At 43.2% G+C, this 72,089-nt stretch overlaps 1 protein-coding gene across 4 annotated transcripts; it reads left to right on the forward strand.

The window, feature by feature from the left end:
- Positions 1–7,592: 7,592 nt before the first annotated feature.
- On the forward strand, positions 7,593–53,236 carry LOC147121079 (suppressor of cytokine signaling 5-like). Of its 4 annotated transcripts, XM_085980584.1 has the most exons (4): positions 7,593–7,941; positions 38,937–39,097; positions 40,473–40,642; positions 44,926–53,236. In XM_085980584.1, exon 4 carries the CDS (start codon positions 44,941–44,943, stop codon positions 46,555–46,557), a length of 1,617 nt encoding a protein of 538 aa, XP_085836710.1. In that variant the 5' UTR covers positions 7,593–7,941; positions 38,937–39,097; positions 40,473–40,642; positions 44,926–44,940; the 3' UTR covers positions 46,558–53,236. The 4 variants fall into 4 exon arrangements, with proteins under 4 accessions (XP_085836710.1, XP_085836713.1, XP_085836714.1 ...); XM_085980587.1 differs by lacking the exon at positions 40,473–40,642; XM_085980588.1 differs by lacking the exons at positions 38,937–39,097; positions 40,473–40,642.
- The last annotated feature ends 18,853 nt before the right edge of the window (positions 53,237–72,089 follow it).

Consider the following 72,089-nt stretch of genomic DNA (forward strand, 5'->3'; position numbering starts at 1 on the left):
GGAAGAGGATACTGTACTGTGTGAAGGACTGGGTTCACCGTCACCTTGAAGTCCCCACAGATGCGAACCTTCCTTGGCTCCTCAGACTTATTGTTTAACGTTTTCTTCATGACAGGAACGATGGGTGTCGCCCACTCGCTCCAGTCTACCTTAGATAACACGCCTGCATTCTCCGGATTCTCCAGCTCTGCCTCGACGGCTGGGCGAATTGCATACGGTACCGGTCTTGCTTTGAAAAACTTGGGAATTGCATTCTCTTCTATTTTTATCGAGGCGGTTACGCCTTTAAGAGTTCCCAGTCCTTGTTGAAATACCTCTTTAGCGTTAGCTAAGATTTTTGACAATCGTCCAGGTGTGACGTCGTCATCCTTTTTACCAGCCACAGTCAGTGCCTGAATGGAGTGCCAGTCTAAACTTATCTTTCTGATCCATTCACATCCCAATAACGGTGGTCCACCATCTTGCAGTATGTACAGGTACAATTTCTGTATTTCCTTGCCGTTGTATTCGACAGGCACCCTTATTTTCCCTCTGGGGTATACTTTCTGCCCCGTATATGTCTTCAAGACAATCGATGTGTCTTTCAAGGGTATGTGTGAGAATAGCCGCTCGTAGTCTCGTCGATTCATGACGGTCAGGGCTGATCCTGTATCCAATTCCATTTTGACTCGGGACCTTGCTATCGTGAGGGTGACCCAAATGGTTCGGTGATCCTCTTTTGTGATTACGTTGTGTAGTTTGAGACAGCTTAGTCTCTTGTTCCCGGATTCACTATCGCTCTTCTGGTCTTCGGAACTACTGTCCGTCATCTTTTGTACTTTCCTGTACTTTTCCTTAGTAGTCTTTTTGTTGTCGTTAGTCTTCTTCCCGGACCTGCAAACTCGTGCAATGTGTCCCATCTTTCCGCATTGCCTGCATGTTTTGTCCTTGAACCAGCAGTCCTTCTGGTCATGGGTTGTTCTGCCGCAGCGATAAAATTTTTCAAATCCCCGTGTCATTTCATGGGTGCCGTATTCCTGTGGCTTTTGCTGTATTTCCGCAGCTCCCCTTGCTGCTGCTTTGTACGATACTGCCACGCTGAAAGCCTTATCTAGCGTCAGCTCTTTCTCTGAGAGTAACCTCTTCTGGGTTCCTTCACTCAGGAGTCCACAGACAAATTTGTCCCATAGGGTATCTGCCAGTCCTGCTCCGAACTGGCAATGCTTTGATAGCTTGCGTAATTCCGTAAGGTAATCAGCATTGCTCTCATCTTTATGCTGATTTCTCTTGTGGAATTTAAATCTTTCTGCTATCAGCAGCGGTGTAGGATTTAGGTGTTCCTGTAGGATATCAACAATTTCGTTAAAACTCTTCTCCATCGGTTTGACTGGAGTGATCAGGTTCGCAATAGGCCGTACGTTCTTGCGCCCATTAAGTTTAGTAGTACCGATGCCTTTTTCTCATTGGCTACTTCATTTGCCTTGCAATATACTTCGACTCTTTCCACATACGTGGTCCAGTCTTCTATTTCATTATCGAAGGCAGTGATATTGCCAGTCTTCGGCATCTTGGAGATCTAAGATGGCGCCTCCCGCGCTTTGCCTTCTTCCCCGATTGAACAAAATGGCGCCTCCCGCGCTTTGCCTTCTTCCCCGATTGAACAAAATGGCGCCTCCAGCGCTTTTCCTTCTTCCCCGCTGGATTAAGATGGCGCCCCCCGCGCTTTCTGTCTTTTCCGCTGCTGTCAACGCTGTTGCTGGCGTTTTTATGCCTTGATGGCGACGCCCTATGGTCTTCGCGCGCTTCCCCCCGCGTTGCTGCCAACACCGCTCTCCGCGGTCCCCGTGGCAAACTGCAGCTGCTCGCGGCTTTCTGCGCTTCTAATTTCTTTTTCTTTTATTTTAATTACAGTTCCCGTCGTCAGAGCACACCCTATGGGACACTTTCCTCCCTCTTCTCGGGTCTGTACGCTGCCCGGCTTCGTAGCCCCGGCCGCGCCCTGTGTGCTCCACCCTCTCGCTCTCTCTCCTCTTCCCGACAACGCTGCTCGGCCCCGTTGAAAAGCCACCCGATCGAGCTCTAGCCCGCTGCAGCCCAGGAAGGATCAGTGTACTACCTGCCACCAGCCCGATTAGCTGGAACACCATAGACTGGAGAACCAAGCCCAGCTCTCAACAGCCTCTCCTGCAAATCTTCGAATTCGATGAATCAGAGGGCGGTTGCCCACGGTCGATGCCCATTTCTTCTGTTTGTTTTTTTTTCTTTTTGGATTTCTTCCTTCTGGCTTCGACCTCTAATAACTTCGCTTCAGGGATGGATCCCCGTGAGGTGGTGCAGAACTGTAGGTAAGTTCGGATCTGTTCGTCGCCAATGTAATGTCCGTGTGTAATTGAGACACGGACTGCAGAAGTTGGTTATAACAGGTGTTTACTGAATGGAGACAAAACTGGAACTACTATACAAAGTTACTGCACAGGCTTATATACAGGGGTGGTCACTACTGGTACTGCAGTATACAGGGGCTGCAGAATATAGTTCCTTCTTCAAGGTACATACACTATAGCTATCTGCTCCCACTGCCTTTTGACCATATGTCTGGAGGGCCTCCTTCCACCCTGCAGGTATAGGACATCTCTCCTCCTTTCCACCTCCTCCACCAAGACCTCCAGTGCAGTGTCCGAAAACCTTGGACCCCGCTCTCTCCCCTGTTGTGCCATTCCTCACTCTTTCCTAGGTCGGAATCTCTTCAACACGACTCGCAGCACCTGCTCCAGCTACAATGCACCTCCATTTTGAGAGGTGCAGGCTAGCTTTAAGTAGTACAGGCTAGCTTTAACCGGTGCTGGCCTCTCACGATATTGGCTCCCTGGTGATGTGCCCAGCCAATGAACAGAGCGATTAGCGCTGGCTGGACACTGAGATCATTTAAATGAGCAGGCAGCATGAAGCTGCCTGCATTGCAATCAACGGCCGCGGGTTAATCGCCATCGCGATCCCTGCATCCGTTTTTGGGGGCTATCCAATTTAGCCCCCACTGCCTCCTCCTGCAACACTTGATTTAGCAAATTCAGACCCTAGCTGTCTTTTCTATTTTCCAGTCTGTTTCTCTTATTCACATTCTACTTTACTCCTTTCTATTTGGAGCTCTTTTGTTCACATTTTGTCTTTCTAACACCTTTTCAAAGCCAGACAGAGATACTTTGATGAATCATCCAGAACATTTCAGTTCCTTCCAGCTTTTTAGAAAGATATATTCACAAGCTATTAACTGCCACTTTATATTAGTATGTCGTATATCTGGCCCAGAACTACTACCTGTTATTTTGCCTTCTCCTCTGTTTTGATCAAGGGTGCTTCCCTGCATTCCCTTTCAGTTCTGATGAACAGTCTCTCCTTGAATCTCTAACCTTTCTTTTCTATTTTCAGATGCTGATGCTGCTGTGTATTTCCAGTATTTTTGTTTTATTTTCAGATTTCCAGCTTTTGCATTTTTTTCTTTTTATTCCCCTTGTTTTTATGTTTTCTGGGAATGCCAGTGTACCAGAAGACAAATAAGCCCTTTTGTATTTTAAGTGTCCCATGTGATCTAATATAGTGTTGTACATTTAAAAATTGACAAACATCCTTTTGAGACTAGCTAAAAAGTGTATTAATAATAATTCTTTGTTGTCCAGTTCAATGGGTCTGCCCTTGCTTGGATCCACCCTTATCTATCTGATCATAGCTGGAGCATCTCCAGAAATGCTTTCTCTTCCAACCTTCGCACCATTATCTCCAGAGTCCCCCAGTGATCAATTCTTGCCTCCCTCCTCTTCCTCATCTATATGCTGCCCCTTGGTGACATCATCTGCAGATATGGGGTCAGTTTCCACATGTACACGAATGACGCCCAGCTCTATGTCTTCACCACCTCTCTCTTGAACACTCCACTACCTCTGTGATGTCAGATTGTTTTGTCAGACATTCAGTCTTGTATGAGCTTCAATTTTCTCCAGTTAAACATTGGAAAACCACAGCCACCATCATCTCCACTCTGTACCCTGCCCAGTGACTCGACCCCCCTCCCCTAGCCAGTTTCTCAAGTTGAACCAGGCTGTTTGCAACCTTGATGTTCTATTCTACCATGAGCTGAGCTTCAAACAACATATACTTTTCATCACAAAGACTCCCTACTTCCACCTTCATGACATCACCCACCTCTGCTCCGACTTCAGCAGAAACCCACATTCTACCCTACGTAAACTTGAGGTCATCCAAAACTCGGCTGCCTGTGTTCTAACTCACACCAATCCCGTTCACCCATCACGCCTGTGCTCGCTGACCTACATTGGCTCCCGGTTAAGCAATGCCTCAATTTCAAAATGCTCATCCTTGTTTTCAAATCCCTCCATGGCCTTGCCCCTCTCCCTATCTCTGTAATCTCCTTCAGCCCCACAGCCCCCTGAGATATCTGCGCTCCTCTAATTCTGCCCTCTTGAGCATCCCTGATTATAATCGCACAACCATTGGTGGCCATGCCTTCTGTTGCCTAGGCCCTAAGCTCTGGAATTCCCTGCCTAAACCTCTCCGCCTCTCTACCCCTCTTTTCTCCTTTCAGACCCTCCTTAAAACCTACCTCTTTAACCAAGCTTTTGGTCACCTGCCCTAATTTCTCCTTATGTGGCTTGGTGTCAAATTTTTTGTCTTATAATACTCCTGTGAAGCGCCTTGGGATGTTTTACTATGTTAAAGGCGCTATATAAATACAAGTTGTTGTTGTTGTTGAAACAACAACAACTTGCATTTATATATCACCTTTAATGTAATAAAACATCCCAAGGCACATCACAAGAACGTATCAAACAAAAATTTGACAATGAGCCACATAAAGTGACCAAATGCTTGGTCAAAGAGGTAGGTTTTAAGGAGTGTCTTAAAGGAAGAGAGAGAAGCAGAGGGGCAGAGAGATGAATGGAGGGAATTCCAGAACTAAGGGCGTAGGCAGCTGAAGGCACGGTCGCCAATGGTGGGGTGATTAAAATCGTGGATGTGCAAGAGGCCAGAATTGAAGGAGCGCAGAGATCTCGGGGGGCTGTAGGGCTGGAGGAGGTTACAGAGATAGGGGGCGGTGAGGGCTGAAAATGGCATTCATGCCTTTCTCACCTCCAGATTTGACTATTCCAATGTTCTCCTGGATGACCTCACATTTTGCACTTTTCATAAACTTTAGATCATCCTAAATTCTGCTCTCCATAGCCTATCCCTCACCAAATCCCTCTTACCTATCACCCTTATCTTCACTGACCTACATTGGTTCCTGTACCCCAATGCCATTAATTTAAAATTTTCATCATCCTATTTAAATCCCTTTGCTCTTCCCTATCTCTGTAACCTTCTACAGCACTACAACCCTCCTCCTCCAAACTTTCTGTTCGTCTAACTCTGGCCACTTGCGCATCCTTCAGCCGATTCACTCCACCATGGATTGCCTTGCTTTCAGCTGCCTAGGCCCCACGTTCTGAAAATCCCTACCTAAATTCCGCCACCTCCCCTCCTTTAAGGCTTTGCTTAAAACATCTCTGACCATGCTTTAGGCCACCCTGCTAATATTTCTTTTTTTTTTGCTCGGTATCTATTTTTTGATGACACCTCTGTGAATTGCTTTGGAACATTTTTCAACATTAAAGGTGCTGTCTAAATGCAAGTTGTTGTTGATCTTTTTGGCAAGATGTGAGATCCTTTGGTGGGGCATTTTCAGTCGGCACTCTATGTTGAACATACTTCCAATGTTTTCGATGAAAACTTTGTAAGATTGAAGACTGTGGTGGTGGTGGGGTTTTTTTTAACTACCAGCAGGTTTCTGGTGGGAAACCATTATTTCAGTTAGTTTCCCACCCGTCTGTGATAGTATGAGGCTACGGCAATTTTCACTGTCCAAGTGCTGGTCCACTTCCTGTCTTGAATGAGTGTGAAGTGGGCAGAAGTGACTGCCAGCCTCCAGAAAATTACTGGCACTCAGGTAAGTGAGGTGAAGTGGGATATCGTAGTAGGGAAGTGAGGGGGGCTGTGGGGCAGGGAAGGCCTAAACCCTCTTTGTGTGGCCCGGAGGAACACTCCTGCTTTTCCTAGCTCCACAAAGGAAAGTAAACAAATTTACATGGAGGGTCTCTTCAGTTTTCTGATCCTCTTCACACTAGCCTCCACCTGGCAGGACTGCTCAGGCCGAAGTTAAAATTGATGTTGGAGCCCGATAACGTCATCAGACAATGATTAGCATATGTGAATGAGGTCTCCATCGGCTTTGGGCAGGTGGCTTAGCCGCTTGTCCAGAAGTGGCCGTTAAAATCGACTCTCTGGCAGCTAAGTATCTTGGAGCAATTTAACTGCCCACCCGTCCAGTTTCTGCCAGGCGGGTAGGGTTAAAATCATCCCATGTCTCATTTGGGAGCTTAAATTTCTCGGATAAAAAACTAGTTAATGCGTTCACATAAAATTCTTTCGTAAACCATTTTTAAAGTATCATTAACCTGTAAGATGGCATTAAAATAATGCAAATAATCAAATTTATTTGAAATGTCTTAACAATTACAATAAATTATTGCACAGAGCAATTTCATGCAATACATTAGGCAATGCACTACTAGAGGTGGCAGGTAAATTACACTTAAAATTAAAGTTTATTTTAAGTATTCTTTTGGTTTGAAAGAAAGACTTGCATTTATATAGCGCCTTTCACAACCTCAGGACATCCCAAAACACTTTACAGCCAATGACGTACTTTTGAAGTGTAGTCGCTGTTGTAATGTAGGAAACGCGGCAGCCAATTGCACGCAGCAAGCTCCCACAAACAGCAATGTGATAATGACCAGATAATCTGTTTTTGTTTATGTTGATTGAGGGATAAACATTGGCCAGGACATCGGGGATAACTCCCCGGCTCTTCTTCAAAATAGTGCCATGCGATCTTTTATGTCCACCTGAGAGAGCAGACGGAGCCTCGGATTAACATCTCATCCAAAAGGCGGCACCTCCGACAGTGCAGCACTCCATCAGTACTGCACTGGAGTGTCAGCCTAGATTTTTGTGCTAAAGTCTCTGGAGTGGGACTATGAAACCACAACCTTCTGACTGAGGCGAGAGTGCTACCCACTGAGTCGCGGCTGACAATTTTGTTATAGAAAAGGTAAAAGGCTGTCGTTGGTATTTTTAAATCAAAACAGAAAATGCTGGAAATGCAATATTGTTACAGACTTTTGAGTATGGTGAATACTTTTATGACTATTATATGCCCTATTGGTATTCTATTCACTATCTCTGTCAGTTTTCCTTTGCATTATGCAACGTTCACCATAAAATGTTTTATACTGTGTGCTGGTAGTGCGTGTACGCCTTTAAAAAAAAACACTTTCACTACTCCCAGATTCTTGCAATTTCTCAGACCTTTCTCTAGACATCAATTCCACCTGGATATTGGGGGGGTGGGGGGGGGGGAATAGAGACAGAGTCAGCAAGTGGCTGGCTGCAATTACTCAGCATGCACCTTCAGCTCGCTCCGCCCCACCCTGCTTCCCATTGGCTCTCAGGTTGCCATGGGTCTCGGGTCGGGTCCCTCGCAATTGGTCGGGTGGCGCCGTCCATCATTCGTCGTCATGGAGTTTCTGCCAGCAGGTTAGGGGGTGTCCTGCGTTTACCAATCCTTTCACCCGCTGCCAATGCTTTCGGTCACCATTAGCCGCCCGGGGAACGGAGTGAGAGCAGCGGCCTAGGCAGGCACTGCCGCCCCCGCGGCCTTCTCCCCTCAGATACCGCCAGCACCGGTAACCGGCCGCCGCCGAGTTGGCTTTCCTCCCTCCCTTAACCGCAGTTTGAGCCCAGTCTGTTTCATTTCTTGAAAAAAAATTTTTTTCCTTTTTTTAACATTTTTTTTTGCTGCGTTGCGGGTTGAGATGTTTCTGAAAGCGAGCCGTTTGCGGGGGAGTTGAGGTAAGTGAAACAATCGGTGCGTTTAGTCGTTTTCTCCCGACAAAGGCGAGAGTCGGGAGGGAGGGACTAGGGCATCTTCTAATAAAAATAATCTTAAACACCTAATATAACATTTAAAAAATGTGTGTTTTCAAAAGAATATCTCTGGATTGGCAATTCCCAGAATGTGTGCTCCATTTTTTGTGTGGACCCCGCCGATATTTTTTGGGGGGAGTGGAAGGAATCGGATCTTCATTGGTGAACTCAGTCCTGCCCTCTCATCTCTCCCCCCTCCCTTGGTTAAAGGCTCTGATTGTGCCAGCAGGAAACTTCTGTTACAGGCAGGGCATACCAGCACTTTGCTGAAATATTTATTTCATGTATGTAGCTAACCGTTATTATATCTCCTTGAGCATGCTTTGTAAGTTTTTTTAAGTGAAAGTGCTGCAAACTCCATGTATATCTTTAATAATATAACTGTCACCCATCCCCCTCCAAAACTGTGCTCGCAGGTGTGCCAGATGGTGCATGGGCAAGGGAAGAGTCAATAAATAGTCTCTTTGCCATCCCATTTTTGGTTTTTTTCTTTGATACTTTTTTGTGATTAGGCAGATGACTGAAACTATCTTGTTAGGTTTTTCATTGTATGATCGACTTCTATAATTGCTTTGAATAAAAACACAAGATAAGCAAGTTGAGAAGTCACTGGTTTTCACTTTGTGATTTATAATTTTTCCCAGACTATAGAATGTGACTGAGAATAAATCTAATTTAACTAGGTCAAGTTCATTTCCTTTGCTTTCTTGGTCAAGTCATCAAAAAAGAATTTTACATATGACTAGCCAACAACAGGAACTGTGATTGTGTTTCTCAGTGTAAATAGATTTACTGCTTAAATTTGCTCTTAGTCAGTTTCCTGTCATTTCAATCTTTTTGAATGTGTGGGCTGAAATATAGTGTGTGTGCACTTGACTCGGTTGCGATTGTGTTAGAAATAAGCTTGTTCACGTTTTGCCTTTTTAATTGTGTCTTGTGATCTGTCAGACTGAGTTTTTAAGTGCATGGTTGATAAGACTTCTAGTGCTTGGTTTTAAGAATTTTGCAAATTATGAATACTCTGATTCAGGGCATTTGAAATTATCCTTAAACTAAAGTGAAAATTAGTGTCTTTGTAACTAAAGTATTGTAGCAAAACATGTATTTTCTAATTTGGTTATGAAACTTGTCATGTTTATATAACCCCTTTTTAACAATGCAGTATCATGAGGTGCTTCAGAAAAATAAACAAAACTGTATTTAAAAAAAATAAAATAAAGTTGTCTTCAGCCTTTGCTTGCTATGAGACATGGCAAATAACTCATGGTTGGATTGGTAAATAGTGTGAATTTCAGCTTGTAATTGAGATATTTTTATTTCTCTTATCTGATGTCTGCGCAAAGTATATATAACCTCCAAAAATGTGGGAGGAATCTAGAAAATTATTGCCACAATTCCTAGATGCCTTGCCCAATTAAATGTTTAAATTCAACTGTGACTGGAATGGCATTTCTCCAGGAAGCTACTAGAAGTCTTCTCCATTGTAAATCATAAGAAAGAACAAACTTTCATATTTATATAGCACCTTTCACAACCTCGAGGCATCCTTTTAAGTGTAGCCACTTGTAATGTAGGAAGCGTGGTAGTCAGTTTGTACACAGCAAGCTCCAACAAACGGCAATAAAATAAATGACCAGATCATTTATTTTAGTAATGTTGGTCAGGACACTGGGATCTTTTACATCCATCTGAGGGGGCAGACAGGGCCTCTGTTTAATGTTTCATCTAATAGACTGCCCCTCTGACAGTGCAGCACTCTCTCAGTACGGCACTGGAATGTCAGCCTGGATTATGTGCTCAAGTTTCTGGAGTGGGACTTGAACCTTGTGACTCAAAGACAAGAGTGATACGACTGAGCCAAGGCTAATACTGAAATAGGACCTGAATGGAAAGAGATGGATGGGCTGAATGGCCTCATTTCTACATTCTTTTGTTCTTTGTGGCAATAATTCATTGAATTAAAAATGCCTTGCCCATTTACAATACAACAATTAAATTATCGGCACTTGAGCATGTTGCAGTATTACTGGATCCTCTGAGGACCAAGACGTCTGTTTTCCTGGCATACAACAGGAGAGGAATCTTTGTGTTTAGTTTAAGGCAGTGTCTTGGATCTCTTCTCTCAAATTTGAAAAATGCTCCCAGCTTAAAATTGGACCTCATCTGAATGCTCTAATCTATTTCCAAGTTCTAAGAGAACTTGATGGTCAAACGTTCAACAGTAATCCTAGCCATATTTTTGTAATTTCATAACCAGAACCAACAACAACTTGTATTTATATAGCGTCTTTAACATATAAAATGTCCCAAGGCGCTACACAGGAGTATTATAAGATGCAAAATTTCACACCGAGCCACATGAGGAGAAATTAGGGCAGATGACCAAAAGCTTAGTCAAAGAGGTACATTTTAAGGAGCGTCTTAAAGGAGGAAGGACAGGTAGCGAGGCGGAGAGGTTTAGGCAGGGCATTCTAGAGCTTGGGACCCAGGCAACAGAAGGCACTGCCACCAGTGGCTGAGCAATTTATAATCAGGGATGCTCAAAAGGGCAGATATCTCGGGTGGTGGGGGGAGGGGGGGGATGGGCTGGAGGAGATTAGGGAGGAGCGAGGCCATGGAAGGATTTGAAAACGAGGATGAGAATTTTGAAATCGAGGCATTACTTAACTGGGAGCCAATGTAGGTCAGCGAGCACAGGGGTGATGGGTGAAGGGACTTGGTGCGAGTTAGGACACGGGCAGCCGAGTTTTGGATGACTTCAAGTTTACATAGGGTAGAATGTGGGAGGCCAGCCAGGAGTGCGTTGGAATAGTCAAGTCTAAAGGTAACAGGCATGGTTGGGGGTTTCAGTAGCAGATGAGCTGAGGCAGGGCAGAGATGGGCGATGTTATGGAGGTGGAAATAGGCGGTCTTAGTTAGGCTGCGGATATGTGGTCGGAAGCTCATTTCAGGGCCCAATATGACACCAAGGTTGCAAACATTGTGGTTCAGCCTCAGACAGATGTTAGGAAGAGGGAAAGGAGTTTGTGGCGGGAACCGAAAACAATGGCTTTGGTCTTTCCAATATTTAATTGGAGAAAATTTCTGCTTATCCAGAACTGGATGTCGGACAAGCAGTCTGACAACTTGGAGACCGTGGAGGGGTTTGAGAAAAGTGGTGGTGAAGTAGAGCTCGGTGTCGTCAGCATACATGTGGCAACTGACCAGAAACTTAACTGGACCAGCCACATAAATACTGTGGCAACAAGAGCAGGTCGGAGGCTAGGTATTCTGCGGCGAGTGTCTCGCCTCCTGACTCCCCAAAGCCTTTCCACCATGTACAAGGCACAAGTAAGGAGTGTGATGGAATACTCTCCACTTGCCTGGATGAGTGCAGCTCCAACAACGCTCAAGAAGCTTGACACCATTCAGGACAAAGCAACCCACTTGATTGGCACCCCATCCACTACCTTAAACATTCACTCCCTCCACCATCAGCGCACCGTGGCTGCAGTGTGTACCATCCACAAGATGCACTGCAGCAATTCGCCAAGGCTTCTTCGGCAGCACCTCCCAAACCCGCAACCTCTTCCAGCTAGAAGGACAAGGGCAGCAGGCACATGGGAATGCCACCACCTCCAAGTTCCCCTCTAGAGAATAGAAACAGGGCCTTATCTTTGCATTCCAGAATGATTCTGGAATAGTGAATAGGATTGGTAGTCGAGAGCAGGACCTGATGATGCTTTGTGGTCCAGCCAGATCTGGCGGCGAATGGTTAAACCAGTTGTCCGCCATATCAGTTCAAGTCTGCGTGGTTGAGCAGACTAGTAGCTGCAGAAATGTCGTGGTGAATGGAGGGCCAAAGGCTGGACCGTTGGGATTTCATAAGTGCAGTTGTAAGAGTTGGGAGTTTTTTTTCCTGAGGCGGACACAGAAGGAAGTGGAGTGGGGGGCGGGGGTCTGGAAGGATGATATGGGTGGAGAGTAATATGAGGAAGTGGTCAGAGATGGCTTTATGTGCGATTGACATGATGGGAGTAGCAAGGCCACGAGAGATGGCAAGGTCGAGGGGAAGGCTGTGAACATGGGTTGGAGAATTTACTTGGAGGAAGAGATTAAGGGAGGATAGGAGGCTAGTGAATTGAGATAGAGGTTGAAATTACTTGATGAGAAGTCGCTCTGTGCAGTGGCTGAGGGAGGAAAGCAGTGAAGATATCGCGGTAATTTTTATGGTACTTGGGTGGGCGGTAGAGAACAAAATGTTTAAACAAGATAAGATGCTCAAAGGAGAAGGTGGTGCTGGAGGAGTAGGGGGACGGACCAAGGTGTGATTTGGTGATGAGAGCCACACCACCAAGGTGGTCTGGGCGGCGCAACTGGTGGAAGGTATAGCCAGGTGGGGAGGCTTCATTTTAAGGGTAAGATGTCATCACCCCTTAGCCAATTTTCTGTCGGGGCCATGATGTCAGTGCAATCATCCACGATAAGGTCATGGATGGCAACAGCCTTGTTCACAAGTAAACAGACATTCTGGAGGGAGATGCGGAGGAGGTCGGTGATGGCTGACCCACTGCCAGCATCCACTGGATCCACGCTGGGAGGGGTGAGTTGGACGGGGAGGAGATTGGCAAGATTAGCCCCCACTGGGTGGGAAGGTCAGCGAGAGGGGAGGATGGGACAGTTGGGGTTGCTGCTCGTGAGGAGGCAGCGACGAGTGCCTCGATGGGCCTTTTGTAGGATGCCAAGAGAGGCACAGAGGGAAGCTGTGGGCTTATCTAAGAGGGAGTCAAGCCTGGGACGATGGCAGGAGAGTAGGAAGGTTGGAGAGAAATGAAGGATTGGAGTAGGGATTTCAGAGGAGAGAAGCGAGATGAAAGGCATGACGACAGGAGAACCATCCCCTAAATCCTCAGTGATTCCAGGACTAAACTTATCTTTTGAACAAAGTTTGTGTGAAATAACCCGCATTAGTTGCTTAAAGTCAACTTGAGAAATTTGCTATTCATACCCTTTCAATTAATCATTCAGAATGATTTAATTATTTTTTTGAAGTGCCTTATCTTAAACCATGCATCGGGCAAACTTCTCAATCAAATTATTAAGCCTGATGGGGTGGGAAAAGCTGAATACATCAGTAGAAATTCAATCATTACCCTAATTCTGCTCAGCAATAATTCATTTAAACTCTTAATTTAACTTTATTGGGAAGAGGTGTGGCATCGTGGCAAAGCCTGATCCTGCCCTTCTCTGGTGCCCACAGACAGACAAAGCACCTTGGAATGTTTTACTACATTAAAGGTGCTATATAAATACAAGTTGTTGTATTACCAGCAGGGGAAGTTGGATAGTGATCAGGAATGGGAATCCTAGCCAAAGAGTGTTAGGGCAGCACAATGGCCTCGACTAAGATGAACTAACTCAATTCTGTGACTTTCCTGGTCTGTATGGCGCGCAGCTACTTGTTCCCCATCCCCTTTCTCCCTAGCCTAGCAAAATTTAATTTGTTGTAGTATTTGATAAGGACATAAGAATTAGGAGCAGGAGTAGGCTATATGACCCTTTGAGCCTGCTCTGCCATTCAATAAGATGATGGCCGATCTTCGACCTCAACTCCACTTTCCTGCCCGATCCCTATATGCCTTGATTCCCCTCGAGTCCAAAAATCTATCTACAGGTAACTCTTTGGTATCCGGGACCAGGATGGTGCCGGTTGATTAAAAATTCCGGATGAGGGAGAGGGTTATCTACTGAGGCTATTTTTAACAAATAAAAAAATCAAGAAATGTGCAGTATACAGTTGTTGAGTACTCGCTTACAGAATGTAGTGTTAAATGGATGGTGGAAGATGCTTGATTAATTACAGTACTGCCAGTTGAGGGTAATCCATAACTCTTTAATTACTTAACAATGGCAGATCGGAAGAGACTACCGGCAGCGCGGGAGAGTCAGACTCCTGTTATAGAGGTGTTCGGACATCCGACAGAGCCAAGAAGCCGAGTAGTGGCAGTTTGGAGAACTACCCCCACTGACTAACTCGGCCACTGCGGGAGACTCGGACTCAGCAACATTTCCGGTTGTTTTCAGAGTATGAATTTTGCCGGTTAATATAGAATTCTGGATATTTAGGTGCCGTTTAAACGAGAGTTTCCTGTATTTGATGTGGTAGATCATTTGAGAAGAATTTGCTTCCCTTTGTGATGTGCCTTTAACAGTAAGAAATGGAGGGCCTAGTGGCAGGTGGACTTGGAAAGCAGGTGACAGTCTATTTCCAGTCCCTTTTTTATTCATTTGTTCTTGGAATGTGGGTGACACTGGTAGTTAGTAATGGTGCTCCCACAATGGTGTTTGAGTATTGACCCAAGTGATGAAGGAATGATGTTTTCTGTTCTATTCCAGGTGGTGTGTTACTTCGTGGGGATCTTGCAGGAGTGTTCTTTAGACATTGCTGCTCTTGTCCACCTCAATAATGGAGGTTGTGGGGTGGGGGTGATAAAATAAAATAGGCAAGTTGCTGCACTACAGCCTGTAGATGGTGTATCTTCTTCTTAGGCAGTCCCTTGGAACCGAGGATGACTTGCTTCCACACTAAAAATGAGTTCTCAGGTGACTGATGAGTCCAATGCGGGACCTACAGTCTCTGTCACGGGTGGGGCAGACGGTGGTTGAAGGGGCGGGTGGGTGGGGTGCTTGGGTTGACGTGCGCTCCTTCCGCTGTTTGCGCTTGGCTTCCGCTTCTTCCCAGTGAAGAGACTTGAGGTGTTCGGCACCTTCCAGGATGCTTCTCCTCCACTTTGTGCGGTCTTGGGCCAGGAATTCCCAGGTGTCGGTGGGGATATTGCACTTTTTCAAGGAGGCTTACAAGATGGTGTATATATTGCAGCCACTGTGCACTAATGGTGCAGGGGTGGTGATCAAGCAAACTGCTCTGTCCTGGATGCTGCCGAGATTCTTGGGTGATGTTGTGGCTGCGTATTCCATCACATGGTGGTTCCATTGACGGTTGATGGAGGTGGTCGGGCTTTTTCTTGTTGGAAATAGTCTTTGCCTAGCACTTGTGGCACACATGTTGCCTGTCACTCGACATCCTCCAGGCTTGAGCTGACCTGTTCCTATTGTAGGCTAGCATGGGCTGCTTCATTATTGGAGGAGCAGTGAATGGAGCTGAATACTGCAGAATTCTCAGAGAAAAGCCATGCTCTTAACCTTTTATGGCAGGCAGGCCATTAATGAAGCAGCCAAAAATGATTGGGCCACACCCATTGTCCTGAGGAGCTCCTGCAGTGATGTCCTGGGGCTGCAATGATTGCCCCCCCCCCCCCCTCCCAACAAGATGTTGATTCATTTCACCGTACTGTAGAAAGTTTACCAGTTTATTCAGGAAGATACTCGAGGCTTTAAACTGATCACAACACCTACACTTACTGAGTTGGTTTATTACTAACAGTGACTCAAAATATTGTTTGTATGCTTTGTACCATCAATGATAAGGATTGTTAAATTTATAATTCCCTTTCCTTAAACTTAATTTATTTTGGATGCACTTGCGTTTTGCAGCAATGGTGAGCGTTCGATTTCTAGGAAGAAGTAACTCTAACTTCTAAATCCTCTTAATAGCTATGCAAAATATTCTATTCAGAGTTGTGAAGATTCTACACATGATCTATTAACATGGGATGTACAACCTTAAGGGTTAGTTGACTGGTTCTGTCTCACAACCAGTCAGCAAGCCATTGATTTAAGTTGCTTTTGTGTCAGGCAGAATCATGGTTAAACATCACATATAACTCGGTGATACTGCTACAAATTTGAGTTTTCTGGGGGGGGGGGGGGGGGAAATGCAGTATTTTTCTGCTGGAAAAAAATTTAAATGACCAGGTAGGAGTTATCTTGCTGCTCGTCGGGAGTTAACTCTGTGATTGAGTAGCTAAACCCATTGGCATAATATCTATTCAGCATCGATTTGTTTTGCTGCTGAAGTTGTTAGATTAACTGGTTTGTGTTCTCCTTTAGTGGGAGAAAGCTGCTTGGGAGCACCGGGTGAGTACCCAGCTCGTCAACTACCATTACTCTTTAAAAGTCTATTCTGCTGCACTCGCTGGCATTTTAATCAGCCGAGCAACTTTTAGCTCGGTAACATTTTAAACAGATCAGCAATAAACGGTTCAAAATCCCTTTGCATTGCTTAGCTGTGTATTTCATTCTCCTTCATGGACATTTGAAAATCTCACAGCTTGGACATTTAAATAAACATTGCAAGTTCAAAGAACTAACCAAGAAATTAATTTAAATGTAATATATACAAACAGACAATGCAGATTTTTTTTAAACTTGAATTGTAGTGTACTTTTTGTTCCTAATTTCAGAACTTCGAGGTTAATTACACACCCAGGAGTATATACTTGGGTTCTAATGCCATGGATCTATAAATCAGTCACAGAAATCCTTCTTAGGCAGTCCCTCGGAACCGAGGATGACTTGCTTCCACATTAAAAATGAGTTCGCAGGTGACTGAGTCCAATGCAGGACCTACAGTCTCTGTTACAGGTGAGGCAGATGATGGTTGACGGAGCAGGCGGGTGGGGTGCTTGGGTTGACGTGCGCTGCCTGCGCTTGCTCCCGGCGAAGAGACTCGAGGTGTTCGGCGCCTTCCCGGATACTTCTCCTCCACTTTGTGCTGTCTTGGGCCAGGGATTCCCAGGTGTCGATGGGGATGTTGCACTTTTTCAAGGAGGCTTTGAGGGTGTCCTTGAAGCGTTTCCTCTACCCACCTAGGGCTCTCTTGCCGTGTTGGAGCTCCGAGTAGAGCGCTTGTTTTGGGAGTCTTGTATCAGGCATGCGGACAATGTGACCCGTCCATCGGAGCTGATTGAGCATGGTCAAAACTTTGATGCTGGGGATGTTGGCCTGAGCAAGAACACGGACATTGGTGCGCCTATCCTGCCAATGGATTTGCAGGATCTTGCGGAGGCAGCGTTGGTGGTACCTCTCCAGTGCTTTGAGGTGCCTGCTGTACATGGTCCATGTCTCTGAAGCACACAGGAGGGCAGGTATCACTACTGCTCTGTAGACCATGAGCTTAGTGCCGGGTTTGAGGTCCTGGTCTTCAAACACACTCTTCCTCAAGCGACCGAAGGCTGCACTGAAGGCGGTGTTGGACATCGTCGTTGACAGTAGGCTCCTGAGGTATGGAAAGTGGTCCACGTTGTCCAAGGCCTTGTCATGGAATTTGATAATCGGGGGTCAATACTATGTGGTGGGGGCAGGTTGGTAGAGGACCTTTGTCTTACGGATGTTTAGTGTAAGGCCCATGCTCTCGTACGCTTCGGTGAAGGTGTTGACTGGTTTGGAGTTCGACCTCCGAGCGAACGCAGACGCAAGCGTTGTCTGCATACTGTAATTCGACGACCGAGGATGGGATGACCTTGGATCGGGACTGGAGGCGACGGAGGTTGAACAGTTTCCCGTTTGTTCTGTAAATTAAGCTCCACTCCAGTCGGGAGCTTACTGAGGGTGAGATGGAGCATTGCCACAAGGAAGATCGAGAAGAGCGTTGGTGCGATGATACAGCCTTGTTTGACCTCGGTTCGTAAGATCTCCTTAACCGTGACTCTGTCTTCGACGCGAGTGTCCTCAACTCCATCCCACAGCATGATACCCGCCACCATCTCCGCACAACCCCAGCCCGGCATGAGGTTGAAAAGTCCATCCGACAACTGAAGAACAAGGCCTCGGGAGCAGATGGAATCCCTGCCGAGGCACTAAAGCATGGCGGAGAAGCACTACTGGCGTGAATTCATGAACTAACTTCTCTTAACTGGAAGGAGGAGAGCATGCCAGGGGATCTCGGAGACGCCGTAATTGTGACCATCTTCAAGAAAGGTGACGAGTCCGATTTGCGGTAATTACAGAGGAGTTTCCCTGCTGTCTGCCACAGGGAAAGTCAAGGCAAGAATCCTCCTCAATCGCCTCCTCCCAGTGGGTGAAGAGCTCCTCCCAGAGTCGCAATGCGGATTCCGCCCACTAAGGGGCACAATGGACATGATCTTCACCGCGCGTCAATTGCAAGAGAAATGCAGGGAATAGCACCAACCGCTGTATATGGCCACCTTTGATCTCAGAGGCCTTCGACACTGTCAACCGTGAGGGATTATAGAATGTCCTCCTCAAATTCGGCTGCCCTCAAGTTTGTCACTACCCCCCGCTTGCTTCACAACGACATGCAAGCTGTGATCCTAATCAACGGTTCCACCACACCCAATTCACCGAAATGGTCGTATTAGTGTAACTGTACAAATCCACAAATTTGTTTATTCTGTTCAGATGGTAGCACTCGCACTTGAGTAAGAGCATGCCCCAAAACAAACTTCAGCGCGTAATCTAAGCAGAACTTTCAATGCCTTACTAAGGAGTGCTGCATTGTCAGAGGTGCTATAATTTGGTGTTAAGTGGAAGCCTCATCTGCCTGTTAACATGGATGTAAAAGATGCCATGGCACTCTTCGAAGAACTGGAAGTTCCCCTGGTTTCTTGGGCTAACATTCTTCCCTCGGGCAACACCACCAAAAACAGATTATCTGGCTGTTTACTTGCTTTTTGTGGGATCTTGTGTACAATTTGGCTACCACATTTGTCTACATAAGTGACTGCACTGTAAAAGTAATCTATTAGTGGTAAAGTGCTTTGGGATGCTCTGAGGTTATGAAAGATGTTGTATAAATGCAAATTCTTTCTTGGTCTTAATTTCTCTCTTTCCCTTCTCCAGAGCTGGATTAACATCCTTGGCTATTACTTGACTGACTATTAAGTCACCACGGACATGAAATGAGCCTTATTACAGTTGAGCCCTTGTTAGCCAAATTTGCCAGTAAGACTAAGCTGAAGAAATTAGTTAGCATTTCTATTTCTTAGTTAACTTTTTTTTTGTAACTAAGTTTTTTTTTAATGTAAACACCCCCCCCCCCCTCTCAAAGTTACTGTAATGTTTAAAGTCTGATCATACTGAGTCAATTCCCCATTTTCCAGAAGTGGAGAGTTAGCAAACTGCAGGAGGTAATTTTTCCTGTAGATTATTTCCAGGAAGGCCCCCATAAAAATGTGCTCATCAAATCACTCTGTCTTGGCCTCCATGGCTGCAGAGAAAGTATGGATCCCTTTATGTTCCACCTAGCCATCTCCAATGTTGATCGTAAGTAGTCTTACCCTTTGCATTCGACTGACACAACGGGGGTAATTTTAACCCCACCCTCTCAAAACAGAAGTAAAAATGTTAGATTTCAAACCAGAACCCAACCCGCCTCGAACCTGCTTGCTTCTGGTTTTAATGGCCGAAGGACAGGCTACCAATCTTCTCTCGGGAGGCAGGTTGGTTATTGAAAGCACTTAAGGTGGCAGCATGACTCCATTTTAACAAGGTTTCTATTTTTAACTTGTGTTGGCTGGGTTTCTTGGATGTCGGAAACCCGGCGATTAAAGGTGAGAGGGTCTGTATCCATAAGGTAAGTGCATTTACAGTACTGCTTGTTGGCCAGGAGGAGCAGGAGTGTTTTCTCCATGTCCAACAAGCTTACCCTGTAAATCTTCTCTTTTTCTCTCTCTCCCTTCTCCTCTTCCCCCCCCCGGCCACCAATCTGTCAGCTTCCCCACCCCACGATCACACCCCCGCCACTAAATCTACCTGCTCCTTGGCTGCGGCCTTCTCTGGAACTTTCCTCGCCTGACAGGCAGCCAAGCTTGTCGATCAGGCTGGCTTTCGGCCGATGAACCTGGGGGAACAAAATTACACGCCGTAGAGCTAAAACTCCCCTGCTTTGGGGCGATGTGCACTTCTGGGTTCCTGACCATAACTCCTTTTTTTTTCTCCCCCCCCACTCTGAAACCCTACCTCAGTAAATATTGGGGCCAGTGTTTCCCCACACCAGCACAGATTGTGTGAACATTATGCCTGAGTCTTGGGCTGTCACTCAACTAATTTCATAGTCTCCATCAGTATAGCTTTTGGTATTATCTGAAGGGCTTTGGCTCTCCTGTCAGTTGAGATTTACAAGAATCCTGACGGTTGTTGAGTTTACTTGCTAATGTCCCACAGAATGATTGGCTTGTGTTGGTCACCTTACAGAAAACGAATTCCAGTGTATGGGCTGCCATGTCGATAGAGCAGCTCGCCCTCAACTCTAGAACTGGTTTATGTAATGGTGAAACCTAGTCCAATTTTTTTTTGTTGCTTTTGCATATGTAGATTTCTGTAAATTGCAAAGTATCACTTATCTCTAGCTGTGGGGCTTTTCTGATTTCTGTACAGATGAGCGAACAAGAATCATAAACAACACAACTGGCTAAGCACTCAGCCTGCCCACAGATAGAAAAATGGAAGGCAGTTAGTCCTTGGGGGCGACTGCCTCTGAATAAATCTGGGAATTCCATATTTTAGCGTGGTCCAATGCACTCTGGAGGTAATAGCACCATCATGTTTACTTTACAGTATTACTGCCTGTAAATGCACCATTTAGATATCTTGGTCAAATATTTATCCGGTTCCAATTAAAATCTCCAGTGTGAGTTTCCACAAAGACTATGTGGGAGGTTGAATAGGTTCTATGAAGACTCCATATCTGAGGGCACTCTGATTTACACAGCTACCTGTGTAAGCCTGTTTGGTTCCCCCCCCCCCCCCCCCCCCCCCCCCCCCCCCCCAAGTACAAAATGAGAAGCCTCCCATTCAGCAAGAATAAAAACAACCGGACACATGGGGGCAGAATGTATTCACAAGGGAACCTTTGACTGCATATAACTTCTTATCTGGCTAATTGCTGGGTGAAAGTTGTGTGCACTTACCCATGATTGACACAGCTGCCACATAATTCTTTTCAGAGCTAACAATTATGGATAAGGTAATTGGTCACACAGCTAAGATGGTATAACTGTATTTGTGAATGTTTCTGACGCAAGGACCAGGATGACTACTTAAAGCATAGTCGTTCTACATGGCTGAGGATCTCTGGGTATCCACAAGACTTGCAAAAAAAGCTTGTACAACTGCTTTTCTTTTGATAGGTTATTCAGTGGCCAAATGGACCTGGCTCGAGAGCTTTAAAAGCAGCAGGCGAGCTTCTTGCCTGTCTGGGAATTGGTTCCGGGATGGAAATCCCAGTCCCCCACCAGACCTGCCTTTATGAAGAAGCAGTCCTCATAAAGTGCGGCTGCTGCTGCTCGTGCTGAGTTTTCTGCTGGTGCCAGGGTGTGCTTCATGGTGAAGGGCATCTTGCAGTACAACACGGGTGTTGGAGGCAGTGAATTGTAATCTGCAACTAGCAGTCTTAGACTGGAAGCGTGGGGTTAAACCTGGGTTTCAACATTAGCAGAGTGCAAAAGTTGTGTTGGGTTATTATACTTTTAACTGGAAGCCTTTGAGGCAGCTGAGGTGACTTGTGTTCTCATCTTAAATTTTCCAATCTCTAAAAGATGGCATTAGAGAATTAAAGGTGGCAGTTTACAAAAGTCTGAAGCTGGTGTTCTGTGTTTGATCCTGGAGTTGCACTCCATACAAGCACGGTGCTTTTTCCTCAGTAGGTTGTCCGATGGGTGAAATGGGCAATAGTTTATCTGCAGAAAAAGACTAAGCTTACATTGGATTGGGCTGGTCAGATTTTGATCTCTGTTGATGTCCACTGTCTTCGTATTCAGCACCGTTAAGAAAATTCTTTTAAAGTAATTTTGTTTGGCAAAGGTAGGTAGAACTTTACAATCTTTACACATGGCAGATGAAATTCTCAACACAGATAAATGAGAGGTAATACATTTTAATAAGAACGAGGAGAGACAATACAAGCTAAATGGTACAATTTTATAAGGGGTGCAAGAACAGAGACTGGGGGTGTTTGTACACAAATCTTTGAAGGTGGGAGGACTAACAGGAGGGTTAATAAAGCATATGGGATCCTGGACTTTACAAATAGAGGCATAGAGTAGAAAAGACAGGAGATTATACTAAACCTATATAAAACGCTTGTTCGGCCCCAGCTGGAGTATTGTGTCCAATTTTGGGCACCACACTTTCAGAAGGATGTGAAGGCTTTCGAGAGGTTACAGAAGAGAGGAGGGATTACAGTTGCGTGTATAGACTGGAGAAACTGGGGTTCTCCTTGGAGCAGAGAGGCTAAGGAGATTTGATAGAGGTGTTTAAAATCATGAAGGGTTTAGAGAGAATAAATGAAGACAAACTGTATCCAATGGCTGAAGGGTTGATGACCAGAGGACACAGATTTAAGGTGATTGGTGAAAGAACCAGGGGTGACATGAGGAAAATGTTTTATGCAACGAGTGGTTAGGGTTTGGCATACACTGCCCAATAGGGTGGTGGAAACCGATTCAATAGTGGCTTTCAAAAGGGAATTGGATATATATTTGGAGAAAAATTGTAGGGATATGGGGGAAGAGCAGGGGAGTGGGACTAACTGAATTGTAGGGCTATGGGGGAAGAGCGGGGGAGTGGGACTAACTGAATTGTAGGGATATGGGGGAAGAGCGGGGGAGTGGGACTAACTGAATTGTAGGGCTATGGGGGAAGAGCGGGGGAGTGGGACTAACTGAATTGTAGGGCTATGGGGGAAGAGCGGGGGAGTGGGACTAACTGAATTGTAGGGCTATGGGAGAAGAGCGGGGGAGTGGGACTAACTGAATTGCTCTTTCAAAGTGTTTGCACAGACTCGATGGGCTGAATATGGGATGTGGGCATCTGTTCTCAGCCCATTGTGCTGAGATAAATAGGGCACTTGGTCGTCACATTGTCCGCATGCCCGACACGAGACTCCCAAAACGAGCGCTCTACTCGGAGCTCCAACACGGCAAGAGAGCCCGAAGTGGGCAGAGGAAACACTTAAAGGACACCCTCAAAACCTCCTTGGAAAAAGTGCAACATCCCCACCAACACCTGGGAATCCCTGGCCCAAGACTGCACAAAGTGGAGGAGAAGCACCCGGGAAGGCGGTGAGCACTTCGAGTCTCTTTGCCGGGAGCAAGCGCAAGCAGCGCACGTCAACCCAAGCACTCTACCCACCCGCCCCTTCAACTACAGTCTGCCCTACCCGTGACAGAGACTGTAGGTCCCGCATTGGACTCATCAGTCACCTGAGAACTCATATTTTTAATGTGGAAGCAAGTCATCCTCTGTTCCAAGGGACTGCCTAAGAAGAGAAGAACAACTTGGTTGTGGAGGTAAAGCAATTCATATCTGCAGGTAGAATTGGCTCTGGACGTCGAAGTGGCATATGTGATATCTTCAAATGAGCTTTCTGTTCCGTTGCTATAATTTGGGCATAAAAGCATCTTGTCTGCAAAAGAATTTAGTTAATGTGCTGTCCAGTATGGTTTAGAAAGTCCACATTTTCTACCAGGTAGTATTATGGAGGGTGGTGTCGGTAATTGAATTACAGTATGAATTGTTTTTCCTGCAATCCAACAGCGAGCTGCTCATTTGTTTTACTGGGGCTTACTGTAAGGAATGTTATGTGGGTGCTTCAGCTCCGCAAAATCCCTTCCATTGCCATAATGTGGGAATGTCAGATGGAACTGAGCGTGTCCAAATATACTCTTGGCTTTCTTTGAAGGGGAGGCAGGGATTGAAGAATAACTAGATTCTTTCTCTGCAATCCAGTACCAGAATATTAACCTCTTAAGTTCTGTTTTGTTCATCGTTGTTCAATAACCATAGGCAACTTGATGTGATTTAGTATCCGAGCAGGCCAAACTAAGCTGCTTCCCCTTGTAAGCTAATGGCTATCTCCAGGTACTATTCTGGTATTGTCTTCCTCCCTCTTACATACACAAAGGAACTGTTTGAAGAATGCAAATTGCCGAAGTCATCTATTTGAATGTCTCAGAAATTGGGTCTGAAAATGGTATATAATGCAAAAAAGATTACATGATACTGTTAGTGGTTATAATAACTTCTCCCCTGACTTCCAGCTGATGGGGTGGCTGCTAAGAGGATTGGTGTAGGGGCTCAGCAGTTATTATAATTATCCAGCAATGTCTCCAACTTTGAAGGCCTGCTGTAAACATTTTGTCTACAGTATGAGGACCACAGCTTCAATATATTGGGTGGCGGTGTGCCAGTAATTTTATCTGATCAACAAATTCTGGTGGCTTGGACTCCATCTCCAATCTCCGTGTCCATTTCACGGCTAGTTCTACATTTTCATGAATAGTAGTTGGGGGACGTCCTTGTCACTCATTTGGGAAAGAATCATCTTTCCCAGATGAGTGGCAAGGATGTCCCCCCACCTACTATTGCTTTTCAAAACTGCCGCCATCACCACAGACTTCCTATATATAAAAAAAAACACCCTTGTTCCACCCCTCCAACTACCATCCCATCTCTGACCTCCCTTTCTTTTATAAGGGTGTTTGAAATGTAATTGCCTCCCAGCTCTGTGTCCATTACTCCCAAGACGCCCTGTATCACTTCTTTGTCTGTCTTCTGCTCTGCTCACAGCACTGGGACTGCACTGGTCAAAGTCGCAAATGACATCCTTGGTGACAGTGCCTTTATCCTTCCTTCCTTCTCCTTCACCTTTTGATTTGATATGGTTGACATTTCTAAGTCCTCTCCTGTTGGCCAGTTCTGGGGGACTGCTCTTATGTTTCCATTCCTGCCTGTTCCAGTGCATCTTTAGGAGCGTCTTCTCTTTCCTGACCCTTCAGTCATCTCCAGTGTTACCCAAAGATCTGTCCTTGGCCCCTTTCTCTTCCTCATTGACATGCTTTTCCCCTCCGTGACCTCATCAACAGGCATTAGGTCCCCTCCCACATTCATGCTTACTGCATGTAGCTCTCTCTCTCTTCACCACTTCCCTTGATCCCACAACCACCTATCTGCTTACGGGATGTCTGACTGACATTAAGTCTTGAATGAATCAAAATTTCTTTCAACTGAGCATCCGGATGACTGAAGCTATTGTTTCCGGCCTCCACCATAAACTCTGCTCTCTTCCCACACGCTCCACCCTTCCCTAGCCACTTGCTCAGGCTGAGTCAGGTCTTGTGACACCTTGGTGTATTAAGTTTCAAACTCGCCAAGACTGCTTATTTCCACATCTACAATTTTGCTTGTCTCTGTCCCTATTTACCCTCGTGCATGCTTTTATTACATCTGGGCTTAATTTCTCCAGTGGCTTCATTGCTCTGGCCTCATCCTCCTTCCTCCTTGGACTTCAACGTGGCCAGAACGTAGCTGTCCATATCCTGATCTGTACACCCACCACCCCTGTCCTTACTGATCCACACTGTCTCCTGTACCCCAACACTTGGAATTTAAACTCCTTGTCCGAATCTTTAATCCTTCCATGGCCTTGCCTTACCACCTTTTTCAACCTCCTCCATTTCTTTGTCCCCTTCTGCACCCTTGTGCCTTCAACTCTGGTCATCTATGCATCCCTCCCTTTGCCCGCCATCACGACAGAGCCTTCAGCTGCTTTGGCCTTACATTGAGGTGTGAGGGAAAACAAGGAATGGGAGTACAAACTCCATGGAAAGATGTTTGGGAACAGTGAGATCTGGGAGTTCAAATACATAATTCTTTGAAAGTGCAGTGCAGGTCGATTAAAGCCTTTTTTTAAAAAGGGACAAGAGTTTTGATAAATTGTCCAAGACAATGATTAGACTGCAGTTCAGAGTCTTTTGTGCCACATTATAGAAAGGTCATTAAAGCCATGAGTTTAGATTAATCAGGTTGCTACCAGGAGAGATATGAGCTCCTGTCTTATAAACATCTATAGAGACTGTAAGACAACGTAGGTTGGTAGAATGGACAGACTGCCAGCGGCAGCCAATGTAGAGAAATGTGAAGCAGTACATTTTGAGAAAAAGAACAGCAAAAGTAAATAGATCCTAAATGGTAAGATTCTTAATAGTTGCTGAACATGGATCCAGAAGTGCAGATACAAGGTGGGAACACAAATTGAAAAGGCTGTAAAGAACAAATGCGATTCTGGGTTTTATACTTGGCATTGAATATCAAAACAAGGAAGTGATTTTGAATTTGCATAAGATGTTGATGAGGCTACAGTTGTAGTATTGCAATCAGTTTTGTGCATCCCATTATAGGATATTGTAGCTGTGGAAAGGGTACAGAGAACATTTAGCAAAATTATAGCAAGAATGAGGTGGTTGTAGTAATGAACGGCTCAAATAGAGATTTTCAAAAGTGAAAGGTTTTGAGAGGGTAGAAAATCAAATTGTTTCTGCTTGTTGGTAAATTGTTCAGAGGCATATCTCTAGGAAGATTTCTTCTCTCCGGGTCATTGGGATGTGGAATACTTTACCATAAGCAACCTTGAGGCAGAAACTACATAATTTAAAATGCAATTGGATGGATATTTGGAAAGGAAGAATATGGGTGAAAAGATAGGGAAATGGGATTGAAGTAGATTGCTCCAGTTGAAGAGCTAGTGCTGGCCTAGGTACAATTAACTGACTCCTCATGCTGTAATATCTGATTATGTTGGGCTCCATAAAATGGACCGGTTCAGCTCAACCATGTATTGGAGGGGCCTGTGGCGAGGTGCAACATATCTTGCATCGGTTTAGTCCGATTAGAAGGAAAGGGGGAAAATTTGTGCAGCAGTGAGCAAGATAACGATGGCTCCCTGCTGTTTTCAGCTTGCGTCCTGCCTGTTCTGGCTTGGTTTTTTTTTATATGAAGAGGGTGATGGATCCAGGAAGAAAGAAACTGGCCAACATATTTGTGACCAAAGCGCTAAATGTTCTCGGGTGGCTTGAGGGCCTTTTGCTTCCAAAATGCAGCTCAAATTACTCTTGATGATGGCAGTGGAGAAAATCACCTCTTGCTTAATGTCAAGAATTGATCACTTCTGGAAACCAATCATGGAATAGTTTAGTATCACCACAGCCTTTCGGAAATGCATATGCTCTTGGGGAGGGATGTTTAGTATGATTGTGTTCCCCTGACTTTTGCAATTGTTTTTTGTTTTTTTTAAAGAGGGCTTATATGCTTTTTTTAAGGAATGTTATTTGAGAAATGTCATGGACACTTAGTACTGCTATTGGTAAGCATCGTTCCTTACTAGCTAAAAGATTAATTCTAGAATTGGGCTGATTGTGTACTGGGAACAGTAGCATAGTGGCTATGTTACCGGACTAGTAATTCAGAGGCCTGGACTCATGTTCTGGAGTTCAAATCCCACCATGGCAGCTTGGGAATTTAAATTCAGTTAAATAAATCTGGAATAAAAAGGTTTTTATGACAATAGTTATCTGGGTCACTAATGTCCTTTTTATGAATCTGAATTGTGCGATGTGATTGGGCTGTTTTGTGTACCCGTTTTTGTCCCGAGATCCTGATTCTGAATTGCAGATTTAATTGCATAAATTAGTACTGTTGGGCATGTGAACTGGCTGCTTTGATTTGTCACTGAGAATGGAATTAAACGTTTTCAAAAATTTGGAGTATAGTTTCTAGAAACAAATATTCACTGCTGTCCTGTGAAATTGTAAAATAGAAATTTCAACATGGAAGTGGGCCATTTGATCCATTGTGCCTGTGCTAGATCCACATCGGAGCTGTCTTCTAAGCACATTTCCCTGCTTTTTCCAACTGTTCAATTTTGCCAAAAATTCAGAATTGAAGAGCATAATTCTATCCCACCCACATTGTACTGTGTGTGCAGATAGAATGTAATAAAGGTCTTTGATTTTTGGCAGTGCATGAGTTTTGCAGAATGAGCTCATTCAGTGTTATAAAATGTTGTTTAATACATCCAGCACAGCAGAGATCAGAATAGTTCATATGTTGAATGAAGAATTGTTATGAAAGTGAATTTGCACAGATTTGAAAGAAACAAAATGCAACATGAGAAATGTGGTTATGGTATGATAGTCAACGGTCAAGATTGTCAGCTGAAGAGAATAAATCTGCAAAGAATTTTGCGGCAGGTATCATTTGCTGCCCTCTTTGCTGTTCTCAAATCGGGGAAGGAAAGAGCTTGGCGTGTGTAAACTTAAATGCCTGGGCAAAATTCTTCTCGGTTGCCTTTAACTTTAGAAATTTCGCATTTAAAGGTTGAGACAATTGATTTTGTTCTCAAACTTTTTAAACTACAATTTAAAAAAAAAAAAAAAAAAAAACAACTCTCATCAAGGTGTGGGAAACATAGTCCTGGGAAATGGAACACCCAGTATCTGCATCAAACACTCACCAAGTTAGAAATAGCACTGCTAGATGCTCTCTTGCACCATTTTTTTTTAGGCTTGTCTAAGTGACCTTTCCAGTTAGTGCAGAATTAGCAGCAATTTTGTAGTGTTGACCCATTACAGTAGCCAGATTTAAACCCAGGTCCCAGAGGTGAAAGGCCAGTTTCAACCCACTGCACCATCTTGTTCCCCGTTGATTCTAGTGTTGTTGAGAAACATGGACGAGGATTCAGTCTTCACGTTTATATAAATTCTACATATTGCAGACCAAAGGATGACCACCAGCATTAAAGAGCATATCAGAAACAATTGAGCATACTACTGTGTAATCTAATAATATTTAATTGTAGCGCAAATAAAACCTATTAAAGATTCGATTTAATTAAATTACAATAGATTTAATTCTGTGGAATAAAAAAAAAACTCTTGAATTGGCTGGATTAAATGTTATTTTCCTGGCCAGTAATTATACATACTAGCCAAATTTTAGGAGGGACTAAATGTCAAGTCTATTAATCATCTGTTTTGCTTTTTATAGAAAGTGTAGTAGCTCTTCACTGGGTTCTGTTCTTGAAAAATAGTATGTTAAAATAGTCATGACTTGATCACAACAGATTTGTAAGGAAGGATGTTGTGATATTACCTGCGGCTGACCGAAAAATAATTTGCATTTCCTGACACGAGTGCTTGGTATACAGGGATATAATTTTTCAGAGAATGCACTGTAAAATTCAAGTTTATAAGTTTTATCCACCTGTCTGGCTTTATGTATGCTGTAAAATTTTAGGAGTTACTTTCATGATCTAAAATTCTTTTAAAATGACAGTATTGGAAGAAGACTAACCTAATGCACTATATACCAAAATCTTCATTGAGAACTAAATTTATACTAGATTAGAGTTTTTTTTTGTGACCTAACTGTCAAAGCTTTATTTTATTTCCAGTCTCTGCCATCTATTCACAACTGTGATATCACCTCGATTTTTAAAAAAAAATCTGAATTGAGTTACTGTGGTGAAAATTGGCCTTGCATCACAGGACTAATATCTAGATTTATTTTCTTTTTGGAGAAGTAAACTGAATACAGCAGTAAGCTGAAGCCATTTTAGCTGCTGTGATTTTGAAAAACTTCAAATGAATGGAACATGTAATAAACCTGTTCCGTGTTCCTCTCCCAAGAGTCTGATACCACAAAAATCTGATCTTGCTCAGTGAATAGTTTTTGGTAGGTCATGCAATTTCTTATGAATTCCTCTGTTAGCCCTTAGAATTCGATCTTTGCTATCAGCCACTTTGTAAATTTTAAAATGAAATGTTGACTTTTGGGGGGGGGGGCCGCGCAGGGAGAGGAGTTGGGGAGAAGGAAGCTTATTTAAAAATAATGAAGTTTGCTTGAATCATTTGGACAGAATCAGCACTGTTTATAGCTGTTGCTGATTCTGTGTGGTGATTTCTGACAGTTTAGAAACTGTTAGCCAACACTGAAACTTATTTAAATAAGAGCATTTTGATAAAATATTAGCCTAAACAGCACAGAAAACACTTGGTGCACATAAAATTACAAGACATGAGCTTTCAATGGGAGTAAATGGAAAGTGATTCAGGACATTGGAATTCAAACCTTGATTAAGTATGCACTTATCTGAAATTGCGTAAATGTACAGGATTCAGATTGAAGTATTTGTGTTATCCACCAGATGATTTGGCAGATTGGTTGAATTTCCCTAAAGCTATCTATCTGTCTCAAAATTATAGAACTATACAATGACATTGTGTCTTAATTACTGATTTATGTATTTTGTTGCATTAAATACATTGTATTTTAACAAGATGGAATGTAGGTTTTTTTTAAATAAAAGGTTCAGTGCTATTTAAGTACCATGATTTTTCTGGATTATTTTTGGTGTGAAACAGTATTGAAAATAATGACGACAGACTGACAAACCCCCAGGACCTGGCAGTTTCCACCCCTGGGTTTTAAAGGAAGGTGATGAAATTGCAGATGCTTTAGCTATAGTCTTCCAGAGCACGCTCGATTCAGGAATTGTCCCTTTTTTAGATTGTAAAATTGCAAATGCAATTCCATTATTTAAGAAAAGTGAGAAACCAGGAAATTAGAGACCTGTTAGTATGACCTCTGTTGTGGGGAAGTTATTGCAATATATAATTAAGGACAGAGTGACTGAGCCAGAGAAATGTTGCACTGATTAGAGAGAGCCAACTTGGATTTGTAAATGGTAGGTCATATCTAATGAACTTAATTTTTTTTTTGAGGAAGTAACTATAGTAGTAGATAGGAATGTCTATGGACGTAGTTTATATGGACTTCCAGAAGGCATTAATAAGGTTCCACATAACAGACTGTTGGCTAAAATTAAAGCTCATGGGGTTGACTTGGTTAGATGGTAGATAGAGATGGGATAATGGGTATGTACTCATTGGAAGGAAGTGATTAGTGGTGTCCCATAAGGATCTGTTCTGGGGCCTCAACTATTCACTATTAATGACTTGGATAATGCCGTAGAGCTATATATCCAAGTTTGCTGATGACTCAGATTGGTAGCATAGTAATAAGTAGTATAGACAGGAACATAAAATTACAAAGACAATGATGGAAAGTGAGTGAGGGGAAAAACTCTAGAAGATAGATTTCAACACAGGCAAGTTTGGACCAAAAAAGGATAGATCCAAGTATTTTTTAAATGGTGAGATCACAGAAGCAGAATCACAGAAACCCCACAGTGCAGATAGAGGCCATTTCGGCCCATCGAGCCTGCACCGACACATATCCCACCCGATCCCCGTAACCCCCACACCAACACATATCCCATCCTATCTCCGTAACCCCACATATTTTAATCCCCCTAACACTAAGGGTCAATTTATCATAGCCAATCAACCTAACCCGCACATCTTTGGACTGTGGGAGGAAACCGGAGCACCCGGAGGAAACCCACGCAAACACGGGGAGAATGTGCAAACTCCACACACTCACCCGATGCCGGATTCGAACCCGGGTCCCTGGTGCTGTGAGGCAACAGTGCTAACCACTATGCCACCGTGCTGCCCAGATGCTAGAAACTTTAGGGGTCCATGTACACATAGTAGGCAGGTACAAAAAATAATCAAAGGCTAATGGAATGTTGGCCTTTATAACTAGAGGGGTGGAATATAATGGGGAGGAAGTATTGTTACAGCTATAAAAAGCCCTGGTTAGACCACATCTGGAGTACTGTGTACAGCTGAGCACCGCACCTTAAAAAGGATATATTGGCCTTGAAAGGAGCTTTGTTTATATTTATTCCTGGGATGTGGGTGTCATTGGAAAGGCCAGCATTTATTGCCCATCCCTAATTACCCTGGAGAAGGTGGTGGTGAGATGCCGCCTTGAACCGCTGCAGTTGGTGTGGTGAAGCTACTCCCATAGTGCTGTTAGGGAGAGAGTTCCAGGATTTTGACCCAGTGACGATGAAGGAATGGCAATATATTTCCAAGTTAGGATGGTGTGTGACTTGGAGGGTAACTGAGGTGCTGGTGTTCCCATGCTGCCCTTGTCCTTCTAGGTGGTAGAGGCCACGGGTTTGGGAGATGCTGTCGAAGCTTTGGCGAGTTGCTGCAGTGTATCTTGTAGATGGCACACACTGCAGCCACGGTACGCCAGTGGTAGAGGGAGTGAATGTTTAAGGTGGTGGATGGGATGCCAATCAAGTGGGCTGCTTTGTCTTGGATGGTGTCGAGCTTCTTGAGTGTTGTTGGAGCTGCACTCATCCAGGCAAGTGAAGAGCATTCCATTGCACTCCTGAATCGTGTCTTGTAGATGGTGGAAAGACTTTTGTGAGTCAGAAGGTGAGACACTTGCTGCAGAATACCTAGCCTCTGACCTGCTCTTGTGGCCACAGTATTTATTTGGCTGGTCCAGTTAAGTTTCTGGTCAATGGTGACCCCCAGGATGGTGAGGGATTCGGCAATGGTAATGCCGTTGAATGTCAAGGGGCAGTGGTACTCGTTTGTGACAGTCTTTGCCTGGCACTTGTGTGGCGCGACTGTTACCTGCCACTTAGCAGTCCAAGCCTGAACGTCGTCCAGGTCTTGTTGCATGTGGGCATAGACTGCTTGCTAGGCCATTTCAGAGGGCAGTTAAGAGTCCCATATAGGCCAAACCAGGTAAGGATGGCAGATTTCCTTCCCTAAAGGACATTAGTGAACTAGATGGGTTTTTACGACAATCATGGTAGTTTCATGGTCACCATTACTGAGTTTTTTTTATTCCAGACTTATTTAATTAACTGAATTTAAATTTCTCGGGTGCCATGGTGGGATTTGAACACTCAGGATCATTAGTTCGGGCCACTGGGTTACTCGTCCAATAACTTAACTACTATGCTACCGCACCTGTGCAGCGCAGATTCACCAGATTGATACCGCGCTTCTGAGGGGTAGATTGAGAAGAGAATACATAAACTAGGCTTGTATTCCCTGGAATATAGCAGGTTAAGGAGTGATTTGACTGGGGTTTTTTTGGATTTTGAAAGGAATTGAAACTTCTTCAGTTGTTGGGGGCGTCAAGGACATAAGCTTAAATCAGAGCCAGGCCATTCAGGAGAGAAGTTAGGAAACGCTGCTTCATGCAAAGGCTGGTAGAAAAGTGGAACCCTCTCCCACAAAGTAGTAGATGCTAGCTCAAGTAATGATTTTAAATCATAGATAGATAGATTTTGGTTAGCCAAGGGCGTTAAGGGATTTGAAGCCAAGATGGAGTTGGATACAGATCAGCCATGATCTCATTGAATGGTGGAACAGGCTTGAGGTGCTGAATGGCCTACTCTTGTTCCTATGTTCAATCATGAGACACATCTCTGCATGGAAAGAGGTGCCATTTTGCTGTGTTTACCCCATCACACTCTAATGCTACAGTACAAAACATTTTGTACAATTAAAACACTTGCATTCCTTTGTGGAATATTGTACTATACTGCAAAACAGTATTATGGTGGAATCTGATAAAATGGCAGCAACGTGGCACTGTATAAACCTATAACAGAAGGGTACTTGACCTTTCTGTTTTGAAGGATTCTGTTGCTTCTGGAAAAGCTTAGCTGGATGGCAGCATGACTTTAAGCAGGCCTTTATCTCATTGTTTAGAGAGAATCTTTTTATTGTACAGTTTAGTAGAAATCCGATTTCTGCTTGTAATCTGTTTTATCAGATACCCTGTGACGCCAGTCATGTCCTTATGATCTGTTGGTTATGTTAATATCTAAAAATGCTAGTTCTACATGAGACATTAACATTTGTACAAATACAGCTTTAAAGTTGCACTTCCATAGGCTAGTTTGCAGATGCACAATTCAGCTTGTTGAGTTGGTCAGTAGCTGATTACATGATTTAAGTGGTGTTGAGTGTAGTTACACTATCCAGTGCAGTCCATATAGCGTTCCATTTATACTAAAGTATACGTTCTGGTTTTGCCTATTTGTATTAATGGGTGGGAGTTGAGCCAATTCTGCTGATACAATTGCAGTAATACAAGCAAGGGTCTGTTTAAATTGAAATTTAACTGCTTTCAGTACTTAATATCTTGATATGACCAGATTTAACACTTTCCAAATTTGAAGGGTTTTTTGGTATAATGAAGAGAAATGAAATTGGTTGTATTGTCAGCTCTGGTCATTTCATCTATTCAGTGCTATATGTAAAAACTTGGAAGAGGTAATGCCACCGGTTTCTTGTGCAACCTTCAAAATCAAAATCAATGTTCTGTATGTTCCCTATTTTATATAAGAGCAGATTTATCCATTGTATGCCCTAAACCATTACTAGATCAGCACACTACCACTGTTCCATTTAACATAAATAACTCTCTTTATTCCTTATCCTCGCTACAGGAAACTTTGATATCCGGCACTGATGGGACCGAGCTGTTGCCATCTCATCAAAACTGCCGGACAAACCAGCGCTAATGTTAAAACCTACAGAAGCTTTTGAGCTCCGTATCTAGCAACAAACCCTGTTGCTTAGCAACAGCTTCTAAACAGTCGGCTGTAGCTTGCAAGCGTCTCTAGCTAAGCAACAGCTTTAGCTAGACCTTGCAGAGCCTGACTGGTTGGGGGGAAAAAAAAAAGCAACAAAAAGAAAAAAAAAAACTTCAAATCAAATCAACTTTTATTGTCATTGTTAGTGCACAAGTGCAGTACACCGAAATGTAGGCTTGCGGCTCCCGAGTGTACAATTTGGATTAGGACACTTAAACATTCAACATACATTTGTACATATATATTAGCATAAATATGACCATAAAGTGCATCGGCAGATGTGCAGGCTTTAGTGTTTATTTGTGGAGTTCAGTAGGATGACAGCCCTGGGAAAGAAGCTGTTCCTAAATCTGGTCGTACGGGTGAACCGACTCCTGAATTTTGCCGGTGGCTCGAGCATTCCGGACAGTTAACCTCCGGATAAACCAAAGTTTCCTGTAAGTCATTATTTTTTGTCTCTCCACATTGAAATGTGGATAGACAATCTCCCAACCTCCTCTGTCACTATCCTGTCCCACCGGCAGGACAGACCCACCAGAGGTGGTGGCACAGTGGGGAGGGTGTAGCCCTGGGAGTCCTCAATATTGACTCCAGACCCCATGAAGTCTCACAGCTTCAGCTCAAGCATGGACAAGAAAACCTCCTGCTGATTTACCACCTACTGCCCTCCCGCAGCTGATGAATCAGTACACTTCATATTGAACACCACTTGGAAGACGCACTGAGTGTAGCAAGGGCACAGAATGGGGAACTTCAATGCCTATCACCAAGAGTGGCTCGGTAGCACCGCTACTGACTGAGCTGGCCGAGTCCTGAATGAAATAGCTGGCAGTTTAGGCCTGCAGCAAGTAAGAGAATCAACACGCGGGAAAAGACTACTTGACCTCATCCTCAATAATTTACCTGTCGCAGATGCTTCTGTCCACGAGAATATTGGTAGCAGCGACCACCGCTTGTGGAGACCAAGTCCCGTCTTCACACTGAGGATACCCTTCATGTTGTGTGGCGCTACCACTGTGCTAAATGTGATAGATTCAGAACAGATCAAAACTGGCCTCCATGCGGTGATGTGGGCCATCAGCAGCAGCAGAATTGTATTCCACCGCAATCTGTAACCTCATGGCCTGGCATAGTCATCAGGCCAGGGGACTAACCCTGGTTCAGGAGTGCATAAGAGCATGCCAGGAGCAGCACCAGACATATTTAAAAATGAGGTGCCAACCTGGAGAAGCTGCAACACAGGACTATGTGCATGAAGAACAGTGGAAACCGTATGCTATAGACAAAGCTAAGCGATTCTCACAACCAACGGATCAGATCAAAGCTCTGCAGTCCTGCCACATCCAATCGTGAATAGTGGTAGACAATTAAACAGCTAACAGGAGGAGGAAGCTCCATGATATTCCCATCGTTAATGATGGCAGAGCCCAGCATTCGAGTGCAAAAGACAAGACAGCAGCGTTTGCAACCATCTTCAGCCAGAAGTGCTGAGTGGTTGATTCATCTCTGCCTCCTCCTCAGGCTCTCGCCATCACAGAAGCCAGTCTTCAGTCAATTCGTTTCACTCCATGTATTATCAAAAAAACAGCTTGAGCGCACTGGATACAGCTAAGTGTATGGGCCCCAACAGCATCCCGGCTGTTGTGCTGAAGACTTGTTCTCCGGAACTAGCCGCGCCTCTAGCCAAGCTGTTCCAGTACAACTACAACACTGGCATCTATCTGACAATGTGGACACTGCCCAGGTATGTCCTGTCCACAAAAAGCAGGACAAATCCAATCTGGCCAATTACCATCCCATCAGTCTACTCTCAATCATCAGCAAAGTGATGGGAGGTGTCGTCGACCGTGTTATCAAGTGGCACTTACTCACCAATAACCTGCTCACTATTGCCCAGTTTGGGTTCCGCCAAGACCACTCTGCTCCTGACCTTATTACAGCCTTGGTCCAAACATGGACAAAAGCGCTGAATTCAGAGGTGAGGTGAGAGTGACTGCCCCTGACATCAAGGCAGCATTTGACCGAGTGTGGCATCAAGGAGCCCTAGTAATATTGAAGTCAATGGGAATTGTGGGTGGAGGGAGCTCTCCACTGGCTGGAGTCATACCTAGCACAAGGAAGGTGGTTGGAGGCCAATCATCTCCGTCCCAGTACATTGCTGCAGGAGTTCCTCAGGACAGTTTCCAAGGCCCAAACATCTTCAGCTGATTCATCGATGACCTTTCCTCCATCATAGGGTCAGAAGTGGGATGTTCGCTGATGCTTGCCGTGTTCAGTTTCATTCGCAACTCCTCAGATAATGAAGCAGTCCATGCCCGCATGCAGCAAGACCTAGATGACATTCAGGCTTGGCTGATGAGTGGCAAATAACATTTGCACCACACAGTGCCAGGCAATGACTATCTCCAACAAGAGAGCCTAACCACCTTCCCTTGACATTCAACAGCATTACAATCGCCGAATCCCCCACCATCATCCTGGGGGGTCAGCATTGACCAGAATCCTAAATACTGTGGCTACAAGAGCAGGTCAGAGGTTGTGTATTCTGTGACCAGCAGTCTGCTTGATTGGCAGCCCATCCATTCACATTCACATTAAACATTCACTCCCTCTGTCACTGGCTCACTGGCTGCAGTGTGTACCATCTACAAGATGCACTGCAACTACTCCATCAAGGCTTCTATGACCGCCTCTGAAATCCGTGACCTCTACTACCTAGAAGGTCAAGGGCAGCAGGCGCATGGGAACGCCACCACCTCCAGTTCCCCTCCAAGCCACACACCATCCTGACTTGGAAATATATTGCTGTTCCTTCATCGTCGCTGGGTCAAAATCCTGGAACTCCCTCCCTAACAGCACTGTGGGAGTAGCTTCACAAGGACTGCAGCGGTTCAAGAAGGTGGCTCTCACCGCCTTGAGGGTAGTTAGGAATGGACAATAAATGCTGGCCTTGCCAGCGATGCCCACATCTCTGAACAAATTTTTAAAAAAGCATTTGCCAGCTATTGACTAAGTTACCTAAAATATATAAATCCTTTGTATTGTATGTGGTTGTATTGCTCCTCATTATTTGCCCTGCTGGCTATTTCTAGTATTATCTGTAAACTTCGATTAACAGTACTCCTTAAGTCGATATATTGTGGAATCTTAAATACCTGAGAATGGGAGGCAAGTGGCTATTCTCAGCAGACCTTTGTCCTACTGGCAACAATTAGCTGGTGCTGTACAACTGATCCACATCTGATCTGCCAGCTCACAACTCCAGTGAATCCACTTGTGATTTAAGCTGCCCAATCCACACACACAGACTCCCCGATCTCAACTGTGGACACCCAGGCTACAGGGGCCAGCCCAATGACCGTATCCAGTCACTTTCTGCAATCCCAGTGGCATCCTCTGTAGTACTGATCTCAGTGGAGCTGTTGATTTTTTTAAACATCAGTACAGAATCAGTCTGTTAAATATGCTCCTCCTGACCAGTCTTACAGCTGGTGTTCGAGGTGGGTGCTTGGGGGAAACTGAGAGCGGGCTTAGTGCCGTGTCCAGCTTCTCTTGCTGCCTGGAACAATGGTGAGCACTGCTAGAGAGTACAGATGGACAGAGCCGGAGTGTTCAAAGCCACAGTAGACTGTGTAGTTTTGGGGATTTTTGATTATCTGCCAGACTGTACCTGCCATTATGCCAGGTGACTGACATATTTAAAAGCAAGGTTCTCAACACTACCCCCTGGGTTACCCTTTTGTAATATCTTTCCAGCCTGCAAAGGTCCACTTGAACTATCCACTGGTTACTTCTTGGCGAATTTTCCATTTGAATGTCCTACTTTTGCATCCTGTTCCATGACTTCATTACCTTCGCCATTGATTGGCAATGTGAAACCTTGCTGGAAAGCATTCTGAAATCCAAGTGTTTGATCAGCTGTTTCCCTTACTTGCCATGTTGCTAATATTTTGAAAAAAACCTGCAACAGATTAGTTTAAACACGACCTCACTTTCCTGAATCAATGTGACTGTTCTTTTAAGTTATGCTTTACGAAGTGTTCACCCACTACATCTCACATTATTTCAGTTTTTCTAGATCAGAACTTAAACTTGATAGTTAATATTTTTCAGGTACATACCACTTTTTTTCAACAAAAAAAAAGACATTTAATCAGGTTTTCTCTCTAGTTTTCCAGCACTGATTTGGGAGGATGAATTGAGTGATGCATGATCAGATTAAAAAATAATGAGGGCAACAGACAGAGGTGAAAGAAGCAAATTTGCACGCGGCATGAGCTGATGTACCATGAAGCAAGCTTATTAGACTAACCCTAGTAGTGTTAAAATTTTGGGTTTGCCATATATTTTCTCTTTTGCTTTCTAGCCTTTGCTTGTCTCTCTCGGTCAGTCTTTGTGTGTCGGTGTCTCGGTCTGGCTCTGTCTGTCTGCCTCTCTCGGATCTGTTTCTCTCTCGGTCGGGGTCTCTCCCCCTTCCCCCTCCCTCTCTGTGTGGCGCTCTCACTCTTTGGCGCGCTCGCGTGTGTGTGTGTGCCTCTCCTTTTTCTCCCCCCCCCCCCCCCCCCCCCCCCCAAAATGATATTGTAGTGCTGATCATGTCATAAGCAGTCTTCAGTCATATGCGTTCTGTTTGCCTGTACTGCCAATTATCTAATTAAATAGTAATGTAATCTGGGTGTATAATGATGCATTCTCCTTGTCCTAGGAACTGGACATCATGTTCTATGCGTGTGTCCTTGTGTGTACTTCCTCAGTCTTCCAGTAGGTGGAATTGAGGAACGCTCTGCTAAGATCTGAACGCTCTGCTAAGATCATGTCAATGTAAAATTAAGGAGTTGGTTCATTTTGCAGAAAGCAGCTGATTAGGTTAGTAATTTCACATTTGTTTTTTTTAACTTCCATAATTCTTCCTGTAACATGCAATGCTATCCCAAATAGCAAGCTGAATGCTTTTTTTTAGATTATTCTTTCTTTCTGGTCAGTTTCTAAAACTGGCTGTATCTTCGCTCAAGCTTGTACCCTGCCATTTGCAGCCTTTGGACCTGACTTCCCCACATGTGGATCATTGTTCTCCTGTTCCCTGAAGTTGGGGGCTTTCCTAATCCCTCCTCTTGTCTAGTGATTGGCCAGTAGAGCTGCCAATCAAGCCTGCAACCCCACACTTTTCCCTTTCTCCTCTTCCCCCTCTTTCTCTGCCCCCCCCTTCCCCAAACCCTTGAACTCACCCCTAAAATGTGAATGTTTGGGAGCATTTGTAACAATACCCACTCCCTACTGTTCTCCCTTATCATAGTTGTTATTTCAATGCCTTCCTCATTACCATATCAATCTGTCTTTGTTCCAATGTGTGGCTGTGAGGAGGATTTCTCATTTTGATCTTTTTAATTTTAAAATCAATACTAACAATCATTTCCAAATCCTTTTCCATGGAAATAGTCAAAAAACCCAATTAATGACCGTGTAGATGGAGAAATAAACGACTGAAATATGGGCTTGCTGGGGTGCAACAAGATTATTTTGACAGTGGTCATCTTGGATTAATTTGAAATTCCTTTCTGAATAAGAATGTTTTCCTGAGATTTTCTTAGCAATTTAAATAAATTGTTCTATTTTAATATTGATTGATATACATTTTAAACTTGTATTAATGAAATGTTGTACCTGCCTAAGTTCACACACTGGCCTCACAAGGTGGAGTGCCTAAATAGCTGGCAATATATTGAGCTGAGTATACATAACATTTTAAATTTTCAAGAGACTATATTCGTGCAATCCTTTGTAGCTCAGACACATCCCAACGAAACACATACTTGTACTTCAAATGTTTTTTAAAAGTTATGTATATGTACATTCTGAGCATGTGCTGCTTGCAGAATTTTCCAGCATTGAAATTGTCTGAATTGATATCCCCTCTGTGAAGATGAGAGTTTTGTTGCTTTTTCCAGAAGTCCGCAAAAAGCAACCACTGCTGAAGTGCAAAGTTGTTCTGACTTTTGAAAACTGATTCTTTTGATTTCAGTACCACTTGCATGTTTGTTCTTCACGTGACAATTGGGGATTTTTAAATTAAGCCTGTTTGTGTTTAAAATGTTTACCACAATTGACTTCAAATATATTTTACATTAAATACTTGTCTCAAATATAAATTCTCTGCCAAAAATTCAGCATTTCCATGAGAAACAACAATGATGTTAACTGACGTGAAAACTTTGTACTTTTTTTTTTTTTTTATAAAAACAAGTGCATCTCCATTGCTGACGCAGTCTCTCCGCAACGATTCCACCTTTTCCTGGAAGAATTCTGTTTGGCACCTTGCAATTACTCTGAAGCATTGCAGACGAAGAATGTGGTCAGCATGTTGGAAAAATAACCCGTGTCTACATAGTTCAACAAACAAAAGACTGTAGTGGGGTATTGCATCTAAATTTTGATTCCAGCTGACAAATCATTGGGGAAAGTATTATGTAACCAAGTATCGTGAATAATGTATGACCTCCGTGTGGTGGCTTTTTGTGTTAAATCTCCCGGCACGTCAGCTATAGGTGTTGCACAGTAAAATCGATCAACTTTCTATGTCCTTGAAATTGTACAAGACAGTTGATGAAAGCCATGGGTAAATTGAGTAATTTCATCTGTTTATTTGCCATTCTATACTGTTTTTGGAATTCCATTTATTGAATGCTCAACTGTCTCGAATTGTAGGTCATTTGAACCTTGGGTGATGTATGATTTACACTGGTGTATAAGAGACCTAGGTGTCCCCGTATTTAAAAAAAAAAAAAAAAAAAAATATCTCGCATCCTGTTTTAAGCTGGTGACTCTGTCTGCAATTTGAGATGCCAAAAATGAAGATGCTAGCACAATGAAAAATGTACTTCTGAAATAAAGAGGCTGCACTTTCAAGCAAAGTACAGTTTAGGATTAAAACGTTTTGAATGGCCATGTCTTAAGTTAGTTCCAATATTACAGATATATTGTGGATGGATGACAATTGCAGACATGTATTTCAACAGGGCTGTCTTTGGGAGTTATAGATGAAGGGTGCATTGTAGGAAAGATAATCTAAATTATTTTTGTTTAATGAGCCATTGTAAATGATACGGTAGGGAGCAACTATGCATTTTCTTTTTACACAAAGTACAACTCCGTGGCAAATTTTACAATACAGTAAGGCAACCTTTATCACTGTAGGGAGCTAGCCAGTCACTGAACTAAATTGCCATGTTATCTCTAACTCGCATGTTGTAAATTGTCTTTGGGGCTAAGCTATCTGTTAATGATCAGCATGCCATTTGCTTCAGTTGGTTGGTTCGGTAGTAGCAAGGCAGTCACAGTCCCCCAGCTGAATATTTGGAACTACCATGCATGTATAGAAGCATTGCGTCAAAAGGAGGCTGAGTTTAGCTGAAGAAAGGCTTTTTGGAAAAATATGTACTGTGGCTAAAGTTACAGGAGATGTTTTCATTTTGAAGGTTTTATCCAAAAGTTGAGCTGTGCACACATGTTTCACACACTTCAGAATATTAATTTTAGCGTGAGTTGGGTATTGTGACTGAGTTGGGCAAAGATCTGGAGTTGTAATTTAGTTTGTGACTTTTGTTGGCTTATGAACGTATTGAAATTGGCCTCCTGAAGGCTGTGTGTTTTTATAAACTGCTTTCACAGGCCAGTCGCATTGCCAGTGAGTTTGTTTTACAAAATGCAAGTGAGTGCTCTGGTATGTCTAGTCCCTAGTTGCCTTTTCTAGTAGTTTAAGCAGATGTTCCACACAAAAGATTATCATGCAAAATTAAGGCTCATGGGATTGGGGGCAAAGTATTAACGTGGATAGAGAACTGGCTGGCGGATAGAAAACAGAGAGTTGGAATAAACGGCTCGTTTTCGGAGTGGCAGGCAGTGACCAGCGGGGTGCCGCAAGGATCTGTCCTGGGACCCCAGCTGTTCACAATATATATAAATGATCTGGATCAGGGAATTGGATGCAATATTTCCAAATTCGCTGACGACACTAAACTAGGAGGAGGGGTGGGCTCTGATGAGGATGTCAGGAGGCTACAGTGCGATTTGGACAGGTTGGGGGAATGGGCGGATACGTGGCAGATGCACTATAATGTGGATAAATGCGAGGTTATCCACTTTGGGGGTAAAAACAGGAGGGTAGATTATTATCTAAATGGCAATAGATTGGGAGATGGGGAAGTGCAGAGGGACCTGGGTGTTCTTGTGCACCAGTCACTGAAGGAGAGCATGCAGGTGCAACAGGCGATTAAGAAGGCAAATGGTATGTTGGCCTTCATATCAAGGGGGTTTGAGTATAGGAATAGGGATACCTTACTACAGCTGTACAAGGTGCTGGTGAGACCGCATCTGGAGTATTGTGTACAGTTTTGGTCGCCCCATCTGCGGAAGGATGTTCTTGCCATGGAAAGAGTGCAACGGCGATTCACCAGGCTGATACCTGGAATGGCGGGAATGACCTACGAAGAGAGATTAAATAGTTTGGGCTTGTACTCACTGGAGTTTAGAAGATTGAGAGGGGATCTCATCGAAACATATAAAATTATGGCAGGCCTGGACAGGCTGAATTCAGAGAGAATGTTTCCAATGGCCGGGGAGCACAGAACCAGGGGCCACAGTCTAAAAATAGCGGGCAAATCATTTAAAACAGAGATGAGGAAGAATTTCTTCACTCAGAGTGGTGAGCCTGTGGAATTCCCTGCCACAGAGGGCTGTGAAGGCTAATTCAATAAATATTTTCAAGAGAGAATTGGATATATTTTTGAAGGCTAAGGGGATTAAGGGTTACGGAGAAAAGGCGGGGACGGGGTACTGAACTGGTAAGATCAGCTATGATCTCAGACGAAGATCGGCCATGATCTCATTGAATGGCGGAGCAGGCTCGAAGGGCCGAATGGCCTACTCCTGTTCCTATCTCTATGTTTCTATGTAAAAGCTCTCATTGTACTATTTGAAGAGGAGCAGGGAACTCTCCTGGTGTCATAGAAACATAGAAGATAGGAGCAGGAGTAGGCCATTCGGCCCCTCGAGCCTGCTCCGCCATTCAATGCGATCATGGCTGATCATCCAAATTCAGTACCTGGTCCCTGCTTTCTTCCCATACCCCTTGATCCCTTTAGCCTTAAGAAATATATCCAACTCCTTCTTGAATATATTTAATGAATTAGCCTCTACTGCCTTCTGTGGTAGAGAATTCCACAGGTTCACCACTCTCTGGGTGAAGAAATTCCTCCTCATTTCTGTCCTAAATGGCTTACCCCTTATCCTTAGACTGTGACCCCTGGTTCTGGACTCCCCGACCATTGGGAACTTCCTTCCTGTGTCTAGTCCTGTCGTCGGAATTTTAGAAGTTTCAATGAGATCCCCTCATTCTTCTAAACTCCAGCGAGTATAAGCCCAATCGACCCAATCTCGCGTCATTCCTGCCATCCCAGGTATCAGCCTGGTGAATCTTCGCTAAACTCCTTCCATGGCAAGAACATCCTTCCTCGGATAAGGCGACCAAAACTGCACACAATACTCAAGATGTGGTCTCACCAAGGCCCTGTACAACTGCAGCAAGACATCCTTGTTCCTGTACTCAAACCCTCTCGCTACAAAGGCCAACATACCATTTGCCGCCTTAACCGCCTGCTGCACCTGCATGCTTACCTTCAGCGACTGGTGCACAAGGACATCCAGGTCTCGTTGCACTTCCCCTTCTCCCAATCTATTGCCATTCAGATAATCTGCCTTCCTGTTTTTGACACCAGTGGATAACCTGACATTTATCCACATTATATTGCATCTGCCCAATCACCCAACCTGTCCAAATCATCCTGGAGTTTCTCTGCATCCTCCTCACAGCACACACACCCACCCAGCTTTGTCATCTGCAAATTTGGAGATATTACATCTAGTTCCCTCGTCCAGATCATTAATATATATTGTGAATAGCTGGGGTCCAAGGACCGATCCCTGCGGTACCCCACTAGTCACTGCCTGCCACTCGGAAAAAGACCCGTTTATTCCAACTCTCTGCTTTCTGTCTGCCAACCAGTTCTCTATCCAAGTCAATACCTTGCCCCTAATCCCATGTGCCTTAACTTTACACGCTAATCTCTTCCCTTTCCCGAGGAGCAGGGAACTCTCCTGATGTCTTGACCAATGCCCCTTTCTCAATCAACATAACTAGAAACACATTAACTGGCCAATCCTCCCATTTTCATTTTTATTGGATCTTGCTGTTTGCAAGTTGGTGGCCATGTTTGCATTTCAAAAGTAATTGACTGTGGAGCAATTTTGAGAGTTCTTGTGATTTCATGCAGCTCCATATGAATGCAATTTTTTTTTTTTTTTTTACTGATGTCTTAATGTTGTTTGCACAGCCAATGTAGGAGTATTGGGAGAATTTACTGGGACTTGGCATTGTTTGTCTTGACAATCTACTGTTATCTATGTGCTTTTATTAGTGAACAGTTTTGGAGAGTTGGAATTCAAATATGTAAATTATAAATACATGGAAAATGACTTTCCAAGAAACCTGTAACAGTTGGTAAAATTTTATTTTGATATACAATCTAAACAGCTGTCTTAATTTCTGGTTTATTTAAGCTGTGATGCCAGATTGGATATAGTTTTATTTCTGAACTCTTATTGCTCAGTTTGTCTTTAATATTCTTTTCTTGTATCCTTAGATACGTGTTTAACCTATGGATAAAGTTGGAAAAATGTGGAGCAATTTAAAATACAGATGTCAGAACCTTTTTATTAATGAAGGTGGAGGCCGAAATGAAAATGACTTAAACTATCCGAGCTGTTCTGTTGGTAAAAACTCAAGTGTACATGTTAGTAATCTGCCTCAGCAGGGTTTAAGAAGTCCAGTAAATAGACATGGAGCTATAGCATTGGTTACAGACACAGACTGTCTAAACACAGACAGAAGAAATGGAAACTGTGTTTCTGACATGCCAGAGATTGTTGAAGCTGATTTAGATAAAGAGAATGAAAATTTGGCTGCTGCACCAGAGTCTCATCTTGTTCGAAGAGACTCTTACTCCCGCCATGCTCCATGGGGTGGGAAGAAGAAACACTCTTGCTCTACAAAAACGCAAATGTCGTTTGAAACAGATAAACGCTTTAGTAGGACACGGTCTGGGCTACAGAGACGGGAAAGACGATATGGTGTCAGTTCCATACATGATATGGATAATTTGTCTAATCGGATCATGATACGGCCATCTATACGACAGCGTTTCCAAGAAACTGTAGGACTATGTTTTCCATTACGAACACATAATAAACAATCAAAGAGCTTATTCTCAAGCAGGAGAAAAATTTTACTCTCTGAACTGATGCTTGAAAAATGTCCTTTTCCAGCTGGGTCAGATCTAGCCCAGAAATGGCATCTTATTAAGCAACACACTGCTCCTGTGAGCTCGCAGTCAGCTTGCTGGCTTGAGACATTTGATCCTACTTTTGTTTCTACAGAAGATGAAGAAGATCGGCTTCGGGAAAGAAGACGACTCAGCATTGAAGAAGGGGTTGATCCTCCTCCCAATGCCCTTATACACACTTTTGAAGCCACTGCACAAATTAATCAAACATACAAGCTGGGACCAAAGTTAGCACCTGGGATGAGTGAGCTCTCTGGTGACAATCGTGCAATGACAAATGGAGACTGGGACTCCGAAGAGGACACAACAACTCTCTGTCTCCAGGCACGTAAACAGAAACCGCGGCAGGTGCCAGGCGAGAACCTTGGTCACTCTGCCAGACCTGGGCCCTGGAAAGTGCACACGCAAATTGATTACATTCATTGCCTGGTGCCAGACTTGCTTCAGATTACAAGTAACCCTTGTTACTGGGGAGTGATGGACCGTTACGAAGCTGAGGCTCTCCTTGATGGCAAGCCTGAAGGCACGTTTTTACTCAGGGACTCAGCGCAAGAGGACTATCTGTTCTCTGTGAGCTTCCGCCGTTATAACCGCTCCTTGCATGCCAGGATCGAACAGTGGAATCACAATTTTAGTTTTGATGCCCATGACCCCTGTGTTTTTCACTCCTCCACAGTAACCGGCCTCCTGGAACATTATAAGGATCCCAGCTCGTGCATGTTTTTTGAACCTTTGCTTACTGTTCCACTGACCAGGACTCTTCCTTTCAGCCTGCAGTACATCTGCCGTGCAGCCATCTGCAGCTGTACAACATATGATGGAATAGATGCACTTCCACTGCCCCCGCCTCTACAAGAGTATCTGAAAGAGTACCACTACAAACAGAAAGTAAGGGTGCGATGGTTAGAACGAGAACCAGCAAAGGTCAAATGAGGATTGCACCCATCAGTCCTTGGCTTTTTTTTAAATTGCTGACGCTCCAGGCACATGGGACATTGTGATAGTTGCAAATTTATTCAGAAAGAATGAATTCTTTCTGAATTATTCAAGGCTTGAATTGACTTACAATGTGTGGTTTCTCCTTTTGCAGCTTCCTTTTCAGGTACTTGAGCACTTCGTGGTGTCTGTGATTTTCAGTGGATACTGCAGGTCCATCTACAGATTAACGTGCATGTATTTATTATGTTGCCATTTAGGGATTTACTAGCTATTGTCATTGTCTGTGTGCAGGGTATGGTCAAAAAGGAATAATTAATTTAGGGCAACTATGGAGCTCTGTAGGATTGATGCAGAAGCTGTACATAGTGTGCACATTTACTGTAGAATCTTGGAATCATGTGGTGGAATTCAAATCAAATTTTAGTAAGAAACCACCATTTTGGAGATTAAACACCACTTTTGTGTTGGATTATCAATCTGGCATTTAACCTGGATGATTTTGGCCTGACTGGAAGGATTTTGTTTTTGTTTGGATGTCTGCAAAGTAGTGTTCCTTTTTTTTTTAATGGATACTTGAGTGATTTCAAGATAGTGGTCAGGTGCCACTGACCCTGGAGGTTACTGCCTTGAAACCATTTCCAAGCAATCGCTTTTGGAGGGGATGGGGCAGCTTCCATTTTGTTCTTTCCTTAGTGGCAGGTGTCATGACAGACCTTGGCTAAGATGCTCCTTGCAGTTTTTGCACAACATCCTCCAGTGAAAAGTTAATGATTGTGACAATGACGGTGACCAACTATACATTATCACTCAATGGATATTTTCTGATGAGTGCCATTTTAGTTGCCTAATATAAAATCTGTATGAACAGTATAGGAAATCCAATTATCTCCTTGTAATTGTATCTGAGATTGCAGCAGAGGATTCTGTAAATTGAGTTTAGAAATCCAGATTAAACCATACCAGTAGTTTTTAACAAAGTCTGTGAGCAGGAATCCAGGCTAGCAATTGTGCAGTTGGAGTATAACTGTTTTGGCAATTAAAAGTGAGTATAGGACCAGAGAACATAAATTAAACAAGTGACAAGTACATTTTATAACTGATTAGGAAGAACTTCAATGCCCAAGAGTTATGAATGTTTGGAATAATTTGCCAGATAAGGGAATCGATACAATACGAGGGACTCCTAAAACTGCAGCTGGGTGCTATGTTAAGGTAGCAGAGGGAGGAGCTTCGATGGGCAGACTTCACATGTTTTGATTATAAGTAGGAAATTGGATGCCCAGGTAATTTTTCTATAGTTGCCGTTGCCCTATTCTAGCAGTAGTTTTTATGTTATTGATATGTTCTCTGTCTCAAAAGGCCACAATGTCAACAATATCTCGACTAGTGTTTATTCAATTGACGCATCACAGGACACAGGCTAATGAATAATCTTTCTGCTCTCTTCCTGTGCATGTGAATTTCCCCTCAAATATAGGCACTTCGTACCACTGTTGATAAATATGGGGCCACTTCCAAATATATGGTGGTCAGGGAGTAAGGTCAAGAATTGTTCATATTTTTATTAATTACATGGAGCTTTAGGTGGCTAATGAAGACAGTACCACATGTTTTGCAGTGTGTTTGATTGCATTTTTAAAGTGACCATTAGATTATTTGGGACCCAAGACCAGCCATAATTGGAATTTCAAACATGGACTAAGCATTTTAGTGTTTAAAAACATCTAGTGAAGGGATTCTGTCATTTAGCTTTAACTGTACACTATAAAGGTGAAAACTACAGTGCTCACCATATATTGGTTGGCTTTTGTTTTGATTAGCCCACATTGTCACAACAGGGCCAGTTTCACTTTTATTTCAAATGATAATAGCATCACCCTGGAGAGTGTTTATACTTCATCTTTTCGGATTAAAACTTTTCTTAAAATAGCCAGTACTCGGAAGGATTTTTTAAAAAGTCCTTACGTAATGGTTCCAAAAAGAATGAACTGGTATTTCATAAAACTAGCCTTGTTCTTAGCATACAAATGAAATAGCTGCAACACTGACCAGAAGCTCAATAGTTGCTCTATAAAATGCTGTGTGATTCTCACCTGCTTTTTGCTAACATAGCCATGCTCAGCAGCTATTGCAATTTTGGCTGTGAGCAGCCCATTCCTGTCCAAGATTAGCTCATTTGGTCGTGCATGTACTGCAGCTTGTATAACTAACATGCCAGGCTCTGCTTCCTTCTGTGGCAAAGGGAAAAAGCAGCATTTAGCAGAGTTGTAGTAGAGAAAACACTGTTATTTTGTTGAACCGGATTGTTTGTTTTGTATTCAAAATCTTAGATGTGCAACCAGGATTTTAGTTTTTAACTCTTTCAATGACTGAGACATCGGAAGGTGCCAATTTAAGCAATTCAGTATACACTGGAAACTTCAGATTCAGGGTTTCCAGGTCAAGTAGACACTTACCATGTGAAATCAGTTTCAAAAACTAAACATCAACAATTGTTTTATTCCATATTTTAGTTTTCAATATTAATCTCCTTTTGGTAAGGCTTGCCCTAATAGTACACTATTTTTCTACTGTGTGCTGTGCAAGTATATCCTGGAAAATCCTCAACCACCCTAATATCCTTTTATAAAAGTTGTATGCTTAGTTTTGTGGTCTATTATCAACAAGTGCTGTGAAAGCTGAAATACAGCTTTATCACATCAAAATACTTTCAAATTAGTTTCTTTCAACATCTAACTAAGCTATTCAGTAAACTTGTAAATACTCCTGTTCACATTTATTGTAATAGTCTGTTCTAATAGTTAGTGTAAAAGTCTAATTCTTGCCATACGTATGAACAGATCATGTAGATGGTTTAATGTCTTATTAAATGTGTAGAAGCTGCACATTTAAGCTGTAACCATTTGCATCACCAGCATAGTTAGCCTTCCAAAATTGTATATATCCAACTGCATCTAGTTTTTATTTTCTTCATTTCAGTGCCTGCAGAAGATTATTAAACGAATCTGCCTAATAACCATCTTTATGTTGTGCCCTAGTGATGCATATTCCAAATGATCGAATTGGCTCAACTGTGTAAATAATTAGTTCTCTTCAGAGTGTCTAATTGTTAATTGATGTAGGCCTCTGATCAACACTACTAGTTGCATCTAATTCACAACTTAAAGGTGCTTTTGAAAGCAATAATTTGTTTAAAGAACATGCCTGGCAGATGTTCTGTAATGATCCTGAAACTTGAAGCATTATATGCTATGTACTATTTTTCCAGGTAAAAGGAATCTGATTTGACAGGTTCTCAATTTCTGGATGACCTTTTTACTCAGGTTATTGGGGGAGGCATGGGGACGAGAGTAGGGTCCAGAACCCTTATCTAGAATTAACAATTAACTTTTTTTTTCTCCCAAACTGTTTAAATATGGTCAAATTCTTGACTTTTAGGAAAAAAGATAGATCTAGAAGGAAGTTTTTGTACAGATCTTTCATCATCAGCTGAGATATAATACAGCTGAAATAGAAATTTAAAATGAAAGCATTTTGGTTCTTCTTTAAACTTCATGTACAAATAGGGTATTTGTCATCCAAAGAGGAAAATCAATGTGGGATATTGTTTTATTAAGTGAATTTTGCCCTTTGTGGTTAGAATAATCTCCATAAGGTGCTGTACTTCAGATAAGTTAACTCAAGATGTGTGCCTGTTCAGATGGATATCACGGATTCTATGGCATTATTCAAAGAATTGGGAATTCTCCTGGTGTCCTTACCATGTCTTCCTCATTCCATACCATCTGAACCAGATTAACTGCTCATTGATCTCCTGGGTGTTTGTGAAATGGTGCTGATACAGAATGGCTGCAGTGTTTGCCTGTGTATGTCACTGCACTTCAAGAAGCAATTCATTGCATAAATGCTTTGAGACATTTTGACATGCAAGGCATTATAAATACAAGTATTTACTTTTCATCTGCGGTGTTCTTGTACCATTTCCACCAATGCTATCTTGAGTAGTGTTCTATTGGGGCCTGTGCCAGTTAAATCCCACTGTGGCTTCCAACTGGTGTATGTTCCTGACTTAAAAAATTAGGTAGTTGCCAATGGATCTTTTCTAATAGACTCTTGACATGTCTTCTGTGCCTTCATTATTGCACAATTTTTCAAAGCTTGAAGCTCTTATTTTATATGGAGGTTGAACAAATGAGAGAGAATTTGTTGACCTATCATAATTTAAGTAAGGGGTGTTTCCAGATATTCAACTTCACAGACTGAGCTCCCTCCCAGCCTGCTCCCTGTAAGGTCCTTCACTTTTTTATGTTTCAGTGCTCCTGTTAGTTTTGGGTCTCCAAGCTGCTTGGCCCAGAGCAACTTCTTGTATACTTCATAGGGGGGGTAGAGATGATGTGACCATCCAAGGCACAAATTTCTAAAATGACAGTACCAGTTGATTCTTCTAGTGGAATAATAGTGTCCTGTACATATATGGAAACTGAATTGCATTTGAACACTTCCATGACTCCCACTAAAATTAGGCAAGATTATGCTCAACAAAGACTCAAACCTAATTTTCTACAACTTATTTCAATAAATTCAAGTTGAGACTTTGGCCAAAACTGCATCTTGTATCCATTAAATAGCTCTTTAGGACCTAAAGGTAATCAATTCCTGCAAAATCAAAACAAAATTGTTCCAGTCTATGTTTTGCACTTTATTGTGTGTTTTACATTAGACCATTTTACTAGCTGTTTTAAAGAGATTGTCTTATTTTGTTTGCTTATCTAGGTTTTATGAATTTATTTTATGGATTCTGAATCAAAAATAATTCAAACTGATTTAATACAGTTGTATAGATCCAGAAGTAGATCGTTTGCTAATTTCCATGAAAATTTGCCTTCCTATTTGAATTCTGTGATTTTAATATTGCCTTGGGTGGTGGGGGCAGAGGGAAAGGAGGAGAATCTGGAATTAATACTGAGCTAACACACTAACCTTTCACCTCTCAATCAAGCCCAGAATAATTGGATGGAAATATATATCCTGCTTTTAATGGCCTTTTGTAAACTTGGAATTTGGCCAGTCTCAACCCAGTTCCCAATGAACATTGGTCTACAGCACAAAGCAGCTCCTGAACTGGCATACATACACTCTGGCCATAAGGATGGCTGGTGTGGGAATTGGAATTGTCACAGTTATGAATTTAACCCCCAGCAAAATATTACACCAGTGGTGCTTTCAATTCAATTTTTGTAACTTTCATCAGACACCTTAACTGAAGAACCTTTGGTCCTCATGCTATGTTGGTTCTTTTATGCTTGTGAAAGAAAAATGGCACAACTTATTGTCTTTGGTGCCATTTCTCCTGAACTGTGTTAAAGTCTGCTGTATATGGACTATCAAAATGAATGCTGTCTCTTTCAGTGCCAGTAGGTGGGGAGAAAATGTTGTCTTACAGCTTTCATCCCTTTTTTGTGTGCTGTGGACTAGTTTCCTTAATGGATTCTAAAGCACTTTGCATGATTTCTAAACCTGTATAAATATTGGGTTCATTGTTTATTCCTTGGTTTATTTTTCATCTGGACAACCTGATGATGAACAGACTAGAGATTCTGAAGATGCAAGCTAGAACATTGATTTCATAGTTTTTAAGAGGAGGAACCAAAGCTTAGTGGAGAAGGTTCTAATCTCTGAATTTTTTAAGACTTAAATAAAAATAAAATAATATTGCACCACACATTTGAGCAGCAAATACATGGCTCGTCCCATGGTGTTTAAGCTTGTAGCAAACTGTTCATGTATTTAGTTTGTTTAAGAAATTGAAAGCTGGATCATCTTTCTAATGTGCTTTATTTTTGGAAGACCGTTTTTGAGCAAGATGGTAAAAAGGTCCATTTGTTACAGCAATTGCCGCTTAACGTATGTAGTACACTCATGGTTTTGGCCTCGTTCTGTTATGATTGTTGGATACACTTTTTTCCAGAATGTTAGTTTTTTTTTTAAATGTTAAAAGAAAATGTAGAGTTTTTTTTTGTGTGGACACTATGACTTGTGGCATGGGAACCCATATTATATGGTAGTTACCTGGACACTTATTTCTAAGTGTGCTTTATATTGTATTGAAGTTCTTTGAATGTGCTGTCAAACAGTATTTTTGCAGCTTAGCTGAAAGCAATTATTTGCATATGTTCTTCAACCCCTCAAACAAATATATTTGTGCACTTTGAGATTTTTAAAAATCTACTTTTTGTGGGGGAAGTGTGTGCGTGCCTATTGGCATATCAAATGCTTTGATGTAAGCTAATTGTTATAGGTATGTAAAGTAATTAATGCTTTGTTTATAACCAAATGTTAGTGCTTCTGAACTTTAAAATCCTGGCTACATTTGTTTTTCTGAGATCCAGCTTTTAGCTACGTGGCCAATATTGTAATATGTATTCTGTTATACTCTTAAGAAAATGCCTGTTTAGGGTATTGTTTACGTTGCATATAAAAATAATCTATGATTCTGTTAGCTGTAAATTAATGCTCATTCTGACATGTACAATACAATTTATTTGTAGCATCTGCTCTCTTCACTTTGCTATAGTATTGCAACTATCCTTACTTTCCACCCTGCAGGCTTCGTTGGTGTCCTCACTCCGGCTTCATTGTCTTAATATGGAATAAAGACTACACACACACTAAATGCCATCGTATTTGTGCTTTTTTTCCCCTTTGATAGTGCATAGTATCAAAACTAGAGTGTTTCTTCTGTATTCTCAAAAGTTAGAAGTTGCATTGTCAAATCCAGTTTGATTTTTGTTTCATGCTAGCTGAAAATTTTTAACCAAATAAAGGTAGTAAACCATGCAATTTAAATTACCTTGTAATTGCTTAACCTGAGCATAAATCCCTAATTCTGCATTCTTTGCACACTGTTTATAGCTTAGCTTGATCAGTCGAGCGTGCGCACATGCATATACGTCATTGCAATGTTGCAGATAGGCAGTGCTTTATCTACTCTTGTGTTGCGTAAAGTCTCCGCCCTCATGCTATATTTCTCGGGTAAAGATTCTGCTCCTCGTGTAGGATGTTTCATAATGTTTGGAACAAAGTTATCTTCCTCTACCTTGGCAAGCTAGGGCAGCCAGATTATCGAGCAGTTTGTTCTGCACTGTTTGGTTTATTCTGTGTTTCTTTTTCAGGTTTACCAGCAGCCTCCATGTCAAGGCCAGTCAACATGAGGTGATGAGAATCTAGAAAATATGTGGTCGTGTGAGAAGTATAACTGTGGTCCCTATAGACTATCACTCCAATCTGGTTTCCACTTCAGGTATTCCATAGTTTCCCAAAGCCAGGAGGACTCTGTCTTAAACTATACCCCAATTTCGAAAATAGGAGAAATTGAATATGTTCATACTATTCAGGCAGAGTGCCCAGGGGGTTAGCTTTTTTTTATTTGTTTATGGGATCTGGGCGTTGCTGGCAATGCCAGCATTTATTGCCCATCCCTAGTTGCCCTCGAAGGTGGTGGTGAACTGCTGCAGTCTGTGTAGTGATGGTACTCCCACAGTGCTGTTAGGTAGGGAGTTCCAGGATTTTGACCCATAGGGTCAGAGAGTTATACTGCACAGAAAGAGGCCCTTTGGCCCATCGTGTCTGTGCCGGCCATCAAGCCCTGTCTATTCTAATCCCATTTTCCAGCACTTGGTCCATAGCCTTGTATGCTATGGCGTTTCAAGTGCTCATCTAAATGCTTCTTGAATGTTGAGGGTTCCTGCCACTGCCACCCTTTCAGGCAGTGAGTTCCAGATTCCAACCACCCTCTGGATGCAAAGGTTTTTCCTCAAACCCCCTCTAAACCTCCTGCCCCTTATGCCTCCTGGTTAGTGACCCCTCTACTAAGGGGATAAGTTCCTTATTATCTACCCTATCTATGCCCCTCATAATTTTGTACACCTCAATCAGGTCCCCCCTCAGCCTTCTCTGCTCTAAGGAAAACAAACCCAGCCTGTCCAGTCTCTCTTCATAGCTGAAATGCTCCAGCCCAGGTAACATCCTGGTGAATCTCCTCTGCACCCTCTCCAATGCAATTGCATCCTGATGCGCCATCAATTACTCAAAAGACTGAGGTTGAGCGAGTAACAATCAGGCTTTTATTAACTAAAGAATGAAGGTCTTGTCTCAGTGGTCGACCCGTCCAGAATACTAAAGGACTGGGAGGTAGTCACTTATATACCTGGAATAGTGGGAGGAGTCAGCCGAGGCATGTCCAGACCTGTACCTAGTGGAATACACATACAGACACAGACAGGTTATAACAGTGGTTTACCACACATCCTTCCTATAGTGTGGTGACCAGAACTGCACACAGTATTCCAGCTGTGGCCTAACTAGTGTTTTGTACAGCTCCATCATAACCTCCCTGCTCTTGCCTTCATTAGCCGAGGCATAGACTATAAGTATCCCATATGCCTTTTTAACCACCTTATCTACCTGTCCTGCTGCCTTCAGGGATCTATGTACTTGCACACCAAGGTCCCTCTGATCCTCTGTCCTTCCTAGGGTCCTACCATTCATTGTGTATTCCCTTGCCTTGTTGGTCCTCCCAAAATGCATCACCTCACACTTTTCAGGGTTAAATTCCATTTGCCACTGTTCTGCCCATCTAACCAACCCGTCTATATCGTCCTGTAGCCTGAGGCTTCCCTCCTCGTTATTTACCACTCCACCAATTTTCGTGTCATCTGCAAACTTACTGATCTCTCCTACATTCATATCTAAATCGTTAATGTACACTACAAACAGCAAAGGACCCAGCACCGATCCCTGCGGTACACCACTGGACACAGGCTTCCAGTCACAAAAACAACCTGCGACCATCACCTTCTGCCACTAAGCCAATTTTGGATCCAATGTGCCAAATTGCCCTGGATCCCATGGGCTCTTAACACCTTGACCAGTCCCCCATGCGGGACTTTATCAAAAGCCTTACTGAAATCCATGTAGACCACATCAACTGCACTACCCTCATCCACACACCTAGTCATCCCCCTCAAAATTCTATCAAATTGCTTAGACATGATCTCCCCCTGAGAGAGCCATGCTGACTATCCTTGATTAATGTTTGCCGCTCCAAGTGGAGATTAATTCTGCCCCTCAATTTTTTCCAATAATTTCCCTACCACTGATGTTAGGCTCACTGGCCTGTAATTCCCTGGTTTATTCCTACCACCCTTCTTGAATAATGGTACTACATTAGCTGTCCTCTGGCACCTCCCCTGTGGCCAGAGAGGTTCTGAAAATTTGTATGAGAGCCCCTGCAATCTCCTCCCTCGCCTCACGTAGCAGTCTGGGATACATCTCGTCTGGGCCTGGGGATTTATCCACTTTTAAGCCTGCTAAAAGCGCTAGTACCTCCTCTCAATACTAATTTGTTCAAGTACTGTAAATCACAATCCCCCTGCCTGATTTCTATGCCTACATCGTCCTCCTCCATAGTGAACACAGATGCAAAATATTAATTTATAACCTCACTTACACCTTCCGGCTCTTCACAAAGATTGCCACTTTGGCCTCTAATGGGCCCTACTCTTTCCCTGGTTATCCTCTTGCCCTTAACATACTTATAAAACACCTTGGGATTTTCCTTTATTTTGCCTGCCAGTGTCAAGGGGAGGTGGTTAGACTCTCGCTTGTTGAAGATAGTCATTGCCTGGCACTTCTGTGGCGCAAATGTTACCTGCCACATATCGGCCCAAGCATGAACATCATCCAGGTCTTGTTGCATGCGGGCATGGACTGCTTCATTATCTCTGGAGTTGTGAATGGCGCTGAACACTGCAGTCATCAGTGAACATCCCCATTTCTGACCTTATGTTGGAGGGAAGGTCATTGATGAAGCAGCTGAAGATGGTTGGGCCTAGGACACTGCCCTGAGGAACTCCTGCAGCAATGTCCTGGGGCTGTGACGATTGACCTTCAACCACCACAACCATCTTCCTTTGTGCTAGGTGTGACTCCAGCCAGTGGACTGTTTTCCCCCTGATTCCCATTGACTTCAGTTTTACTAGGGCTCCTTGATGCCAGACTCTCTCAAATGCTGCCTTGATATCAAGGGCAGTCACTCGCCTCTGGAATTCAGCTCCTTTGTCAATGTTTGGACCAAGGCTGTAATGAGGTCGGGAGCTGAGTGGTCTTGGCAGAACCCAAACTGGGCATCAGTGAGCAGGTTATTGGTGAGTAAGTGCTGCTTGATAGCACTGTCGGTGACACCTTCCATCACTTTGCTGATTGGGAGTAGACTGATGGGGCGGTAATTGGCCGGGTTGGATTTGTCCTGCTTTTTGTGGACAGGACATACCTGGGCAGTTTTCTACATTGTCGGATAGATGCCAGTGTTGTAACTATACTGGAACAGCTTGGCTAGAGGCGTGGCTAGTTCTGGAACACAAGTCTTCAGCACAATGGCCGGGATGTTGTATGGGCCTATTGTCTTTGCTGCGTCCAGTGCGCTCAGCCGTTTCTTGATATCACGAGTAAATTGAATTGGCTGAAGACTGGCTTCTGTGATGGTGGGGACCTTGGGAGTAGGCCGGTATGGATCATCCACTCGGCACTTCTGGCTGAAGTTGGTTGCAAACGCTTCAGCCTTGTCTTTTGCACTCACGTGCTGGGCTCCACCATCATTGAGGATGGGGATATTCTTGGAGCCTCCTCCTGTTTGTTTTTAGTGTATCTTCTACCATGAATACAGATACAAAGTATTTGTTTAATGTCTTTGCCATTTCCTTTATTGCCTATTTATAATTTCTCTTGTCTCTGCCTCTAATGGGCCCACGTTTACTTTCACTAATCTCTTCCTATTTACATACCTATAGAAACGTTTGCAATCTGTTTGGCTCTTGATTCAATGTCAATTTTCTATTTTAATCAATGACTTTAGTGCCCAATTTTTGATTTCCCTTAATTTTAACTTTCCATATTGTGATATTTGACTGCCTTTCCATCTCCTTTTGCTCCCTTGTTTATCTGTATTGACCCCCTCCTAAACTGCCGTCACCACCCCCCTCATTTAAAAACAACCCTTGACCCTCTGTCCTTGCAAACTATTGCCCTATCTCCAACCTCCCTTTCCTCTCAAATCCTTGAACATATTGTCACCACCCAAATCTATGTCCAGAACTCCTTTCCCAGAACTCCGTTTGAATCCCTCCAATCGGGTTCCTGCCACAATAGCAAAACTCTCTTACCAAGGTCACAAATGACATCCTAATTGACTACGACAAAGGTAAACTATTCCTCCTTGTCCTTCTGATCTGTCTGCAGCCTTTGATGTGGTTGACCAGACAATTCTGCTTCAACGCCTCTACACCGTTGTCCAGCTGGGTGGGACTGCACTCGCCTGGTTCCATTGCTATCTTTCCTATAGTATCACCTTCAATGGCTTCTCTTCCTGCTCCATGGGATTGGAATAGTGAGGGAGAGGAAGGCAAGTGGGTGAGATTTTTCACCTCCGTTTTGTTCCTTATCCTGGCATGTTGGCAACAACAAAATGAGACTCCATTATGGTTATAGAGGAAATTGTCTATTACTTTCACGGTCTATTCTCTCTCTGTTCCTGCACTTAACTTTCTTTCCCTTGGCTATCCACGTGCTCCACAACACCTGGGGGTTTCCTGAACTGACTACTGAGACAAATGTCTGCCTCTGGGTCAGAAGGTTATAGGTTCGGGCTGCAATCCAAAGCCTTTAACACATGTCAAGGCTAACATGTCAGTGTAATACTGAGGGAGTGCTGCACCATCAGAGGTACTACCGTTCAGATGAGACATTAAACTAAGGACCTGTCTGACTCCTCGGGTGGATGTAAATTGATGCAGCGTTTCCCTACATTACAACAGTGACTACCTGACTAATCTAATTTAATTTTTTTGATGAAGTAACAGAGAAGGTTGATTTAAGGGAATGCAGTGGATGTTTTCTATATGGATGTTAGAGTTTGACAAAGTACCACATAAAAGGCTGGTTAACAAAATTGAGGCTCATGGAATAGGCGGGTCAGTGTCAGCTTGGATAAGGAATTGGCTTAAGAACAGAAAACAGCCCGTCGTGGTAAATGGTTGTTTTTCAGACTGGAGGATGGTAGACAGTGGCGTTCCCCAAGGGTCAGTGCAAGGACCACTGCTTTTTTATATATGTAAATGACTGATCTTGGAATACAGAGTACAATTTCAAAATTTGCCGATGACACCAAACTTGGCGGTGTGGCAAGCAGTGAGGATGATACCAATCAACTGCAACAGGACATAGATAGGCTAGCAGAATGGGCAGACAAGTGGCAGATGGAATTTAATAGAGAAGTGTGAGGTGATGCATTTTGGCAGAAGGGATAGGGAGAGGTAATAGTGTCACAGTTCTAAACAGTGTGCAGGGACAGAGGGACCTGTGGGGTTCATGTGCATAGATCTTTGAAGGTGGCAGGACATATCGAGAGAGTAGTTAGCAAAGCATATGGGATCTTGGGCTTCATAAATAGAGGTATTGAGTACAAAAGCAGGGAAGTTATGCTGAACCTTTATAAAACTGTGGTTAGGCCACAACTCGAGTACTGCGTCCAGTTCTGCCACCACACTTTAGGAAGGATGTGAAGGTCCATGAGAGGGTGCAGAGGAGATTTACCAGAATGGTTCCAGGGATGAGGTATTTTAGCTGCAAGGTTAGGTTGGAGAAGCTGGGGTTGTTCTCCTTGGTGCAAAGAAGGTTGAGGGGAGATTTGATAGAGGTGTACAAGATTATGCCTGGTTTGGATAAGGTAGACGGAGAAAAGTTGTTCTCATTAGCTGATGGTACAAGGACTAGGGGACACAGATTTAAGGTTTTGGGCAAGAGATACAGCGGGGATGTGAGGAAGAACCTTTTTACACAGTGAGTGGTAATGACCTGGAACTCGCTGCCAATGATGGCGGTGGAAACGGAGATGATCAATGATTTCAAAAGGAAATTGGATAGGCACTTGAAGGAAATAAACATGCAGGGCTACGGGGATAGAGCAGGGGAATGGGACTGACTAGATTGCTCTACGGAGAGCCGGCATGGACCGAATGGCCGCCCCCTGTGCCGTAATGACTATGACTACACTTCAAAAGTGCTTAATTGGCTGTGAATCCTTTTGGGCCGTCCTGTGGTTGTGAAAAGCACTATACAAATGTAGATTATTTCTCTGCTTCCATTCCTCCCCTGTGATGTGCACTCTAGGGACCCTTCCTCCTTCCACATAATGTGAAATGTGTAATTGTTTCTCAAGCTCAGTATCTTCTGATCGAGGAATTCCAACCACCATTCCAGACAAATTCCTTATACCCAGCCTTCTCACTTTGGGCTCTCGACACAATTCAAAAGATACAGCGGTGTGAAAGTTATACTAGTATTGCTTTATTGTTCACACAGACCAGTTCTTGAACATGCGAATGAGCAAAGGCAGGAACGTCAACAAAAACTTGCATTTATATAGCGCCTTTTAAGGTAGGAAAACATCCCAAGGTGCTTCATAGGAGCGTAATCAGACAAAAAGCTAGGTCATAGATGTAGGTTTTAATGGTGGGGTGAAGAGAGTGGGGGGACATGGAGGAATGCGGAGTTCTTGGAGGGTTGTAGGGCTGGAGGAAATCATCTTGCCTAACGGGAATCATCCTTCGCAAAGACGGGGGTCAAACACTGCATCTGATCCTAAAGACCATCTAGTTCTCGAGTATCTCAGCTGCAAATGTTTGTGTTCTTTTACCAAAAGTAAAGTGGGAATGGACTACCTATGCAGGCTGTGAGGCAGATGGGAGAATTGGAGGCGCAGAACTGACCAAATGGAATGCAGACCTTTCCTACGACACTGCAGATAGCTAGTGCCAGATGAGATGATGTATTCCTGCAGCATATAAAGCCCAAGGCCTGCACTGTAGCACCATTTGATCTGATATTTACCAGCTATGGATTACCTCTTGATCTCTTAAACCCACACCCACTCCTCCCAAGAAAATAACTGCACCTGTAGGGGTAAATTAATGGGTGGGGGTTATTTGCAGAATAAAGATCATCTTACAAGATGTGCAAGTTTCTTCCATGGACTGTAGGAGCATACCAAACTGGTACAATTTAGGAGGGGAGACTAATGTTTAATAAATGGCATAAGGATTACATTTGGCAGTCTTACAGATACTATCAATTGAAAAGCTGTTGAGATGTCCAGTACCTTTTAACCTGTATCCATGGTCTCTAAAGTAACTTTGCCTTTTTAGAATAACAAATCAAATACAACTGACCTACAATGTTGTCTAATTTACTTCTTGCAAGCCAAAACTAACACAATTATGGTTTTCCATGTACGATAATTACAGGGGTTGCCTCGGATGGTAACATGTGCCTCTGAGGCAGAAGGTTGTTAGCCCAAACCCCACTTCAGGACTTATTTACATAATATAGACTGTTTAATGCTGAGGGAAAGTTGCATTGTTCAAGTTGGCCACTTTTAAATGAGTCTGCCCAATCAAGTGGATGGATGAGATCTTTCAGCACTATTTGAAGAGCAGTTGCCTCTATCCTAGCCAATATTCCTTCCTCAAAGTCAGTAAGTCAGAATCAGATAACTATAGGTCTGTCGATTTAACTTTATTATTATAGACAAGTTGCTAGAAGGCATTTAGAGATGTTGTATGATCATCTTGAAAGAAATGCAGGTGCTGTCTCTCCAATTTGATTGAATTTTTTTTAAGGAATTTACCAAGTTAATAGATGATTGAAGCCCATGAATTGTGTATCTAGATTTTTCAACGTCTTTGGGGGAAAAAAAATGCTGCACCAAAGGCTAAGTAAGATCTCTTTTGGGATTGGTGGCAGATCTTGGGTTGGATAACGAATTGATTGCATTCACTTAGACTGAGAATAATTAATAGTCATGACTCTGTATGGGGACTAGCCATTAATGGAGTCCTGTAGGGATCGGTGTTGGGGCTGTTGCTCTTTTTATTAATATGGATAAAGGCATTGAGGGAATAATATACAATTTTGTGGATGACGCAGATATGTGTGGAACTTGGGACCTTGGGTGGAAAAACTACTTTGGCAGATCAAGATATTATGGGTGAATGGACGAGTGTCTGGCAGATGTCTTTCAATATAGACAAGTGGAGTGTGATGCTATTGGGCAGGAGCAATTCCAAGCATGTGCACACTATGCAAGGTTGTGAGCTTGAGGTTGCTGAGGGGATAAGGACGGAGGGGTTGTAGTTCATGAATCATTGTTTGGAAAGTGAATAGGGTTTACAGATATATAGCTAGGATAATCAAATAGAAAATTAGAAGTACAATCCTTTTCTTGTACAAGGCTTTGGTCTGGTTGCATGTAGAATATTGTGTTCTGTTTTGGTCCCCTCCACGTGGGTGAATATGAAGGCCCTGGAAAAAGTTCAGAGGCAGGCCACTCGATTTGGTACCTAGTTTAAGGGCCTTTTACTTATAAGAACAGACTTGAAGAACTAGGACTTTTTACTTTGGAGAAGAGTGGACTTTGAGGAAATGTGATTGAGATCTTTAAAAAATAATGAGGCTTGGATTGTCCAGTTAGATAGGTTATTTGGGATCGATAGGTAGAGAAGGACTATGGGGCATGAGTACAAGTTACAAAAGCATAGAATTGGGTTAGTATGCTGGGAAGTCATTTTAATAGAGTTGGTGATCACTGGAATAGGTTGCCTGAGTCTGGTGCATTTGGATTTCCTGCAGGTATTCAAAATGGACCTGGACAAATGTTCCTGTGAGTGGAAGATATTTCAAATTTGATGGTAGATGGATTAATGGGGACTAGTGATACCATTCAGCGTGGTCTCCTGGAGCTTGACTAGGATTGCGAACCCTCCAGGATTGTCCTGGAGTCTCCAGGAATTAAAGCTTAATCTCTTGGGCACTGCTCCAAGAAACCCAGGAGAGAAAGCACTGGAGAATTGTTTTCATGGGGTTTATCATGCACCATGTTGTGATGGGGAGGTTTAATGGAGCAGCTAGTCTTTTCCTGTCCTTGTTCTTTTAACTAACGCCACCAAAATAGATTGACTAGTCAATCATCTCGGTTCCTGTTTATGGGACAATTCTGCACGCAAGTGGCTGCCACATTTATTTGTATATAAGGACTGAACAGTGGAGATGAAGTGCATACTGAAAATGTGATGAGGTGCTTTAACGTTTCAAGATTTTTTTTCCCATGACAAGGATTTGGAAAAAGTTACTTTTAACACTGGATTTTTAAACCAAATGTGTATTCTAACTATCTTTTTAAAAAAAGATGGTTCTTAATGCCCTAAATGGAACTTTTTCTCCCTGTGGAGGCTAAACTAAACATTTGTTGGCTGGTCTGGGTAATGGAAAAAACACCTCTTGCCCATTATGTTGGAAAACCCTTTGACGTCAGTCTGTTTGGGCAGTAGAGGTGAAGAGAGACACATAACAAAAGCAGTTTTGACTTTTGGAAATGGGATGCTGCACAGATGATCAGGCAGCAAAAGATTGCCTTGGACTGTAGGACAGAATAGAGGAGTTGGTCTGTTGAGTCATGCAAGATGACCCACTGGTGTGTTAATGCCATGTGTTCATTATTACACACGTCAATTGAACTAAGTGAATCTGATTTATTTACCATGGAATAAACCACATCTTGTCTCAACTCTGCTGTTTGAGGGATTGAAGAAATACACATACAAAAAACACTCATCCAGTTTAGGTCACACTGGTTCCATTTTTACATTCTCTTTTTCTTTTCTCTCCCCCCCCCCCCCCCCCCCCCCCCCCCCAACCAAAGTCCCATCAGAGTACAAGTACATATAGGGCAGTGTGTCAACTCTCGTAAAGGAAAGACAGTCGGACCACTGGACCTACAAAGGTATCCACAGCCGACCCAAATTTGTAAGAGTGCTATATACATGCAAATACTTAAACACATGACTATTTCACAGTAGATATAACGATGCTCTTCATTTAGGAGCAGGAAAGTTATGTGGTTTTCCTATATTCATATGGACTTTCCATTTGGTAGCCAAAACGATTGCTTTAAAAAATCAACTAGATTGTCACTCAAATGTCAACTATTAACATTTCATATCTTCCATCTGTTGATCATCCATCATTATCCTTCTAATCAGTGACTCTTGTTACTTACAATGAAGGGGAGGAAATTTGATTAAAATAGTCCCTCTTCCCATAAAACCAAGAATCAAGTGTAGTAGTGAGCACTGGGCCAATCACTGGTTTACAGAAGAAGCTTTGACATTCTGCAAGCACCATGTGACTTGGCTCTTGTAATTGTGCAGTGGAGCTAATTTACAGAACAAATGGGAAACTGTTCAACCTCCGTCACCTCCAGTCCAGATCCAAGGTCGTCCCATCCTCTGTCATCAAATTACAGTATGCAGACGATGCTGGCGTCTGCGCTCACGCGGCAGTCGAACTTCAAACCATTGTCAACACCTTCACGGGAGCGTAGGCCTTACACTAAACATCCGTAAGGCAAAGGTCCTCTACCAACCTGCCCCCGCCACAGTACTGCCCCCGATTATCAAAATCCACAACAAGGTGGACCGCTTTCCATACCTCCGGGAGCCTACTGTCCACAAGGGCAGGCGTCGTCGACTAAGTCCAACACCGCCTTCAGCATGCCAGTGCAGCCTTCGGCCACCTGAGGAAGTGTGTGTTTGAAGACCAGGACCTCAAACTTGGCACTAAGCTCATGGTCTACAGAGCAGCAGTGATACCCGCCCTGCTGTATGCCTCAGAGACATAGACCATGTACACCAGGCACCTCAAAGCACTGGCGAGGTACCACCAACGCTGCCTCCGCAAGATCCTGCAAATCCACTGGCAGGATAGGCGCACCAACGTCCGTGTTCTTGCTCAGGCCAACATCCCCAGCATCGAAGCTTTGACCATGCTCGATCAGCTCCGATGGATGGGTCACATATGTCCGCATGCCCGATACGAGACTCCCAAAACAAGCGCTCTACTCGGAGTGCCAGCACGGCAAGAGAGCCCCAGGTGGGCAGAGGAAATGCTTCAAGGACACCCTCAAAGCCTCCTTGAAAAAGTGTAACATCCCCACCGGCACCTGGAAATCCCTGGCCCAAGACTGCACAAAGTGGAGGAGAAGCATCCGGAAAGGCACAGAACACCTAGAGTCTCTTCGCCAGGAGCAAGCGGAAGCCAACCCAAGCACCCCACCTGCCCCTTCAACCACCGTCTGCCCCACCTGTGACAGAAACTGTAGGTCCCGCATTGGACTCATCAGTCACCTGCAAACTCATTTTTAATGTGGAAGCAAGTCATCCTCAGTCCCGAGGGACTGGCTAAGAAGGAGGTTTGACCTCTGGTCTGCAGTAGTACAGCTGGGATTGGTTAGAGTCCTCATAACTGGAGAAGCCTTGGATTGGAGGGGAGGAGAGTGCCAGGTTGAATTGAGGGGATAGATGATTAGTGTGAACTGGGGGAGGGTTGGAGGAGAGTGATGGGATGGGAAGTTGGATGGGGTACAGTTTCTGCGAACTGGGCAGGAGGTTGGATTTTGGCAAGTGACTGAGGTAACTTTTTGAGAAGTGATGTGCTGGTTGGTCTTTTGATCTAAATGTCACTTTGTTATTCCTTTTTAGAGTGCAACATTTTTCATAATTATCAATTTGCACAAGCCAAGACTGTACCAAGTGTGGGAGAAATGGGTTTTGCTTCTTGGGACACTGGCACCAGTACTGGGACAGGAGGGAGTTGTTCCATTGGGACGGACTCCACTTGGCCAGTGCTGGGACCAGAGTCCTGGCGAATCATATAACTAGGGCTGTAGAGAGGGCTTTAAACTAATTAGTGGGGGGGAGGTTTCTAGAGAGCAAATAATAGAAATGACAACAGAGAAGGTCATAGACTTAGGTAGCAGTGGGGGAATTAAAAAACAGAACGTGTCAGGAAGGGACAGAAGGTATGGAGTAAAAAGTAAAGTACTAAAAAGGGAAAAAACAGGAACTAAGTGTTACAAAACATATTTGAAAGTTCTTTATCTGAATGCACGTAGCATTCATAACAAAACGAATGAGTTAATGGCACAAATAACGACATATGGGTATGATCTTGTGGCCATTACAGAAACATGGCTGCAGGGTGACCATGACTGGGAATTAAACATACCAGGTTATTTAACAATCAGGAAGGACAGGCAGGAAGGGAGAGGAGGTGGGGTGGCTATGTTAATAAAGGAAGGAATCACTATAATACAGAGAAATGATATTGGGTCAAAGGAGCAGGATAGTGAAACAGTTTGGGTGGAGATAAGGAATAACAAGGGGAAAAAAACACTAGTGGGTGTAGTCTATAGGCCTCCGAACAGTTGCAACTCTGTTGGACGGAGTATTAATCAGGAAATAGTTGAGGCTTGTAATAAGGGAACAGCTATAATTATGGGGGATTTTAATTATCATATTAACTGGACAAATCAAATTGGGCAGAGCAGCCTTGAGGATGAGTTCACTGAGTGTATTAGGGATGGGTTTCTTGAGCAGTATGTAACTGAACCGACCAAGGGGCAAGCAACCTTAGATTTGGTCCTGTGTAATGAGACAGGATTAATTTAAAATGTCCTAGTAAAGGATCCCCTTGGAATGAGTGACCATAACATGGTTGAATTCCATATTCAATTAGAGGGTGAGAAGGTTGGATCTCAAACAAGCGTGCTGAGCTTGAATAAAGGAGACTATGAAGGTATGAGAGCGGAATTGATTAGAGTGGACTGGGAAAATAGATTAAAGGGTAAGACTGTACATGATCAGTGGTGTACATTTAAGGAGTTATTTTACAACTTCCAAAAAATATATATTCCACTGAGGGGAAAAAAGGGTGAAAAAGAAAAGATAGCCATCCGTGGCTAAGTAAAGTAATTAAGGATAGTATCCGACTAAAAACAAGGGCATATAAGGTAGCCAAATCTAGTGGGAGGATGGAAGATTGGGAAGTCTTTAAAAGACAGCAAAAAATAACTAAAAGATTGATTAAGAAAGGGAAGATAGGTTATGAAAGTAAATTAGCAAAAAATATAAAAACAGACAGCAAAAGTTTCTAATAGTTATATAAAAAGAAAAAGGGTGGCTAAAGTAAATGTTGGTCCCTTAGAGGATGAGACCAGGAAATTAATGGTGGGAAACATGGAGATGGCAAAAACACTGAACAATTATTTTGTATCAGTCTTTACAGTAGAGGACACTAAGAATATCCCAACACTGGACAAACAGGGGGCTCTAGAGGGGGAGGAACTAAATACGATTAAAATCACTAAGGAAGTGGTACTTGGTAAAATAATGGGACTCAAGGCGGATAAATCCCCTGGACCACATGGCTTGCATCCTAGGGTCTTGAGGGAAGTGGCGGTAGGGATTGTGGATGCATTGGTAATAATTTTCCAAAACTCCTTGGACTCAGCAAAGGTCCCGGCAGATTGGAAAACTGCTAATGTAACACCCTTATTTAAAAAGGGTAGTAGGCAGAAGGCTGGAAACTATAGACCTGTTAGCCTAACATCTGTGGTTGGTAAAATGTTAGAGTCTATTATTAAGGAGACAGTAATGGGACATTTGGATAAACATAATTTAATAGGACAAACTCAGCATGGTTTCATGAAGGGGAAGTCATGTTTGACAAATTTGCTGGAGTTTTTTGAGGAAGCAACATACAGGGTGGATAAAGGGGAACCAGTGGACGTAGTGTATTTAGACTTCCAAAAGGCATTTGACAAGGTGCCACACAAGATTATTGCTCAAGATAAAAAATCACGGGATTGGGGGTAATATTCTGGCGTGGGTGGAGGATTGGCTCTCTAACAGAAAGCAGAGAGTTGGGATAAATGGTTCGTTCTCAGATTGGTAACCAGTAACTAGTGGTGTTCCGCAGGGGTCAGTGCTGGGTCCCCAACTCTTTACAATCTATATTAACGATTTGGAGGAGGGGACCGAGTGTAACATATCAAAGTTTGCAGATGATACTAAGATGGGAGGGAAAGTAGTGAGTGAGGAGGACATAAAAAACCTGCAAAGGGACATAGACAGGCTAAGTAAGTGGGCAGAGATTTGGCAGATGGAATACAATACTGGAAAGTGTGAGGTTATGCACTTTGGCAGGAAAAATCATAGAGCAAGTTATTATCTTAATGGCAAGAAACTGGAAAGTACTGTAGTACAAAGGGATCTGGGGATCCTGGTGCACGGAACTCAAAAAGTTAGTATGCAGGTGCAGCAAGTGATCAAGAAGGCCAATGGAATGTTGGCTTTTATTGCAAGGGGGATGGAATATAAAAACAGGGAGGTATTGCTGCAGTTGTACAAGGTATTGGTGAGACCGCACCTGGAATACTGCATACAGTTTTGGTGTCCATACTTAAGAAAAGACATACTTGCTCTCGAGTCAGTACAAAGAAGGTTCACTCGGTTAATCCCAGGGATGAGGGGGTGGTCATATGAGGAGAGGTTGAGTAGACTGGGACTCTACTCATTGGAGTTCAGAAGAACGAGAGGCGATCTTATTGAAACATATAAGATTGTGAAGGGGCTTGATTGGGTGGATGCGGTGAGGATGTTCCCAATGAAGGGTGAAACTAGAACTAGGGGGCATAATCTTAAAATAAGGGGCTGCTCTTTCAAAACTGAGATGAGGAGAAACTTCTTCACTCAGAGGGTGGTGGGTTTGTGGAATTTGCTGCCCCAGAAGGCTGTGGAAGCTACATCATTAAATAAATTTAAAACAGAAATAGATAGTTTCCTAGAAGTAAAGGGAATTAAGGGTTACGGAGAGCGGGCAGGAAATTGGACATGAGTCTAGGTTCGGAATGGTCATGGCCCTGTAGGTAGTGGAGTAGGCCCAGGGGCCGTGTAGCCTGGTTCTGCTCCTACTGTGTTCTAATTCTGTGTTCGATTTCAGGAGATGGTTTTATTCCTGTTCCTGGCTGGGGTGGAGATCGCCTTTACAGAAGGTAAGTACTGTAGAAAATATAGGGACAGAGTGATCTCCTGGAAGAATTTTGATCGCCTAGATGGGTCGGAGAGAAATTTCCCAGATTTTTTTCTCCCAAATTGGCCATTGGGTCTTTATCTGGTTTTTCGCCTCTCCTGGGAGATCACATGGGTTTGGGTGGATGCAGAGTGATAGAAGATTTGAGGTTAGGATCAGATCAGCCATGATCTTATTGAATGGTGGAGCAGGCTCGAGGGGCCGATTGGCCTACTCCTGCTCCTATTTCTTATGTACCTTCATGATTTGGTTTTCCATCTCCGGGTTTTTTTGTATTTTTTTTCTCCTGTCTTACAAGTGAAGGCATAGCGAGTATACCGCCAGCTTAAGTTACAAAACCTATGCGACTATTTGTTTTCACACACCAGAGGCTTATAATCAGGGTTATTTTTGACTTGTCAGCATTTTAGGGGATGTCAACTTTTACTAGTTTTCTAGATTGGCTTGTATGTTTCTTGGGCTTGTTAAGTTCATAATTGGGAGGAGCAAGGACGGAGGGTTTGTTCCTCATGGCGCCAGCATGCGGCAGCCCCGTGGCCCATTCATCTTATGCTTTAATGACTTTGAGTTCTGTTCACTTCGTTGCAAGCAAATTTTCTATGGTTGGTTGGTTGGCAGTGCAGTACTCAATGCATTTTGCGCTATACCCACTTCTCCAATTGCCAGTTAAAGAACGTAATGCATTCTACAAAAAAAAACTAAATTAAGTGTCAAAAATGAAAAATTGATACCATGCACCTAGATGTACAGTATACCTACTTCTAAAATTGCTGCTACACTATTGTCCTCTGTTGATCAAAGTGAGTGGAATGCAAGAAAATAAGAGAAATCCTGTTGAGGCAAGGCTGGGAGAGAGATGGATGGTTGTTGGCAAAGCGTTGTGAGCCTATAAAACGATGCTCTAATTCACCACACGTATCATCGCGAGAAATGTACTAGTTTAATATAATGCAAGGATTGCTTCTTGGTATATGCGTGCATACCCTGTGACAAGGGTGCCACAATAAAACTTTTAGCTGTCCTTGCAATTCATATTTTTACAACCCTTCCAGGTGGGTTACAGAAAAACTGAGGGAAGATTTTTTTCCAAGAAATGATGGTGGTATCCAGACTTCCGAAGTATTTCTATTCATGCAGCCTCCTGCTGATCTCCCTCTGGTCTTTTTTCAAATTGGGATGAGATATGGTAAAGTTCAGACAAGGGCTCCAATTCCTCAAGAGTTGGAGTCATGGGAAATGTGCATAAAGAAACAGGAATTAAATACAGGAAAAGCTCTAAATGTATATGGCCTTTTAACAGGAACACTGGGTAAGGTTTGTGCACAAACAGCTTACCTAGGTTCACTTGACTACTGCTCAAATTCCTGCTATAGCCAGGCATTGGGTGCAAGTTAATGTGAATAATATTGGCCAGACTGCTAAGCTGCTCAAACAATTAATCATGCTATTTGTTGGACACAGGAGCCAGGATAGCTAGCCAGAGAATTGTACTGAACCACTTCACATGGTTAAGTATCTTGGGTTTTCTTGTAATACTTACAGGAAAAGTTGGCAGGCTGCCCTTTTGAGAATGAGATGGCAGTAAAACTGAATAGTTTTTAAAAGCACCAATGAAGTCAATTTCTGTTGATTATTGCTGGGTGGAGACAATGATGAAATTTTTGTTTTTAACATTGGGTGCAGAACTTCATGTGCTGGGAGCACATACCTCAAAACTGGATGCATGCTGCCAGCAACTTTCCACCCATTAAAATGAATGGAAGGAAATTTGTGCACTGCCCGCGAGGAATGGAAAATTGTGGGTAGCATGCACCAAATGTGCTAAGAGAATTGTAATGATCAGTAACCTGTCATTCTGGAATGGTGCACTAGGTGGTGCTGTATGTATATATGTTTAAGACTACATTACCCATGATGCACTAGGCTACCCACAAGGCAGCAGTCAAGATGGAGGCCTCTACAGAGACTCTACCTAGTCCACATGTGCTCAATAAAGTGTCTAGCAAAAGCTAGCTGTTCTTAATAAGAACGACTAGTTATTAATGAACATAACATGGTACCAGGATTGGTAAGATCTGCTGAATATTGTGCAACACGACATGGAGAATTTGAAGCCACCAGAGCGTTTAAAACTCACAGGAAATATCGACTACAATTGGCAGACTTTTAAACAACAATTCGAACTCTACATTGCTGCCATCGGGTACGGTACGAAGCCAGACGCAAGGAAAATAGCATTGCTGCTCACGGTTGCAGGCCCACAGGCGATAGAGGTATTTATTACATTTGTATTTAATTAATCCAGAGGAGAACAGAGAAAAATTAGACGATGTGCTAAAGAAGTTTGATAAACATTTTTCTCCCAAAAAGAATGAAACCTATGAGAGGTACATCTTCTGTTCTTGGACACAGCAGCAAAATCAGACTTTTGATAGCTTTATGACTGATCTGAAACTGAGCACAGACATGTAATTTCTCTGAGCTGAAAGCATCCATGATTCGTGACCAGATTGTGTTTGGTATTCATGATAAAGTCAGGGAACGTCTGTTGAGAGAAACCGAACTAACATTGGAAATTGCTGTGAAAATATGCCAAGCCAGCGAGCTAGCTCGAAAGCACGCGAAGACTTTCAGTGAAATCAATAATGATGCGATTGTAATGAGTGATAATGCTGCTGTCGGTGCTGTGTCCTACAAGGGGAAGAAACGTGGGCAGAACAGAAATGAAAAGCAATCGGAGGATGAAATTTTTAATTGTAAACGCTGTGGTTACAAACACTAGTTAAGACCATGCCCAGCGTTTGGAAAAATGTGCACAAAGTGTAATGGAAAGAATCACTTTGCCAAACAATGCTTTTCAAAAGTAAAAACAAAGAAAGGGCAACGAGTTAATGTGATTGAGGACACTGATTTAAGTGAGACATTTTTTGTAGGAATGGTGTCATGTGACGATGTCAAAAATGATACAGAAAATGTGCAGCCCTCAGATATGGACAATGCTGAACATAAAATTAATGCAGTAAAAGAGGACAAATGGATGATCCCACTGCAGGTAAATGGAGCATTAGTTACATTGAAACTAGACACTGGGGCAAAAGCAAACTTAATCAGTATGAGTGACATTAAAAACATGAAAGAAAAGCCCAAAATACAGAAAAAGTCAGTACTACTGAAGGACTATAATGGACAGAAAATAGATAGCTTAGGTGTATGCAAACTTAAAGTGACAGTCAAAGACAAAGTGCATCATCTCATATTTTCTGGTGTGGCTGAAGGACTTGATTCACTACTGGGTGACAAAGCTTGTGTAGACTTAGAACTGGTCAAGAGAGTCTACCGTATAAACTGTGCCATAAGCAGACCAGATGACTCAGTGGATTCTGCAGTGAGTAATTTCCAGGATGTGTTCAAAGGATTTGGAGTTCTACCATTCACATACAAGATCCAGCTGAAGGAGGATGCTCAGCCAGTGGTACATGCTCCACGAA

Source organism: Somniosus microcephalus, chromosome 3 (genome assembly GCF_052327205.1).
Source record: "Somniosus microcephalus isolate GS21.2 chromosome 3, FLI_Smic_1.0, whole genome shotgun sequence".
NCBI classification, from domain to species: Eukaryota; Metazoa; Chordata; class Chondrichthyes; order Squaliformes; family Somniosidae; genus Somniosus; species Somniosus microcephalus.

Bases quoted from the DNA above. Each gene is read 5' to 3' on its own strand.
- LOC147121079 (XM_085980584.1), top strand. From the start codon at position 44,941: ATGGATAAAGTTGGAAAAATGTGGAGCAATTTAAAATACAGATGTCAG.